This window comes from Mytilus edulis, chromosome 5 (assembly GCF_963676685.1).
Source record: "Mytilus edulis chromosome 5, xbMytEdul2.2, whole genome shotgun sequence".
In the NCBI taxonomy this organism is placed as follows: Eukaryota; Metazoa; Mollusca; class Bivalvia; order Mytilida; family Mytilidae; genus Mytilus; species Mytilus edulis.
The window spans coordinates 46,050,608-46,114,566 of NC_092348.1; the positions used below are offsets into that span (position 1 = coordinate 46,050,608).

The window sequence follows — 63,959 nt, forward strand, 5'->3', positions numbered from 1 at the left end:
TCTTGTATATGTCTGAAGAACGTGTCAAATCTTGTTCAAGTTATTTCTCGGCACAAGTCATGAAAACATGCTACTACTTTCAGATAAACAAACCATCTTATCTTCTTAATTTCCATGATCAACACTGTCTTTAAATAAGTCAGACGAAAAACGTGATATATGTCAGATATTATGATTACGAAAAGAAAATCATTTAAGTACAATTTTCATTTTTGAAAAATAAAATACCTCTTGTCAGATTATTTATGTTAGAGATTATTTTTTTTGCGTTACTATTTAAACATTAACCGGAAAGCACTAACTGCATTTTCTATAAGTATCAACATGCTACCGTCATGTTGTGTACTGGTGTTTTCTCTGTTCCTAAGGACAATATACGGCAAGACACTGACAAATAGTTCTACGCTCGATAGTACTGACGTTAGTTCTACGAAAGGTAAGATCGTTTTACTAATGCAGGTTATTTTTACTATAGACTAGTTTACAAATACATTTAAATCTCAAAGCTGTTTAAAAAAAACAGAGATTAAACTTTGCGATAGGGAGCGCAAAAAGTAATTAGGGGCCAGCTGAAGCCTGCCTCCGGATCCTGGATTTTCTCGCTGTGTTGAAGAACCATTGGTGCACTTGTGCTGTTTTCTGCTGTTTGGTAGCGTTGCTGTGTCCTTGATACACTCCCCCTTCCATTCTCATTTTTATCATCAAATACAGATTTACAAATATATTACCAAAGAAAATTGTATTTGAACAAGTTTTGCCCCTTATTATTCGATGTTTTCTTCATTTAAACCCAACATATTTATAATTAGAATGTGGATACACTTCAGTTAAATCCATAGTTGTCTGATTTTTTAATTGTGTGAATCATGTATCGAGAAATCCATCAATCTTACACTATAGCTAGATGCTCTTTACTCTATTTTATCTTAATATATATGTGTGGAACCCCTCTATATGCATGCGGTGGTACGCATCAAACTCATTAATGTCAATCTAGTGAATATGTTGAGACATATGCAGAGCCATCCATTTACAACCCAAAAACTCTACTAGTAACAATAAACAAACAAACAAACAAAAATAAAAGTACAACATTCAACAAGAAATACATTTATAAACATATCTTTGGTATTTCTCTGAGTTCATGACTTAACGCACCATTATTGATATACCTTTGTTTATCAATATCGTTATGTCTTGAAGAATTATATAACAATCCTTTCGTCAAATATAAACTTTGCACAAAATAAAAATAAAAATGCTTTTTATAGCTGTTTATTGATAACATCATTTAAAACTTTCTATCCAACATAAAACGATACTTTCTTGTATTATGTTTAGGTTTAATCCACATTTGTTTAAAATGAGTAAATGCCTGTATCAAGCTAGCCTATGACAGTTTATTTCCATCCGTTTGATGTGTTTGAGCTTTTGATTTTGCCATTTTTAATGCCCGCGTCACACTGTCCCGATTTTTATATACGATGGACACCCGAATGCTAAAATTGTAAGTTCGTACGAAGTTGGTCCCGATCTCGTTAAAATACCAAAAAGTGACCGAAGCAAGTACGATGAATAATGAAGTCTATACGATGGTGCCGAAATTGTATACGATAGCAAAATATGGACATACGAAGGTTAACCGAAGACGGGTATTTAAGCTTCATATCTCAGCCGTAGCCTACACGATGGATCACGAAGGCTACACGATAGATTACGAAGGCTACACGATGGATTACGATGATGGCGCGATGGCCATACGATGTCTAAAAAATACGAACAGAATTTCGACAACATATCGTTTCTGTACAAGTCTGCCTTGCATGGCGGGTAATCGATTTTTTTGTCGAATTCTCATAAAACTTAGTTTATTATCCCCTTGCCTACTACATGTAAGTTGCGTGTAGATAAAATTGTTATGGACACTCTAGAACCAAAATGCTCAAAACTTGGTATGGTGTTACTCGTTAAGAATATCTTAAGCTCTATTGACTTTAAAGTTCAAAGGTCAAGGTCACAGTGACAGTTGTAATACAAGGCAATATCACCCTTGTGGACACTCTAAAACCAATATGCTTCAAAAGATTTTAACCACATTTGGTATATTGTTCCTCCTTGTAATTATCTGACATTTTTTACGTTCAAGGCCAAAGGTCAAGGTCATGCAGATGGACTTGTTTTTTCTCCTTGAAATAGCATAATACACAGGAAATTGGTTGCTCATTTTTTTACCTGCTGGTTCTAAAGACAATATTAAAGGTATTTCCAGTTACTAAATGTTTTGGTTGATTTCTAAAAAAATAAGTTTATGTATCAAATATGCATATTCAATTTACCATTTTCTGCATGTGTCATATACAAATATAGTGTCCATTTTTCCCCCAATATTTTACATACGAGGGGATGCCACGCTCGGCATTGCCTTGTTTGAACTGTAAAATATGTGCACTAGTCTGAAAAATCACCCATAATTATGCCCATGTTTACTGATCTATCTTAAAGGTAAGGTAATGGGTTCGTTGATCCCTTTTATTCAAAAAGAGCTCTTTCCAGGAGAATATCACAATAATATTGACAAAAGGAAGGATGTGGGGAAAGCAACAAAGGCGGCAAAATATGACATATAGAAAACAAAATGGTTATGGAGTAGACATTCGTGTGACAACAACTCAGACGATACATAAAAAAATCAGAATAATGAATAAAAAGTTGGTTTCCCTATATACGTGTACCTGCAGTGTTGGTGTACGAGGCGCGTTTATTTAAAGGAACCCCAACATGTAATGATATGAAACAATCCAGATGGAAAAGGCTGAACATATCGCTCTTATCATAATTAACGTTTTTGTTGTTGTTGTGAATAGAAGAAATTGAATATGTTCCGACATTGTCTAATATAAATTAAAAACTCTAAATTCTTTGTCACCTTTAATTATATTACTTGATATAAAAAATTGACAAAAAATAACATTTTACTTGTAAAAGTAAATCCTGAGCATGTAATAGCTGCTCTTCTTGTTCCATTTGAATTAATAGAAACAACGCTGTCGCCTTTCTTGTTCTCATAGAATCATATGATATGAGCTCCATGTTTTGTGAACGTCTTTCTTAACTGTCGTATTGGACTGACCAGTGCATATCTCGCATGGCACTTTAATTGTATTTTAGCGCGAAAATTAACTTACATTTAGCTGGATTTATTGCCGTCGTAGTTCCATCTTGTCGCCTTCGTACTTTTATTCGATGGCAACACGACGGGATTACGAGGTCTTCACGAAGTCGTGTTGCCATCGTAAGACCTTCGGGTACCTTCGTGATTCATTCGTGTAGACATCGTAATGTGAAAACTGCCCGATGGAAACGATTGAAACACGAATGCAATACGATGTGAAAAGATGCATTCCCGGTGACATTACGATATTGAGGATGGTGATACGAACTCAATACGAACCCTTAACATCGGGCGCACCTTCGGGGATTTTTTAACATGTTAAAAAATTTAGAACCCTTCCCGAAGTTGTCCCCGAAGGCTAGAAAAAGTGGCCGATGGTTAAAGATGGTTAAAGATGGCACTATGAATAGCCCGATCTGGATACGATCAGCCCCGATTTTGAAAATTTCCATTATCGTGTTGCCATCGGCGTAAAAATCGGGACAGTGCGACGCGGGCATAAGGGACTTTCCGATTTTAATTTTCCTAGGAGTTCGGTATTTTTGTTATTTTACTTTTTTCTAACCACAAATTAAGAGGTGAACCACGCAAATAAATAAAACAAAACATGTATTGCCTTACAAATGCTTAAGAAATTACAATGATAATATTGCTGGAGAAAAAAAATCATACTTGGAAAACCAATATTTATTTTCTAAAAGTATTTGTTTTCTTTCGTTTCTACAGTAAATACATGTTTATCTTAAACTGCATGCTATGTCAATTATTATGGAAACATCCATCTTTTGAAGTTTTAACTGTTTCCGAAATATCGACATCTGCACTTAGCTATCATTTTGCTTTTCTCGGTTAGATAAAACACCACTTATTATTCTATCAATAATTTTAAAGACGTGATAAAATATGTAAAAGTGACTATGCTAGCTATATTCAGTAAAAATATGTTTCTTTCAAAGTCGAACTTATTTCTTTTTTTGTTGGCATATTTGATATGTAAATTTACTGTTCTCCTAAACCGATCACAAATTTAAAACCGGTTACTGTCTTTTACAATCAGTTAATCGTCCTTTGCATTCCTGAACTAGAAATAATCATCTTGCTGCTTATATAGACTGATGATTAATATTATCAAAAATGCATATAATTTGGAAACGTAATGAAAGAAATACTTGTAATGTAACTACTAAGTCATCAATATGTGGACATTTACGCGTTAAATCTAATATTACTATTTCACACATAGGTTTTGATCGAAATATATATAAGCAACAGCTTTACCCAAAAAGATATTTTAAAGTGTAAATATAAAAAGAAGATGTGGTATGATTGCCAATGAAACAACTCTCCACAATAGACCAGATGACACAGAAATTAACAACTATAGGTCACCGTACAGCCTTCAACTTTTAAAGTATATTTTGAAGCTAAACATTCTTTCAGGTAAACATGGTAAACCTGCTGCAAATATATGTTTCAATATCAATGACAACATCTCAAAATGAGGCTCGTTATAACTTACGGTTTGAATCTGGCATAAATCCAAAATGGTAACAATGGCAATCCAATATTATTATCAGTAATGTCAGGTCAGTCATATCCGCATATGGTATTGCTCGTTGTGTAATTTGCTGCGCTTGTTTGTATACGAAAACAATAGATATATAAACCGACCATCGGTATACTACTTGTATATTTAGGGTATCAGCGCAGAATCGAAATTAAAAGTGATATAAACACTATCTCAGAAGTAATCCGTTACTCAACTAGACATTTCTTAAATACCGGTTTCGGCATGAACTAAACTGTTATACTTATATAATATATCATAGTACCGGAATGGCGTTAAATGCATGGATCAATGTTTCACTATATTTCCGATAGCTATTTTTGCCAAGCATTTACCATACGCGAACATTTCACTGTCTATTGAAACTAATTGCATTAGATCGTGAATATAAGAATGTTATTATAAATCAGAATATTATATTTACTAAACATACCTGGTTGTGTTATATAAATGTAAATATTCCGAGAACTAAGCTATGTTTTGCTGTTTATCAACAACTACCAACACCATTATTACAAAATTAATCAACCCTTCCTTAATATACTTATTATAACCGGACATTCACCGCATATTTCCTATGAGATGCACTTCATCTTAATCTTAATTGACTGTACCAAGTCAGGAATATGGCCATTGTTATATTATAGTTCGTTTCTGTGTGTGTTACAATTGAACGTTGCGTCGTTTGTTTTCTCTTATTTTTTAGTGTAAATTGACATTGCGATAAGACGTGTCACGGTACTTGTCTATCCCAAATTCATGTATTTGGTTTTGATGTTATATTTGTTATTCTCGTGGGATTTTGTCTGATGCTTGGTCCGTTTCTGTGTGTGTTAGTTACATTGTAGTGTTGTGTCGTTGTTCTCCTCTTATATTTCTGCGTTTCCGTCAGTTTTAGTTTTTTGTCCATGGATTTATGAGTTTGAACAGCGGTATACTACTGTTGGCTTGCCTTTATAGGTCAGACAATACTTGGTCATGTTTTATGAAGATTTAAGCCCAAGGCGAACGGCTTAAATCTTCATAAAACATGACCAAGTATTGTCCGACCAATTTAGAACATATTCACACTTTCGAGTGACCTAAGAAAACTATCCTTTCCCATTGTAATATTCAAACCTAAACAAGAGTTCACTTTTTATAATGAACTAAAAATAAAACAGGTAGTGATCATTTCAATGGATGAAATGAAATAGCACTGACATAGTTTGTGAAGGATAAATTGTTTTTCTTCTGCTTCAGGTAAAATTTTTATGTATGTATCTTTAGATTTTTAGCTCACCTGGCCCAAAGGGCCAAGTGAGCTTTTCTCATCACTTGGCGTCCGGCGTCCGTCGTCGTCCGTCGTCGTCATCGTCGTCGTCCGTCGTCGTTAACTTTTACAAAAATCTTCTCCTCTGAAACTACTAGGCCAAATTGAACCAAACTTGGCCACAATCATCATTTGGGTATCTAGTCTAAAAAATGTGTGGCGTGACCCGGTCAACCAATCAAGATGGCCGCCATGGCTAAAAATAGAACATAGGGGTAAAATGCAGTTTTTGGTTTATAACTCAAAAACCAAAGCATTTAGAGGAAATCTGACTGGAGTAAAAATGTTTATCAGGTCAAGATCTATCTGCCCTGAAATTTTCAGATGAATCGGTCAACCCGTTGTTGGGTTGCTGCCCCTGAATTGGTAATTTTGAGGAAATTTTGCTGTTTTTGGTTATTATCTTGAACATTATTATAGATAGAGATAAACTGTATACAGCAATAATGTTCGGCAAAGTTAGATTTACAAATAAGTCAACATGACCGAAATGGTCAGTTGACCCCTTAAGGAGTTTCTGCCCTTTATAGTCAATTTTTAACCATTTTTCATAAATCTAAGTAATCTTTTACAAAAATCTTCTCCTCTGAAACTAATAGGCCAAATTAATCCAAAGTTGGCCACAATCATCTTTGGTGTATCTAGTTTAAAAAATGTGTGGCGCAACTAACCAAGATGGCCGCCACGGCTAAAAATAGAACATAGGGGTAAAATGCAGTTTTTGGCTAATAACTCAAAAACCAAAACATTTAGAGGAAATCTGACAAGGTGTTAAATTGTTAACCAAGTCAATATATATCTGCCCTGAAATATTCAAATGAATTGGACAACCGGTTGTTGGGTTGCTGCCCTCTAATTGGTAATTTTTAAAGAAATTTTGCTGTTTTTGGTTATTATCTTGAATACTATTATAGATAGCTTTAAACTGTAAACAGCGATAATGTTCATCAAAGTAAGATCTACAAATAAGTCAACATGACCTAAATGGTCAATTGACCCCTTAAGGAGTTATTGCCCTTTATAGTCAATATTTAACAATTTTCATTAATTTGGTAAATTTATGTAAATTTTTACCAAATATTTTTCTCTGTTACTAATGGGCAAAGTTCATTATAGATATAATTGTAAGAAGCAAGAACGTTCAGTAAAGTAAGAACTTCAAACACATCACCATCACCAAAATACAATTTTGTCATGAATCCATTTGTGTCCTTTGTTTAATATGCACATAGACCAAGGTGAGCGACACAGGCTCTTTAGAGCCTCTAGTTTAATTCTAAAAAGCAACACAATGTTATATAAATCCCCTTTTTGAAATTTGATTTTTTTATAAATATAAAACTCTCTGTCTGAATATTTAAATTCAAACCATTCAACATTAAATGCTTACTTTTTATTGATAAATTTAAATGTATTGTGTTTCTCCGAAAACAATCCTTTCCTTTATATATCAGCAGTCTGGCATTGTGTTTTTTGAAAGAAAGGGGAAATAATTCCCTCAAATGTAAGGTATATAAATTAAATAAATGTCATTTTATCCTTACCAATTTTTGTTTGTGTATTCTATATATGTGTACCATTAGAAAATGCATGAAATTTTGCAAAATTAAAAATGTTTTTATTTTAATCTTTACTCTTTCATCTTTAATCAGTAGGTTATTTTCCCAAGGAAAATGCCTGAGGGGATTGTACACTTCGTTAGTGCAGCTATTAAGAGTTCACTTTCATAATTAACTGACAATGAAAAGTCATTCATGTAAAGCATTTCATAGTGCATGGAAAACCATGTACTATGAAAATTAGAGGGTAAAAAAATGACTTTTCATTGAATGAGAAGGGGTGAATATGTTCTAAGGACAAATTAATGACCAGTAGACATTCAACTTTTCTGTACTTTTCTACTTTATATTAAATCTAACATACCTAACTATGCTCTGCCCCATCGTATGGTGTTTACATATCTCAGTTGATACGTTATGCTCGTGCATGTTCACACTATACGGACTTTTTTACTGAGTGTGAATTCGCATTGCTATAAGACGTGTATTTGTTATCGAACATTCATGTATTTAGTTATGATGTTGTATTTGTAACATTCATATATTTAGTTATGATGTTGTATTTGTAATTCTGATCGGATATTGTTAAATGTCTTATCGTTTGTAGTTGTAATTCTCAAAAAAATAATTTTTCTATTTGTATGTAAGGTAAAGATAATTTATCACCCAGTTCATTTCGAAGATTTTAGTTTAAAGCAACTATATGTACACTATTTATTTGTTTAGAAAAAATACCGACATAGCTAGATAATACAATTAATTATCTAATTACTAACACAGTTCTATATTAATATTCTTGTAATTGTTATAATAGATATCAAATGACACAGTTACAAACCTGGGGTGGTGTTCTCGAAGCTATCCTAAGATTCGTCCTACATGTAAGTCATAGATAAGACCAATTTTAGGATAGACTTAGGACCAACTTAGGACACTCTTTAGTTGTGTCTCGAAGCTATCTCAGATGCATCTTATGTTAGGACGTCCTAAACATATCCTAAGTGTGAAATATAAATATTTTAAGTAATTTTTTCATAAAAAGATTTATATTAATGACGAAACCAATTAATAAAAGAGTTTACGAATTTTATAATTACATGTATAGAATTAAATGCATGATTTCAAATGCAAATAAAATATTGAATCTGAATCTGAATCTATAAAATTATATCAAAAAGGATTGTAATTTAAACTTAAAAACAATTCGTTTTGACATGAGAATTGAATTCGTAGTGTCATCGTGTCGTGAAACACTAAGTTCAAAGTTTAAAATCATGCACAATTTCTTCATATATATATACGAGTTTATAACTGATGATGCGTTTCATTTCATGTTCATATTTACGTACCAGAATGAGCAAAAAGCGAAACCCAAACTTTACGGAGGCAGAGTTAAACATTCTTTTGGATCAAGTGGAGAGCCAGAAGGGCATTTTATTCAGCAAACACAGCACTGTAGCCACACACGCGCTAAAAAAAGAGCATGGGAGTCCATTTGCAGTAAGGTGAATGCTTGTAACTTGAACCATAAACGGACAGCCGAAGAAATAAAAAAGAAATGGTCGACCTACACAAGTACCGTGAAGAAGCAGGCATCATTTGTAAGACGAGAGGCAAAAAAACAAACTTGGAGGGCCCTCCTTCAGATGGTTTGACACCACTTCAAAACAAGGTTGTAGAAATCATCGGAGATACACCGATTGACGGGATTGCTGGTGGAATCGACACCTGCCAGGCAGCTGACAGCCATATGGATCATAGAAGAGAGGAGTTTGAATCCTCATTCGAAACAGGTCCGTTAACATATTCTATATTCACATACATGAATTCTTAACTAATATTATTAAGCAGTTAGCGAGTCACAATTTGTTTTGTTTCTCTATCACTGTCTATTACGGGATATATTTCTAATTTTTATTCTAATTCCTCTATTATGGAATAGATTTACCATTGTCCGTCTGTCCGCCCATACGTCTCAGAGGCAGATTAAGAGGGCCCCCACTTATAAAAAGTTCTAGGGCTGCCACTGCATCTGTCCAAGTCTTGGTTAAGTGTTTGTGTATAGGTTAGTTTCTAATGTACTAGACATGCCAGTTGGTATGACAACGACACTTATCAGTAAATATAATAGATTGGTCGTTTGAGCGACTTGGTTTAGTTCGATATGGTTCTAGCATCGATATGTAACATTTAGTCTGCTATAGGGACTTTACGATAAAGACAGCAAAACCTTGAACAAGATAGACGCGAGATATCAATCAACCATGTTCCTCTTTGAAAAAAGAGAGGAATTTATGAAGATTTCAACGAGGTGCAGGTAAATTAATGTATTAGGACAAGTGCACACTGTGTAACTAATAATATTGGGTTAAACATTATTTACAAACCGTTCTCAAAAATGTCAACTGTCCATTGAAATCTCTATTCACTAACATGTATTTTAACACGTTTTGAATGATACATTTTTTATTTTTCAGTCTAACCTTCTATTACTGTAATTAGTTCAACCAGAGACGATAACAGTATGTTCACGAGAACACAATCATCACCGCACACAAAATCATCAGAAGAATCACTTGTAGAGATAGAACGGGAAAGATTGGCCGTAGAAAAAGACCGGTTAAAAATTGAAAAAGAAATACTAGCAACCGAGAAGCAGAGGCTAGAGATAGAGAAAGAAAATCACTCCTCATCAAAAAACAGAAATACCAACTGTATATGACAAAGTTGAACTTTTAAATTAGCTTGCAGCAAATGGGTATTTCCGTGAATAGGTTAGATGTACCTAAATATTCTGACACTTCTTCCATACAATAAAACGATTTTTTTTCAGGATATGTACTCTTTTTTCTGTTGGTATAAACATTTCGAAATGGAAATGTCAGTTATTATACAACCACATGTAAATAATAGTGATTATAAAAAAGAAAATGTGGTATGATTGCCAATGACACAGAAATTAACAGTATGACCTATACTACGGTTTGTTTTTCTCTTTGACTCATTCAAATTGGTACAAATCGCTAACATGTTTAACCCCACCACATTCTGTATTTATGTGCCTGTCCCAAATCAGGAGCCTGTAATTCAGTGGTTGTCGTTTGTTTATGTGTTACATATTTGATTTTCGTTCAATTTTTGTACATAAATTAGGCCGAGTTTTTTCGTTTGAATTGTTTTACATTGACATTTCGGGGCCTTTTATAGCTGACTATGCGGTATGGGCTTTGCTTATTGTTAAAGGCCGTACGGCGACCTATAGTTGTTAATTTCTGTGTTATTTTGGTCTCTTGTGGAGAGTTGTCTCATTGACAATCATACCACATCTTCCTTTTTTTATATAAGGACGGGTTCTTTTAGGGAAAAAGAGCAATTAACTGTTACTTTTAATTGAACTTGGTACAATTTACATGTACATGTCACTAAGACCCAAGTATACTGTACGGCAACAGTTCAATGTTTTATCTCTTAATAGGACCAATCTTAATACCAAATTCCGGTGCCAACTCTACATACTTCATTAATAATCAATCAATCAATACAGACAAACTACATAGAATTCATTATTTATATCATTGGACTTTATTATTAATTCAGTCAAAACCTTCCATAAATCAGTCTTTCACGAACAATTGCCCCGTCGTTCAAAGGTTCATTATAAGCTGGTCCGGCTATGTGTCCATGGTCAGGAAAATCATTTCTGTCTGCTGGTAAAGGCATTCTGTTATCTATACACAAATTGTGTTGGACAGCAACATCAAAAATAATGCGACAACACATTTAAGCGGAATACACCAAAGTTACTGCACTAGTATCTATACAGCGGAAACGTGCTTTTAACACACCAAAATTCCGTTCGACAACATTTCTTGTTCTTATGTGTGCCCCGTTGTAATTTTGTTGCTTTCTGGGAGTGGGGTTCAGAACGGGTGTCAATAACCAAGGTCTAACAGGGTATCCGCTATCCCCAAGTAGCCATCCGTCTGATATTTTTCGATTCTTGAATAATTCACACACAGTTGAATTAGACCAAATGAAAGCATCGTGGGTTGCTCCTGGCCACTGTGAGACTATGTTAAAAAATTTCAAATTAGAGTCACAAACTCCTTGTACATTAATTGAATGGAAATTTTTGCGATTTACAAAAATATGCTCATCTACTGATGTAGATTTGATCCGTTCATGAGTTCCATCAACGGCGCCTACTACATTAGGAAAGTCTACAATTTCATAGAAACCACGCTTTATTATTTCTAAACTAGCTGCATCTGTAGGCATGCTAATGTGTTGATTACATACATTGACTAAACACTGCGTTACATCTCGTACACATCTTGAAACACTGGATCGAGATATGTCATGCACATCAGCATTTACATGCTGAAAACTTCCTGTGGCAAAAAATCGTAGTGCTTCCATTATCTGCAGAGAAACAGGCAATGCACGGGACCTCATTGTTGGTCAGTGTTAATCATTGTCAAATCTTCTGCACAAATCACAATCTGTACCTACGTATGATATCAAAGTCATCTAAATAGTCCAAAGGGTGCCTTCTTCTCATGAACACATAAACCGAAGCCATATTTGTTAACAAATTATTGTCTGAGACGTGTCCTAAAGTTAGGATAAAGATAGGATGATCTTAGGACACCTAATTAGGTGTCCTAAAGTTAGGACGAAAAATGCGATATATCCTAAGTTAAGAGAGCTTCGAGAACACGACTTAGGACAAAGACTTGTCATAAGTTGGTCTTAGGACACGCCCTAGTCCTATGATAGCGTCGAGAACACCACCCCTGATCTTGAACAGTATCAATTATTTTTAGAAATTTACCTGTGATACAACTTTGTGGCGTTGACCTAGTCGTGTGAAAGACAGTTCGTGGTTCTGTTTTGTGTGTTGTTTTACGTGTTCCTTTTTATTTTGTGGTTAGCATGTCGAAATGAACTAATGTATTGTTTATTTGTATACTTCTCTGTTTTGAATGTTCTTGCATTTATTTGTACTGTATTCCTGTCATGTAATGGTGTCATTTTAGTGTTATATAAAACATTGCCATAAAAGTGCGAGGTTTGGCTAGCCACAAAACCAGGTTCAACTCACCATTTTTTTTATTAAAATGTCCTGTACCAAGTCATGTAAATTGCAGTTGTTATCTTATAGTTCGTTTCTGTGTGTGTTGCATTGTCGTTTGTTTTTTGTTCACTTCACTGTTTCTGTTGTTTCGTTGTTTTCCTCTTATAGTTGGTATGTTTCCCTCGGTTTTGGTTTGTAGCCCGGATTTGTTTTTTTTTCTCAATCGATTTATGACTTTCGAACAGAGGTATACTACTGTTGCCTTTATAGGCAGTAATGGACACACAATTCTAGAAAGGACTGTCTTACAATGCTTAAATCGTTTTTTTTTGTTTTTGTTATACTCTACCTATTTTTCTCGTAACCTTGAATATTGGAAAACAAACTGTGAATGGAGATACATAAAAACATTATTACAGTAAAAATGTTTACCTATGTCAAATGAGTCTTAAAGACAGTAATAACAGTTCAGTAAAGGTAAAAATACAAGTAAGTAATGTTTTCTACAGTAGATGAGCGAGTCGGTATAAACCACGAAAATTGAGGTTGACTCAGGAAAAGATATATGAATTGCAGCATCGTAAATGTGCTTAGAAATCTGTCCATGTTTCAATCGATTGTTTTAAGTAGAGCATTTGCATTATTCACGTATTTTCTGGCGTATCCGTATCGACGTATCGTATAACACGTATATGAGGAAAGGATAAAATATGTCAAGTTGGTCCCGATGAAGATATCTTATGATGCATTTAATTTTAATTTAGTTTTGATTGAGTTCTGGGCTAAATCAGTATTTTATAAAAATCTGCCCGATACGAATACGTCGATCCGTACGCATGCACGTATCCAGATACGTGAATAATGCAAATGCTCTACTACTAGCAATGACACACCTTTAATACAATTACTTCTTTTTTGTAAAGGGCAGACTATCAATTCCTCATGTGAGAATACATATCAGTGCAGTGGCAAGCTGGTTTGTTTGAATGGTCAATGTCAGTGTTGCGAAAACCAAAACTGGAATGGCACAGACTGTACTGATGGTAATGAATCAAACCCTTATAACGAAAAAAGATAAAAAGTTTATATTCATATACACATGACATATCTATAAACTTTATTGACAGAATATACCATAAGTATGTTGGATTACAACTTATCTTCTTTTTCTGTAACAACAAAATGAAGTCCTTTCATTTGAATGATATATTGCTTTGCGATGCACAAACTGAGGGTACTTTTTAAAATACTAGGACCCTGACTAAATTTACATAAACATAAACGACCTTCCAGACGTTAATAAAATGAGTTCAGTCGGCTATAAATATGATAACTGCATCGGAAAAAATTATTTGATTTGATTTAACGTTTAAACGTTCTGTCCCATCTTGAATTTACATTGCGGGCGATCGATACATAGCAGGAGATCTTTCCTCTGTGAATAACTCTTTCTAGTTCATTTTTGAGTTAATGCGACTCCCTCAGGGTTTGGTTATTTTACCTAAATTGGTAACTTCTCAATGGATTAATGCGATTTGAACATCGGTAAACTAATGTTGCGTCAAAATTCAGGTTAATAACCAGTGACATTTTATTTATCCAGAGTTACTTGATTTTCATTTGAGAAAATTAACTTTAATAAAATATAATCTCGCCTTTAGTTTTGAGACCTTTTTAAGCATTTACACGTTGGACATTTTTATATCACATTGCAAAATAGGTCAACAAAAATTTCGTATCAATGACTCATATAAAGATTTATTTCCAGTTTGATAACAGTAGAAATATATTTGCATGCAGTAACAACAACAAAAAACCACACACAACCATAAGGAAATAATAAGATACAACTAAACGTCATATTTACATTCACGTATTATTACGTAAAACTACGTTTGATATGTTTAATATTTGTTATCAATATTTGTAGAGAAAACTTTTAAGTCAAAATGTAAGCATACTACAGAATGTGAGACAACATTGTTTTGTATATATGGTGTCTGTCAGTGTGCGCAAATGCATTACTGGAAAGAAGAAAGTTGTGTAACAAGTAAGTACCACCTTTGTCAAACGAAAAGTTCACACAATTGCGAGACTGCAAATTCATGCGCAATTTTGTTAAATGTTTTGATTTTTAATAATGTTAAGATCCTCCATATGACAGAATCAAATTTGAGAAATCATTGTAAAAGTGATATGCCAAGGTCACATTTTAAGTCAAATTCAATTATCATTGTGTTCTAAATGTACGAAACAACATCCTTCAAATGAGGCCAGTATTCATTATTATGAATGTTATACCGCATATTTGTGTAACGTCGAAAAACATATTACAAGTTACTAATTAAATCAACACCCTTAATTTTAGATAAAATAACATGTCGCTTATATGTTTTTGCTACGAATGGGAAAATCAAACTTACGTTCGTCGTATAACTAATTTGTTGGTTTAGGTACAATCTTCGTGCAAACATAAATAATAAAAAAGTTATTGAAATACAAAGTCTAGAATGTCAAAAATAGATGTTAGAATAATTTATCCTGACCTAATCATTTTACGATTATGTGTCATATTTGATTTGTAATGTTCAGAGAACAATAGAATAGACCATCCTTACTTATAAGGAAACACAAACACGAAGAGTTCTATGTTGCAAAAATGGAGGTAAATATATAGGTTTCTCTTTTTAACGAAAACCTCCCGGAAATACAATTATATTTTAAAATGTAAGAAAACAGAAAGATACCTGTTGCAATTACCACATATTTTTTCTTCAGAAAAGACAGCTAACAACACTTGTACAAATTCAAATGAATGTGGCGTTAAACTTCTGTGCAGAGAAGGGGTGTGCCAATGTCCAGGCAATTTATTTTGGAATGGAAACAATTGTATACTTAGTATGTGCAATCTAGTTATTTATTATCGAACAATTATTGTGTTAGGTGCTTGTAGAAGACGTTGTTGACTTGCAATCATTGAGGCATCAATATAGTTATTTTGATACAAGTTGAATTGGCTTTTATATTTAATTTAGACAAAACCATAGTGAAAAAATACAAATATTTATGTTCCAGACCGTATCAGTATTTGGACCGTACGCGTATGGTCTGGACCGTATGCGTACTTTTTCAAAATACTCATACGGTCGGACCGTACGCGTACGGTCCGACTAATATTAAAAAGTTGGTCAAGTTTATTAGATACAAATGCATATAGCAGATCAACATAACTTAACTCTTAAATGAATATATAAAAGTTCAATGGTAATTAAGATAAACACTTTATATTTTAACTATTTAAAAAAACTCACGCTTATTAAATATGTTAATCTCTTAGTATTTAGCATGTCGATCAATAATACATTTATTAAATAATGATCACTGAATTTGAAGTTATCGGAAGTAAATATAATGTGGGAGGCAAATTTAGCAACTTTACAAAGAAAATCCAAATGCAAAGGAACAAGCATGAACTGCAAACATGTAAATGTAAAAAATATTACGCTACTTGTGGTAGCAAGTATCACCATTGGCGAGAGTACCAAAATAGGATTCAGATATACAATTAAACAAATATTTAATTTCAAGTGTTCGTTTGTTCATTTTATCCATCTAATTGTAATAATAACAATTTGTAAAACTAAAAATAAATATATAATGTTTTTTTAAATTTAACTCATATGATCTAATAACATGTATGGTCAGATCGTACTGGACCATACGCGTATACTCATACGGTCTGACAGTACGCGTATGGTCGGACCGTACGAGTATACGTATACGGTCCAGACCGTACGCGTACGGTCCAAATACTCATATGGTCTGGAACATTTATACAGGGAAATTTGCAAAAGGATTCAAATTAACCTCATTTCATATGATTATGCGGTTACGTTTACTGTTCGAGATATGAGATGTATGGATCCATTGCATATTTCATCCCACAAGACAGCTAGTTCTTTAATAAAATGCATGGAACTTTTCATATTACTATTCTGAATTGATAATTCAAGCGAAACATAGTTTCGTATCTTGAGGAAGCAATATTTCCTAAAACGTCATTCTTTTGTGGAACGCCATAACATCATTTTTGTAACAAACATATGTTAAGCTTTCACAATAACTTAACCATTAAAAACTACTTTTTGTTATTCAAATACTTGTCAACGTTTTATATATGAATGTTAGTTTTTGTTTATTTCAAAAATATATGACAGAAAAAGAAAGTATCTCAACAATATTTTCTAAATGCTATCTTGAACCTGTCTCGTTAGCAATTACTAGTATTGTCCTGATTTGCCCCGAAGCAAGATGGTAAGAGTGCATACCATCTTTTGTTTGTTAGTATACAGAGTCTCTGTTCGTCCAATGCCATTAAAATACATTAACATTTTCATTTACATTACATGAATACAATGCCTTACACATCTTGTCGAATTGAAACGTCATCTAACAGTTGGTTGGTTTCAATTTCAGAAAATATTGTCGGACAATCTTGTAAATCTTCTGTAGAATGTGAAGAAAATCTCGAGTGTAGAGAGTCATCTTGCCAGTGTTCAGAATCTGATTACTGGGACAACTCTAAGTGTTCAACAAGTAGTTATAAATAATTCTTATTATTATTAATATTATTATGATAATTTGTATAGTTGTTATTATCATGAATATTAACAGTAGTAGTAGTATTAGTAGTATTCTTAAATGGCTTCTGCTGTCGATATCCCAATCTGAAAGTAGTTTTGAAAATTACATCTTGCCACGACAGCAATAAACTAAAATGATGTCTGGAATGTGTATGAGACATTTAAACAGTCGAAAGTTAAATCAATATAAATGTGTTAATTATAACAAAATTTATAATGTTTATAACTTTACCTATTTACTAGAATCGTGATGAGAATGTTTTTTTAGGAGATTAATTCTAGTTTCACATATTCCGAGCCATAAAACTTTGGGTTTTTTTTTCACTTTTAAATCGTATGCAGAATTATGCTTTTTTGTATAAACTGACAATCTTTTAGGAAAATCGATAAACGATGCATGTATTGGAGAAGGGGAATGCGAATCAACTTTATACTGTGCCAGGAATGTATGTCAGTGTGCATCATCTGACTACTGGACAGGATCTACATGTTCTATAAGTATACATTTATGGTTAAACTTAAATTTCACTTTGGTTGAATTTTGACTATAACATTGATTATTCGTTTTTGAAGACAAAGCTAAAATCCATTCTTATTGATATTTAGAACATTTATGTATTAATTAATCAATCCTTTAATCTTCATTGAAATTTGCAAAGAAAAACGTATGAAACGAAAAATCCATTATCATATACGAATATAAGTGTTGTTTATTTACCTTATTCATATTTAAGCTCCATATTACAAGAAAAAAAAATTGTTGATAAATTGTGGTTAAACAACAATTTTGATGATGCATGTATATAACGTAATATAAAAATGTATTGTTCCGAGTATTTTCCACACAGATATTATTCAGTATAATCAATAATTCATAATGCATTGAATATTGCAAAACATCAATTACATGCCCATACAATAAAGCGATTTCAGCTTAAATTAATACTATGTTGTACGTGTGGTGTAGGCTTTTATAAAACAGTGCAGATATTTATGAGTTTAATATATATATATATAGATGTGTATATTTTTTTTTTTAGAAAAAAATGAGAAATCTGTCTGTAATTCGTCCCTTGAATGTAAAGCAACATTACAGTGCAGAAATAATCATTGTGCTTGTTGTGAACTTGACTTTTGGAATGGAATAGTATGTGACAAGAGTAAGGATTATGTAGATAAGAAAAAAACACTTAATTTAAGAAAAGATTTAAAAAAAGAATTTGTGGGATAGATTAATTAAAAACACACAAAATAATCCAGATATTCATCCTTCCTCAAAGTAAATGAAAATAAGAAATGTAAGCTTTGGAATATTGTTATATTTTAGACAAACGTATGTACTCCACTTGAAGGCTCTGCTGGTATATTACTGAATATCAATTGGAAGTTTACATTTACAAAACTGAAATCATCTTATAAACATTTTATCCTTAATTAACCCTCTATTTTTAGATGTTACCTTATATATGATTAAAAGGTATAAATTTGTTTTTCGTATGTGGACATCATCTATAGAGCGGAAACATGAATTTAAAAGAAAAATGATTATTTTTATTCTTCTTTTGACTCTCCTATATCACGTTTGCCTCATATCAATAAAGAGTAAGATGGCAAGAAAAGGTCTTTTTCGAATAGATCTCTTTATTTTTTTAACTACTAGATCAACATCTGTTTTACAAAACTCCTATTGGGTAGTTTGACATTCTACACTGAAATTCAGTTTTTTTTTGCTGATCAAAAACATGTAAATCATTTGAAAAGAGATTCTCGTATGAATTTCGAAGTTCAACGATTTTAAAACGAATATTCATGTAATTTTGGTACCAACAACAGTGCAAAAAGATCCCGTTAATCGCCGTTGGTTGATATTTCAAAGGGAACATATAAAAAAGAAACTGTATATTTGTTTATGATTGTTCGGTAAGTTCTCTTTTGGAAAGTGTCGTTAGAGTTAAGATTTTTTTTATTAATATTAAATTTCATATGTAGCACTCAGACTTAATCGTTATATCAAACAGTATTTCGTGATGGTTCGCAATCACTCCTATTGCAACTCATTATTTCTATTCGTTGGCGTTTCATGTAATCAAATTCGTTTGACATCAATAATAGATATTTTGTAAATCTAATTATTTCGAATAAAGGCAGGAGGAAATTCACGATTAATACATTGTATGCATCCGAAGCGCTTTTCTGAATTACCCTTCATCGGGAACGCTTATAAGTACAAAAATACCTTACGAACTATATGACCAAAAGGGATTTTTTTTTATAATCATGCTTATTGGTCTTATCTGAATGCAAGCTTTGAATACGAAATATAATTAACCGTTAAAAGATTCTGATGACTTGAATATGTTTTAAAAAACAAAACAAATAACAAACCCGGGATATGGTCACTGGTGGATACATGTATATTTGTCATTGGCAATCATGTTGCATCACAGTTTAATAAGGAAGAATGAGGAAAAAAGAATATTTTAGATTATATATTTCACATTTAATAATTTTTGGATGTAGCTATCTTGCTTCCTCTATTATTCTTAACCTCTCCTTAATACTGAACCGTATATTTTAGAAAGAAATATTACTTCCCAATGTCAAGAATCAGTCCAATGTCAAGACACTCTTCATTGTATTAGAGGATTTTGCAAAGGTGATGTAACTGAGTATTTGGTAACAAAGAGCATGATTGAAACGTATTGTATTGTATTCAATATTTATCGAAAAAATCTAAATGATTTATCATAACAAATAAAATTATCGGATTCTTGATAACAAGCACATATTAAGGGATTGCAAACACATGTTGAGTTATTAATTTTTTTTCTAGTTTCTGGAAAATTGGGAAGTTGTTGGGTTTTTTTTTTATCATGTTTATATATCATTTTTGTAATTTGTTTTCATAATTTTCTTAGTTTTTTCCTTGGCTCCCTTTTTTTTCTATTTAATCGCAATTCCCGTAAAATGAGTAATATGGTAGGTGAAGTGTAAAAAATGTTTTCATTATTTTTCGTAGTAGTTACCGTCATAAAATGCATTCGCACTGATCTCATGTTATATTTTCAAAGATATCTGTGCGGTTGTACGTTGTATGAATGGTGGCAAATGTAAAACCTCCGAAAACAGACACTGGTGTGTATGTAGTGACGGCTATCTTGGTGACAAATGTCAGTATGCAGGTAATAAAAATTAAGATGTATAGCATGATTCAACAAAATAAATATACATACACATTTATTTTTGTATATATATATATATATATATATAAATTGGTCTACAGTGACGTCGTTCCTAAGTATCACTTTTTGTTTTGAAAGATCGTCGTACGGCAAGCGTAAGAGTTTTATAAATCTGGCAAAAAGGTGCAAGAGTATTCATGTTAAGGGAATATTTTCCCCCGTTAAAATGTTATTTGTATGTGTAAAAAATAGATTTTATAATTCTCCTTAATGAGTGGTACAGATTTTTCACAGATTTTTCGTATTTCCATCGTGTAGTAATAAAAAAGTAGACCGCATATTCTTTATCGTGCTAGGAGATATATATTACGAAATAGCAGAACTGTACTGCCTCCATTAGTTTCATGAAATAACGGCTGTATTTTTGGGCATTTGGTTGATAAACTTTTAGTGGTATACATTGAATACTTATCTAGGTGAAAACAAATTAAATGAGAGGCCAAAAAATCCAAACGAACATTCAAACTAAATCGAAAACAAACACCATGGCAAAGAATCGAGAACAAGTGATTTTTAAATTTATCATTTCATAAGGCTAAAGCAAAAAGTAGTACCAAAAAAAGTAGCCAAAACCACGTGGTCAATTGTGTTTGATTAAGTCATAACTTTTTCGGCTCTAAAATCATAAACACACGCACAGTACATCATCAAACAAAAGGCATAAAATTACATCACAAAGAAGAAACAATCCAGGTGTCAAACAAACGCAGTTAACAGATTAACATAAACATTTGAAAAACGATACGAAATGTTATGTTTAATGGCCGTCATAAAATGAAATACCAACGCTGTTCTCTAATGGTTAAAGGATGTATTGTAGTTAAAATATGTTTCTCGAATTCTTTGACAATTTATACCTTTCTGCACTCATTGTATAAAACAAATTTAATCAACGTGTGGTTGCCGTTGATCTCAGAAGATGAGTGGATGAATTTAAAGGTCATAACCTTAATCAGCTAACTGAATGAATCAAAATATGCTAACAGGTGTTAATGAAATTGACAATTTTGTGAAATGTGGAAGGCACTAGAAGGGGATTTTCGTTTAACAAAATATGAAAATTTATTTTTTAATCATTAGAGAAACATATTCTTACATAGTTACTCGTGGGTTATCGGATTTATCCAATCTCGATAGTTAAATTATAAATTTTAAAGTCCTCTCGATTGGATAAATCCGATAATCCACACTGGTATCAATGTAAGAATCTATATTTACAGCTCCGAGTTAATCCCTGAACCTATGTCTCGATTTTTTTTGATTTTTTTTTTAGGGGGGGGGGGGGGGGGGGCTCGTTTTGAAGGGTAAATGTTAGATACAAATGATATGTTCAAAGTCGCCCTTCTGGACAAATATCACATATAATCTTTAGAAAACTTCAAATATGTTAACTTGAAATATTAAATACATTATAAATAATTATTATTTTGTTTTCAAAAGCACATACAAACATTTTTTTGCAGATGGGCGAGCTATGGATTTCATCGTCATATTTCAGAATTCTCACAGCAACCCCTCACCAAGAATATTCCCCATAGGCAACAGAAGGGGAAAGCTATCCATTTTCTATTTCGCAAATAGTCAAAATGTTTCAGTTACTTTGAATTCAGTCGATAATCATTATATTATTGACAATAACGTTTTAATGACAAATGGTTTACATCAGGCAGGAGTAGAAATACATTCCAATATGCCGATCACCTTATATGGTTTTTTGTTTGTCCGTTCTTATTCCGAAGGGTTCTTTGTTCTCCCAACTCGATATTTGTCAACAGATTATATCATTCCATCGTTCACTGTATATAGCACATATAAAAGCTTTTGTCAGAGTGTATTTGCCTTATCATCTGTGTATTCAAATACTGTAATAGAAATAAACTTTAAAATGGAAGATGGAACAATTTCATACAACAATATACAGTATTCTAACAATCAATCATTAACACTGTTACTCAATAAGTATACAACATTTCAAATTTGGCACTCATCAGACTTAACTGGCACAAGAATCATTGCATCTAAGCCAATTGTTGTTGTCAGTGGAAACAGATGCAACTATATCAACAACAAAGGAAGCTGTCAACCATTCACTGAAATGGTATTTCCTACAAATCAACTAGACAATGTATATGTTATTCCCTATTTGAATTATAGATTGGAAAATACAGTTCGTGTACTTGCTGTAAATGATACAAACGTAAATGTAACAAATGGTAACACTTCCTCTAGAAACGTACTAAAATCTAGAGACTTTCTGGATTATTTCCATACAGCTATTTCTTATGTGTCATCTGAAAGCGATGTGATGGTACATATTTACCCGCATGAACTATTAGGTAACCACGGAGATGCCTTTATGATGACGATTCCTGGTATCAATCAGTACCTGTATGATTATGAGTTTATGGTTCCAACAGAGTTTGAAAGTTTTATTAGCATAACAGTGCCGACAGACTCAGTTGATGGATTTGTTCTTGACGGTAATTTCGTTAATTTGAAAAATATTTTCAGTATTTCTGAAGAGGAACATCACTTTAGTAGTTTCAGTATCCCAATATCTAGTGGATCACATCACATAACACACAGAAAGAAAACACGCTTTGGGTTGTGGATTTACGGAAACTTCACAAGCAAGGAATCGTATGGATATCCAGCAGGAATGGCTTTTAAAACATAAACGGTGCTGATAAATACTAATTTATGGCAAACATTTGTAACTGTTGTATTAAATTGATGTCAAGTCATAACAGTATGATGTATTAACGCTGTAAATTATAATACAAATGCAATTTATTTTCAACCAGTTATTATCTGTTTTTAACTTTAAATGAGAATAATTACTGTTTTCACTGCAGTATAAAAGAAGTATAATCAATCCCTTTAATTTTGTTAATTATATATAATTGAATTTTGGATGTAACGCGTCTTCTGATTGGCTGACGTTGTTTTGTGTATCAGCTCATAGACATAATTTTTTCATGTGACCGTGACGTTATCAACGTTTTTTCATGGTTTACTGCGGTTTAAAATGGAATTTAGAATTACATTTAGTCTATTCGAAATAACATAAAAGGTGTGCACCACATTTTTGGTGTTATTTCTTCATAGACAGAAAAAATATTACAGTCATTCCTTAAATAATTATTTTCATTTTAAAGTGTTCTTTTCCCGTTTGAATGGTTTTACATTACTAATTTTTGGGGCCCTTTATAGCTTGCTGTTCGGTGTAAGCCAATGCTCCGTGTTAAAGGCCGTACCTTGACCTATAATGGTTTAATTTTATAAATTGTTATTTGGATGGAGAGTTGTCTCATTGGCACTCATACCACATCTTCCTATATCTATTTGGTTTATCGTATTGGTTCTAGACGGAAACATGTTGGCAAAGGATACTACATTGTATATCGTTGAAGATTTTATTTTTACTCTCTGTTCTCAATGGTTGTAGCATCAACAAGGATACCAGCACTTCACGACATTTAGGGATCAGTTATACAACATGTTTTTATGAAGACATCACTCATTAGGGGAAAACGGCTGTTTCGTACGGCCCAATATGGCAGATGACCGTACCGATACGATTTTATATTTCCGAAAGCATTGTTGGTAAATGAAATTGGCAAAAGTCTGTATAAAATGTAGGACAACACGAATATGAAGCGTTCTTGAGATATAATACCGAAATAATGGTTTTATCCGACGGTAAAATATATAAAAAGGCGTACGTAACTTTAAGAATGAAAGTAAAAAAAGTTGTCCGTATTGGTATTTACGGTCGTGCGTTACTTATTTGTAGTTTTATTGATGTGTCTGTCTGCTGAAAACTGCTTTCAATTTAACAATTTTAATGCACATATTGCGCAAGTCGTTAAATACGAATACAAAATGAAATAAAATAATATGAACGGACGGTTCTGGTCATGAATATGATGTATTTCAGTGACAAATTACTGAAAATAAATACTTAACGAGTTAAAGTAGCCTTTAAACTCTAGAAACTTTACTAATTTATTTTATTTGCCTGTCTACTGTCAAGCCCCTCCGCTAAGTTATTGACACTTCAATTGCAAATATGCATGTTTTCATATGCATACTAGTAAAATTAATCTTTTATAAAAAAAAATCCAAATCCTCTCAATATGGTCTACAGACTGAATACTAGATTTAATGCTTTACATTTTTCTCTAGATAAGATTGACAATTGAGTCTTAGATGCATGATTTTTTTTATAAGTTGTTATTGGCTTTGAACAAACTTTAAGATCTGCATTGAGTGTCGTTTTGTTGGTGGGATGTACAAGTACCGGACCAAGTTCACTCTGTGATTTTGGTGGATGTTTTCCTATGTGTATCCATCTCAGTCTAATGAGTTAAGACTTGTCAACGATTATTGTTCGTTCTTATTTTTTACTGTTACACCACTGTTCCAGCTTAAAATTGTGTAATATAGTGAGGCAACATGGGACGGAAATATATGATGAATAAATTAAAACTAAATTTTGAATGTAAACAAACTTCAGTCACAGGCGCCTGTTAACATTTCAAGGTGCGAATCATCTGTTACTATAAATTGTCGATATCTTGATGCAACCCCAACACAAATATATTTGACACTCTGCAAGTAAGTCAAAACATTTTTACCCTTGATTAATTATAAATGAATTGCAGTTTCCATGACAAACAATTAATCGAAATACAACCCTTCAATTAGTTGAACCACCGCTGAAAATTATTAGTATTATGAGTGCCAATGAGACAACTCTTCATCCATCTTCTATTTCATGCACAAGTTTGTGTTGACGAAAAGCTAGTACATGAATAAGTTTCGGTACGACAATTATAACATGAGAAGCAGAACAAGTCGCGAATTGAAACATTTGTAGGACTTGTACTTTAATTGGGTGAATGCACCTTACTGTAGGGACGACTTTAAATAATCTATATCTGTTTCGGGGTACTTCTGAATCATTACGAAAAATTTACCTTTTACATATGTCTATCATTTGTCTATGCTAAAGTTGTACATATCATTGACATTCTGAACCAAACATTTGCTTCCAGCAACAATAAATTGCTAAAAGCAAACAAATAATTTAATAGAAATAGAAAATTTTAATCTATGTCGAATCTATGCTCCAAGTCTGTCAACAAGCACTATTATTATTTACGAAAGCTTTTAATATCTTGTTCCAAATGTCACCGCACTGCTTGTTTTAGTTATCAGGAACTTTTAATTAACACAAGTTTAGCACATGTAACGTCGGACAGAAGCGTTTTTCGGATTTTTCAACGTTATCAAACGTCGTATTGTTTAGTTTTAACATATTTTATTTGCTTAAATATGCAATAGGGATGAGACAAAAGTTAATCAAACTTATATTAACTTATCTATCATGCAATTAGCCAACTAGTGTACACATCACAAATATTTTTTTTGCTTTACTTGTACTTGTACATATAAAGTCTCCTGTTACAGCACTTCCCTGTTGAGCATGCGGTAGTAGGAATATTTCTGTTTCCTAACCAGTTCATTTCGGGGCCCTCTTCGAGGTCTGCGTTTCAACTATGTCGATTTCTTTGAGAAATTAGAGACAATGACTTAAATTTTAATAAATAGATTTTGAAGTCTTGAAAGTAAGTTCGCGATAAAAACAATACATGTACATTGTCGGAAAATATAAAATTTATTTGCACTCCCTACGAAACAGGAGAAAAGCTCGACAGAGCCTCTCTTTTTGTTCTATTTCTAAAGCTCATACAAATAAATTTTATATTTTCCAACAACATCTATATATTGTATATATACGTTTCGTAGCATATTCAAACATGTAAAGTCAAACCAAAGTAAAGTAAGAGACCACTCAAGAGAAAAGGAAAAAGTGGTCTCTTAATACAGGTGGTCTCCAAATACAGGTTCCAAAATTTGAATTGAAGGAAGCATTTATGTGCATAATTTGTTCTTACATCATAAGACAGGGTTCTTGTTATAGCTATGTCTTGTCTAATTTCTGACAATTACTCATGTTGCAGAGCCCTCACATGTTCTTCAAGATTGTATATTAATTGTCTTATTATGCAAGACTTTCAAATACATTTTATTCAATTAAAAATATAATTTGATGGCTTGTTCCTGATTACTGAATCATAACTGTAAAAGAAAGTTTTTCTAGCGATGCTAATTATATAGTGTAATCAACTTCATCATCGTCATTTTTGGCAATTTTGTCTCAATCATATTACTGCCAATAGCTCAGTTTAAATAACCAATTTCACTTCAATCACGAGTTGAACTCTATAAGCTACCTTGGACTTGGTAATAGACGTCCTCGTTGTTGCACTTTGTGGTAATCAATCGTCAAAACTCGGGCGATTTCGTTCTAGCGAATTCACTCGAGGATTGACGAAAGTTAGAATGTCAACAATCGGCAATCGAGTGAATCAGCTGCTCTCGCAACGGAATCGGCCGAGTTTTAACGAGGGGACATTAACATTGATCATCAAAATAGCGGTACGATCCCATTTCGAAAGTCGCTTATTCTTCCAAGTAAATTATGGTCGTTTAAACAGTGCAAATTATGGTCGTTTTATACAAATTAACGCGGTCGCTGGTCGTGTTAAGAAGGTGATCGCTTAACACAGTTAAAATATATTAGAAAATCTATTGGAGGCTTGAATATAGTGGTCGTTTACAGCATGTGATAGTTAAATTTAGGTGGTGGTTCAGCATGTTAAGGCAGGTTTGACTGTAGACATACAAAAAAAGAAATCTAGGTACTTTTTTACATTCGTGATTCAAATTTTTGTTTTTAAATTATACTTAATTGAATTATCACGTAATAAAACCCGCTTTTACAATTGTACAATATCGGCTGGGACAAAATGATTATCGCTTGAAATAACGACGGTAAGGAGAAGGTTTGATATAATCTACAATTTTTGAACAAACGAACAATTAGGCACATATTTGTAATTTTGGTAGATGTAATTATTATCTTACCTTTTTTATTCATTTGATGCTTAATCTACTTATAAAATTCACTTTCAGTCGTTGCGTCAACGAAAAACGTCAATGGACGTTTTTCTTATTCCAGCTTAATATGCCGCCACCGAGTCCAATGAAATTTGACACAACAACGACTTTAAAGTCATAATGAATTGAAAAATGGCGTTGTTTCCGCCAAGTTTCAGGTATATCGGAGAATAAGAAATAGTATCACTATACATAAGAGTTAAAACAGTTGTTCAAAAATGTAACGTTTGACATCCGTTTTCTTTTTACCTTGCTTTGTTATTTTAATCGTCAAATATACTAGATATTACTAAGCACATGACCAAGAGCTAGAAGAACATAATTAGAAAACATGTACTGAATTTGTTTATATAATGGTAAGTGTTTGCTAACATTTTTGTTTTGTTTTGCTGATGAAATGTGAAGAATCTCTTTTAAATCCTAGGGATTGTAGGAACATTTTATTTTGAACTTGTTTTATTTTTTTTACGTTACGAATAGACGTTCTATATAGATACTTTACGTTACGAACGACTACCCTCAAAGTTACGTACGGCTTCTTTTTTTACCGTCGTATTAAACCCTTATTTCGTTATTCTATCTGCAGAAAGCTTGATTTTCGTGTTGTCCTACATATTATACAGACATTTACTCATTTTCTCTATCAATTTTCTCTACCAACAATGCTTTTGATCAAAAGTATTTAGGAAATATCAAATCTTATCGGTACGGTCATCTGCCATATTGGGCCTTCGTAACGGAAGTGGCAAACAGTCGCTTTCTCCCGGTGTCTCTGCGGTCAAAATACGTCAAAGTGTAGAGCCTAAATAATAATTATTCTAGATGTTTAAATAATGAATTTTACCATTTAATTACATGCAACAGGTCAATACTTTATATGTTTAAATGCTTCCAACATGTTTTACAATATATTTCTACCTTATCAAAGACATCACTTGTTTAACTGTTTGATGTCATTTAGATTGCCTATAACTAGAAATTGTCACTACGTTATCAGCTTCCTAACTAAAAGCGAAAAACTTTTATTTGCAACTATTTCGTAGTAATGAAATATTTATTTCTTTGATACACCTTTCTAAATAGTACACATAATTTTGTAGCAGTTTTACTTTCCATTCAATGATTTACCATTGCATTAATTATCTCGTTATTCTTAAACTGTGACATGAAATCAATTTAGAACTTAGTCTTGATATTAATTATTGATATCAAGAATGTCTTCTTTCATGGGAATATGGTAACTTACAAATGAAACAGTTGTATAAGTAATACCAAACAAAACGCGCAAATTATTTCTTATATCGTGAGCCTAAATGCATCAATTGGAAACACAGCTTCAAAATACTGATGGGTTCGGTTGAGGATTATGCCAGGCAGTGGGCTAAAAGAAGGCAACAGTATAACAGGAAAACAACGAAACAACAGAAATACTTAAGTGCAACAAGAAAAAACAAACGACAATGTAACACACACAGAAACGAACTATAAGATAACAACTGTCACTTTCCTGACTTGGTACAGGACATTTTAAGAAAACAAAATGGTATTTTGAACCGGGTTCTGTGGCTAGCCAAACCTCGCACGTTTATGGCATTTTTTAATTTAACACTAAAAAGACAATATTACATGACAGGACTACAGTACAAATAAATGCAAGAACATTCAGGACACGGAAATACACAAATACCTAATACAATAATACATTTCGACATGCTAATAGTTGTCAAAGGTGCCAGGCTGATAATCCAATACGCAAGACGCGCGTCTCATCTACACAAGACTCGTCACGTTTCGTTCCCTAGGGTATCACCAGCCCAGTAGTCAATACTTCGCTGTTGACATGAATATCAATTTTATGGTCATTAATAAATTTCCTGTTGACAATAACCTTAAAGTTTTCTAAAAACTAAAGATTTTCTTATCTCAGGAATATATTACCTTAGCCATATTTGGCACACAATTTTGGAATTTTGAGTCCTCAATGCTTTTTAACTTTGTATTTGATTGGCTTTTTAACTATTTTGATCCAAGCGTCACTGATGAGTCTTCTGTAGACAAAACGCGCGTTTAGCGTATTGAGTTATAATCCTGGTACCTTTGATAACTATTTACACCACAGGGTAGATGTCACTGCTGGTGAACGTTTTGCCCCCGAGGGTATCACCAGCTCAGTAGTCAGCACTTCGGTGTTGACATGAACATCATTTATATAGTCATTTTAATAAATTTACCGTTGACAAAACTTTTAATTTTTCGAAAAACTAAGGATTTTCTTATCATAGGAATAAATTACCTTAACCCTTTTTGGCACAACATTTTGGAATTTTGGGTCATCAATGCTCTTCACTTTGTACTTGTTTGGCTTTATAACTATTTTGATCTGAACGTCACTGATGAGTCTAATGTAGACGAAACGCGCGTATGGCGTATTACATCTTAATCCTGGTACCTTTGATAACTACTATCATCAGTGACGTCCAGATCAAAATATTCAGAAAGCCAAACAAGTATCAAGTTAAACAGCATTGCTGACCCAAAATTCATAAAAAGGAAAAAGCGATCGCGATGTAGTAGTGTAACTGTTTATTCAATGAAATCATGATGTACAATGTGTGGTAAGATCTGAAATTACAAATGACAAGCATAAGTTTTACGATAGTAGTAATTAAATTAATATTTCAAGATTATCTTACATGTTCATTATCAAAAAGAGTATATGAATAAAAACTACAAAATTTAATATAATAATAATGGCATTAATAAAATGATCACATTATGAGTATGTTGAATATAATGTGCTTGCAATACAGAAAAAAAACCAATACTAAATGCATGAAGTCATACTGTGTGTTAGTACATTTTTTACTGTTCAGCACTGTACATGTAGTATGAAAAACAACCATAATATAGTAGTGTACCAGTATGGCAATTTAGTAAGTAAAGTTTCTAATAGTTGCACGAACAAAGATTTAATAAGAAGTTGCACGTGTGTAGTTTATGAACCACATACAGTGTGCGGTTGTTATGTTGCATTAATGCGGGACTGTAGTTACAAAATAAACATGCGACTGTCATCTACCAAAATTCCAAAATTTAACAAAGGAGGGTTTATCGCGACCCTGGGACTTTATGCAATGAGGCAATAATTATTTAGTAAACATTTCTTGATGATTATTATGTGTATTTTTATACAAACACACATTCTTGTCGTTCGATAACGGAACCATGTATTTTTTGTGTCGGCAAACTTACTTTGATTTTTTAACATGTTAAGCTTATACCCTTACAAACTACCTTCTAACATACATTAATAAAATTAACTTACTCCATTGTGTTCCAAACTTTCTAAATACGAAAAAATAAATAGCACTGAGCTCCTTGCCAAACGTAAACATGTGATATAATAACAATAAGTATGAGTCCGATTACGGAAAAAGACAAAATTTCCGGAGTTACAAAAAATACAAAAATATCTAACATAACAATTCCAAATACAACATCATAACCAAATACATTAATGTTGGATAACACATACCGTGAGCTGCTTGATATATTAAATAGGTATTAACAATTCACTTTGAAACTCAACATATATACCAACCACACTTACCAAAAAGGAGGGGTCTGTTATGTGGTCCTTTGTAATTTCAACCAAAGATGAAGAATTGGATCTTTCATTACTGTTTTTGATACCTACACTACATAAGTGTCCTTACAAACAACGGTGTATTGCTGTGTCTTACACAGGTAAAATAGCTACGGACGTTTCACGGCCGTGGTAATAAACGTCCGTAAAACATCCGTAATACGGATGTATTACGGATGAAACGGTTACGTCCGTAAAACGTCTGTAAAAATACATCCGTAAAACGTACGTGTAAAAACTGACGTAAAACGGATTGTCCGTTTCACGGACGTATCTTAAACATACGTATTACGGACGTTTCTACAACATCCGTATTACGGCTGTATCATATTCAAAAATGTAAAAGTACCATGCATGATATACGCACGACTGCTTATACATGTATAAAGTAAAATTCTTAACTTGCTTTCAACATTCTGCATGCCAGACATACATATGTATAGTGAATCTCTGCTTCAAGGCTATAACTTTAAATATTTGCATAATATGAGTACATACATGACATACATGTACTAATATAATTTTTTATTATTAAAATAATTAACTTTTGTTCATTATGAACATCCATTCGCAACTAACCTATATTTTAAGCCTAGAAATAGCGTACCGATTATCAATCAGCACTGTTAATGTCAGAATTTCTCTCCCATCAGCCCAAAGAGTCAATGAAAAATATGTAAAATGCAAAATAAAAAAAAATCCCTACCTATCCTATTTTTTCAAAGATGTAATAGCTGAATAGCATGAACACAGATATTATTTTATTTGACCTAATTGAAAAAAAAAGAAATTGAAAAAAATCTTTCTATATTTTTTTCTAAAGGTTGTATAATTACAATTAAGTTGAATTATAAATACAAAAGAGTGCTTGGCAGTGGCAGATCCAGGGGGTCCGGGGGATGGAACCCCCCCCCCTCCTTTTTTTTTTAGGCCGATCAATGCATTTAAATTGGGACATATAGTTGGAACCCCCCCGCCCCCCCCCCCTCTTTTTAAAATGGCTGGATCCGCCCCTGCTTGGTGTCTTTCAAACAACCAACTAATCATGCTAATGATGGATGGTTAAATAATTGCCATGAATGCAGTTAAAACAATATAAAACATCTAGCATTTAACCTTATTTGCAATGCTTGAGCAAAAATGACTGTAGTCTATTTATATATTGTACAAGGCTGAATTAAAATTACCTCATACCAGGTTGCAATAGACCTGACTGTTGTCTAATATACTTGATTGTTGATCATTCTGATTATCTGTCCAAGTACAAAACTATGCTAACAAGAAATTGCACATGAGCATAGAGAAAGTACCTGAAAAGTTTCAGATTGTTTAATGTCTGAACTGCTGAAGTAGTTTCTACTGTTCAATGAGGATCATAAGATGCAAGGGGAAGGAAACACTCTTATCGTGTTTTAATCACAACAACCAATGCAATAGTCACATGGTGTTACTTCGTCCCTTATACCCGCCCTTTAATATATTAAAGTCCTTAGAATGTATATGTTAAAGTAGTCTCAGAATCAATGTATGTAGAATAATGCCGGTAACATGAAAATGTTTTATGATACATTTATCCTCCTTTGGTGTGGAATAAGAGCAAATTACCTGCTTCTATTTTATTTTTTTATTTGTGTTTCAAGCAAGCATTTATGAAATCAGTACTATGGGAAGAAAGGGGTACTATTTAAAGTATTTTTAGGCAAGACAGAAAATTACAGTACAGGGCTTTTTGCTGTAGGTCTATTGTTAACGATGAAATTGGAAAGAGGATACCAATTACATTAATTTATAACAAAAAATCCAATCAAACGAGATAAGACAGAGAATGAAAGATAATAATATCAATATTTAAAGACCCCTTTAAACTTACCATTAAACATAAACTGACTGATCCAGAAATTTTTATAAAGGGGATGGGGGCAGACTGACTGTTAAAAACACAGGCCTCACTATGCCATGTACTAGTGAACAGTTCGGAACTTCCCGTGGCTTCTCAAAATTTGGCAACCTACATCTCAATTGCAAATTTAGTAAGTACAATTTTGATTTGAATCGACATATTGACAAACATGATAACATAAGGGACACACTGACGACATCAAAAGATCAATGTAGGATAAAAAAAAAATCAAATAGTTTAGGGGTGTGGTGGATGGGTAAATATTGCTGCAAGTTTTGCTTATCCCACATCAATTTTACAAGTATATTCAATCATTTTTTTCCAAAATTCGGTTCGGGGGGGTGGGGGGGGGGGGCAGTGAAAAAACTATGTTAATTAAGTTTTGTTTATTCCACATTGAACTTTTGATGTCGTCCACAAGATCTTGTGAGCTTTACGTTGAATATAGGAGAATTATAAAACAAAATATATTGCTTCACCTTGGAACAATTGATGATCAAGTCCAAAATTTAGCCATTTCAAGGATCTATCAGGCTGATAATGTAGCACTGGCTATTATTAGAATCTTAATTGTATCGAGTAAATCAAGGAGACAGTAGGAAAACTTATAAGATGTTTCCTAATAATCATGATTACAAAAGAGCTTGACACGAATTTTTAACTGAAGGCCGCTGAGTCTGTCCGATTGGTAAAATTTTGATTGCACTTAAATGAATACATAAGTCACGGTGACCCCCTCCCCCTTTTCCTCCCCCGCCCATTATAAGTGTCCAAGACTTTAATTCTTCTCTGATTTAAGCTAGGATGTGTATAGTTAGTAAGTCAGTAATTTGTATTGGTTTGAAATCCAAAATCATAGGATTGATACCAAGACAATACACATTGGTTATACACAAACATGACAAACATACAGACATATATATCATACCAAATTCATAAAGATTGTATATATATATACACAGCCATGTATCACCATCATTGCTGGTGATCCGATGGATAAATCTGTTGTAGAGTTGTCACTGACTTAGACGTTCTTATACATATAATTAATTTCTGTGACTGTATCTTGCATTAATTTGTTACAATAACATCTCCATGGCTTATATATCATGTACTGTAGTACGACGCTAGATTAAAACTGCCGAGGAAAGGTAACACACGGCCACCGAAAACTTTATTATTGTGAGGCCCAGGTGGTCGTGTGGTCTAGCGGGACGGCTACAAAAGGGGGGTATAGGGGGTGGGTTCTAACTATATGTCCCCCTGCAAATGCCGCATTGATCGTACCAAAAAGGGGGGTCCAACCCCCAGAACCCCCCCCCCCCCCCCCTGGATCCGCCACTGATGTATGATAATGTCATGTAGGCCTATGTCTCCGATTTCATTTCTTCATAGTTTTATATAAAGGACTATAAAGCCGCCGTGACTGATTTGTAGACAAATCCTTGTTTATAACAGAGGCCTATTTTAAAATACTCAGTGTACCACTTCTGAACTTTTTTGTATTTATTTTCAATACTTAAATCCCCATTCTTGATTCCAGACCGTCACGTGTTCCGGACTAACTCTCAATCATATACGTAAATGATCGTAAATGTATTCTCGAAAGCTTGACAAGTGGAATACGAAAACCCGGAAAAATCACCGTTGCCGTTTTTTACACTATGACGCAACTCATCCATGGACGCTCGTCTGCTGCTGAATTCATGTTTTACAGTTAAAAAGAATGGAAAGATATATACTAGTCTGATAGATGATACGAGGACCTCTGGTTTTTCAAAACTGTTGGATCAACAAGTTATTATAAACAGATAAATTGAAATGGGTTGCTTGTCGATTAACTTGAAGAAACCGGGGAACGCATGAACGAAACGCACACAAACAAGAAAGTTGTGTTTTTTTTATGGATTACATACCCGCTATTTTGTACTTGGAAAGCGCACCGAAAGGTAAATATATATCATGCACATATTTAAGAAGATGCTAGTGGTATACCTTTCACGAGAAAAAACATTTGAATTTATAAATTTCATCGCATGCAAACCCGAAATCAAAATCAGTCTGACAAAGATCAGAAGATTGGCAAGAACGGACGCAAGTCAACTCGACCCACTGCCAAAACATGAAAACGGCCTACTTTTTTAACAACACGTCTCCCTTTCTAAAAATGTCTCACTCTTGTTAAGGGAGCTACCATGCGAGTTTTATTGGAGGTGGGGGGTCACAGGCACTTTTCTCAGAAAAAAATTCCCTATATATACCTTAATACATGTATAACACATTAAGGTATATAGGATTTTTTTTTTCTGAGACAAGTGCCTGTGTGGGGGGTGCTTGGATGTTATTTGAAAAATATGCGGAACTGGAGTTCCGTCAATTTAAAAAAAAAAAAACTGCAGGATAACATTTTTATCGTAGCCCCCACCCCATAAAAGTCAAGTGGTGGCTTCCTTACCAACTCGTTCTGCTTTAAAAAAAAATTGCCCTACTTATAAAAAGGGTTAAAATCTGTAAAATATACTCCTGCAAAGAATGGCCTTGCCCAACTTGCATGACTTGGGTAAAATCCAAATGAATATAATTAATTAATTTATATAAAAAATAAAAGTCTGCAAATTTGCCCTTATTTACATAAATTTGTACTTATCTAGACTACCTAGTTCAAATAATTACGCCTTCTTGAAAGGCTATTACAATTTTTTTATTTGAAGCCTTACATAATTAGTCATTAGAGTAAAGCGTCCAAAAAATAATAATAATAGCCTTTCAAGACGTCATAATAATTTGGACTACTAGACTACCCAGAAATTAGAAAACACTGATATAAAAATTTAATATATACATAAAATTGATAATTGAAATGGGGAATGTGTCAAAGAGACAACAATCCGACCATAAAGCAGACAACAGGCAGATTCCAAAAAGAAAAGAAAATTTCCGTCAAAAAAAACAAATTAAGAAAACTAATACTAACTGTTATTTGAATGATAATATGTGAATGTTTTATTGAATAGTAATGTTATATAAAGCAAGCAAACCAATTATTGGATATGATTGTTTCCATTAAAAGTAAAAATGATCACAACAAGTTGAAAAATGTGAAATGTTTGACGGAAATTACTTCCCATTTTTTGACACAAGGTTCATGTTTTACGAGGCTTTAAGTTGACACTGGTATAATGGTTTTTATTAGTGTAGTCTGATTATTCAAACATCTCTGTTTCCAAATCTTTTGCTTTTCTTTTGTTAAAAACATCTGTGATATGTATTTTTTTCAATTTCAAATACCTTACTTATTAGATGCTCGTCTGTCAATAAATGTTATGATAGCAACAGGTTCATAAAATCATGCCACATCATTGTAGGTACTTATATAAGCCTGTTAAAATTGTATTTCATAATGTACATTATACATACACATTTTGGATCTTTCAATTTACTTTATTTAATCAATAGTTTTATCAAATCTGTTGCTAACATAATTTCTGTTAAACTTGTCATTTTATGTTAGCAACATTTGGATGTGCTACAAATTAGAGTTATCTGTCCTGGGTTAAAATCTTTTTAAATTTCAGGCAGCACTATTTTGCAGGAGTTCTTAATATGACTTTCAACTAAGATAAAATCTCCAATGTTGGTTAAAAATCTCAAATATATATTGTCCGTCAAATTTATTTATGTTAGCACAATCTTATGTTAGCAACAAGTCCGTCAACATCTTATGTTAGCAACACTATTTAGTCCGTCAAATTTTATGTTAGCAACAATAATGTCCGTCAAATTTTATGTTAGCATAAAAAAAGTCCGTCAAATATTATGTTAGCAACAAAAAAGTCTGTCAAATGTTATGTTAGCAACAAAAAAGTCCGTCAAATATTATGTTAGCAACAATAAAGTCCGTCAATTTTTATGTTAGCAACAACTTAATTTCTGTCAAATCTTATGTTAGCAGCATTGTTCATGTCTGTCAAATTTTATGTTAGCAACTCCAAGATAATCCTTTTTAAAAGTTATTCCAATTCCTTTTTTATTGGTGCAGATGTTCAGAAATGTTTTATTCCAATTTGCCTTTCATATTAAATCAAGATATACAAAATGTACATCCAAACCTTGAAAATACTGAAAATATCAAGATTTTTTGTGTTGCTAACATAAGAATTTTCCGTCAAAATGTCTGTCAATTTTGTTATGATAGCAACATTTTTTTTAAGGTTGTTTTTATTTAAAAAATATAATGTGAATAGATCTATCTTTTGTCAAAAAGTGTTTACTTATATAAGTATAACATGTACAAAATGTATTCCAAAACAGAAATTCATTGGTATTGATTTTGTAAAACATAATTTTGGGAACTTTTCAACTTTCTTATTTGGAATCTGCCATCAGCAGAAGGTCACCAACATGTCTTCAATGCAGCAAGAAATTCCGGAGGCGTCCATCAGCTGGCCCCTAAACAAATATATATATTACGGATTACAAATGTGTCGAGGTTTGTGATTGGATAACAACACAGAGATGTCAGTATATATTCAGGAAACTGCCGGGGTATATACGACGTTTTTATCCCCAATTGGCACCTCAAAAACGTCATCATAACACCGGTTACTATGTGACGTAGTCAAAAGCTATCAGACTGTCAGAGGCTCACAGAGGAAAAATAATGACGTGCTTCAGTCAGTAATACATTTTTGATACAAAATCGCGCATTTTACACTTTTAATACTTAAATTTAATGTTAAAAGTGTTATTATGAATTATTACATACACGATAAAATTATGTTCACAGCAAATTAGAAAATCCTTCACGTATGCCGAACATATCAGGTTGGGTTTTTCAATATATATGTGTTGTCAACAAATACCTGCACTGGAAAATAACATTAAGTCAGGGGTAATCCGTAATATATGTGTAATTCAGGTCTCAGAAAGGGTATATACTGTGACATTCCCGGCTTAGGGCTTATATCCCCTTCGCCTTCGGCTCAGGGGATATAAACTCTAAGCCGGGAATGTCACAGTATATACCCTGTCTGAGACCTGAATAACATATAATATACTAGTTCAGTGATAATGAACGCCATACTAAACATGCTAAACTCCAAATTGTACACAAGAAACTAAAATTAAAAATAGTACAAGACTAACAAAGGCCAGAGGCTCCTGACTTGGGACAGGTGCAAAATTCAGGCGGGGTTAGACATGTTTATGAGATCTCAACCCTCTCCCTATACATGTACATGTACTGTACCTCTAGCCAATGCAGATGTATGATATCTATTGATTTTAATTGATGTGTCATTTCTAAAACCATGATTGTGGATTCATATTTATTATTAAATTATTATGTACATGTAATTTATGTATTTATTTAGTGTATCATAATCTATTTGAACTTTTTTTTAGCTGACTCAAAATCAAGCTGTTTGTGCCTCCTCTTGTACATGGGAAGTGGACTCCTTGAGAAGGTGAAAGGTCTGCTTTACATGTACGTATAAATGTTAATATAAAAATACAAAAAATGTGGTGATCATGGTGATAGTGAATGAGAAAATAGAGGAATTTTTAAAAGTGTAAATTCACTTTTTTCCACTTATAAATCTGTCATATTGTAGTTTATATGATAATAATGTTTAAATTACATAATTATTTTCAAAATAAAATATTGTTTAACGAGAAAAGAAAACTCTCCACCAGAAATCAATTGACATTGAAGTTAACTGTTAACAACAATAGGTCACTTTACATCCTTCAACAATGACTATGAGCAAAGCCAATACTGCATATTCAGTTTTTAAGGACCCTATATGAGAATCACAAATTTGTAAATCTATTCAAACAAGAAAACTAAGAGACTGATTTATACAATGTAAAATATAAAAAACAGAACAAAAAAAAATAAGATAAACAGCAACATACATGTAAGACAAATCGAACCACTAAATTACACTTATTTAGTTAGAAATATGTGTCGAATGACCCCTCTTGCTAACTAACATGCCAACATGACTAAAAATGGAACATAGGGGTAAAATACAGTTTTTGGCTAATACTTGTATCTCTGAAAGCAGAAACTAAAGCATTCAGAGCAAATTTGACCTGAGGTTAAAATGTTTATCAGGTTAAGAAGAGCTATCCTTTTTTCAGGGAAAGTTTGTTGGTTTAGTTTAAAACATCAAAACTAAGCCAATTTTGCAAGATCAAATATTAAATGCAATTTTGGCAGATATTATAACTTCATTTCATTAAACATTATTTCTTTTAGCATTTTCAATGAATGTACAAGTACAAGTACTTTGAGAAGTAGGAGAAGCTAAGCAACAGAACAGAATTCATTTGGGTCATTGCTGTCTAGATTATATAGTGGATTCATAGATTGTCATATTGATTTATGTGCATATGAGCACAGAGGAGCAGTATAGTCAATGAATAATTTTGTGATGAGAGGTATGTTTATATTAAAATGATGCCTAGTTTATTTGATAATTTTGCTCTCTTGTCAAACTCGGTAAATCATGTACATATAGTTTCCAAGATTTATTTTAAAATTTGAGGTCATAGAGTTCCATGTTTTGATTCTTGTTGTGGGCAAGTTTGAAAATTATCCATGTTAACAGTTAGAAGTGACAAATTATTTTTTTTACAAAACCATTAACAATTTGTAGTCCAGTCTAACTAAGATTTAACCCTTTCCTCCATGGAATTTTTTTATTACATACTTGATTCGCATAGGATTTTTTCAATAAACATGATTAAAAAAAATCATCAGGTTTAAAGTATTAATGCATTGTGAAAACGAACATTTCATCAATGAAATTCAAGTCAGATATTCTCATGACTATCCTTTTCATATTGGATACAATTTTTTTTAAGTCTTTTTTAATATGCAGACATTTTGTAGTCAATGCATTTCAACTGAGGTACTACACAGGCGTCAAAAGGCGTCATTATGGAGTAAAGGGGTCAAAAAGCGTCATTATGGAGGAAACGGTTAACCTCAAACTAATTAAAACAGAAAATGTTTTAGTTCTAATCTATAGCGTTATGCCCTTTAAATTTATATACACAGAAAAAAGTCCCATAAAATCTAACTTGAGGAAAACTCAAAAGTGGCATTTTATATTTCCTTTGGAAATTAACATTGGAAGGGGAGAGAACTCCGCAAAAATGAGTCCTTTTTTGGTCAGTTTTTGGTTGATTTTCTTGAAATTTATGTAAAGGCTTAAGCACGATACTTTTATGGAGTTAATATAAGTTTGTATTTGACTAAATTATATAATCTCCTGCTCATGAAATGTACAAAACCGAAGTGTTACAGGTAGTTTTTTTTTGTGCATTTTTCATTAAAGAAATTGCAAATTTGAAGCTTTGAGACCATTTTGAAAAAATAATGTGAAAATTTGGTATTGTTTATATCTGTATATTATATTCTTTCAGCATCTTACTTGTCTAAAGAAACTTTAAACCACAAAATGAAGAATACATGCTTAATTATTTTTATCAAATTTGAGATTCTTTACCTGGACACCAAGCAATAGGTATGGGCTTTGCTCATTGTTGAAGGCCATACAGTGACCAATAGTTGTTAATGTCTGTGTCACTTTGGTCTTTTGTGGATAGTTGTCTCATTGGCAATCATACAACATCTTCTTTTTTATAATAACTTATGGTAAAGTGATTAATATTGTGCAATTGTAGTTATAATATAGGGTTATTGCATGAATATTGTCATGAGTAGAATTTTATATTGCACGAGCTTGCAAGTGCAATTTTTGTTCTACAAGGGACAATATTTCCCAATATTCATGCAATAATTTTGAAGATGTATTGCACTGGTGCAATATTTTAGGGTTATTGCATGAATATTGGGGAATATTGTCCCGAGTAGAATTTTATATTGCACAAGCTTGCGAGTGCAATATATGTTCTACGAGGGACAATATACCCCAATATTCATGCAATAACCCTTTTATTGTATAGCAATATAATATTTGAAAGTAAAAATTGGTTTAAACTAAGAGTTTGTCATTGATGACTTCATGACTTTTTTGAAGATTTATTGCACTAGTGCAATATTAGCATTTATTGCACGCTAACTTTTAGTTATTTTCTGTGGGAAATATTATATTGCTATACAATAATAGAATTTATTGCACGCTAACTTTTGGTTACTTTCTGTGGGAAATATTATATTGCTATGCAAAAATTCTTGTAATTAGTGCTTCACTTAAATGTTGACAAGTTTCTTACTCCTTGATACAGGTCCTAATTTGGATTGTAAATAAATATTTGACATATTATATGTTTCTGAATTAATGAAGTCAAAGAACTTGAAATTGGTTACACAGCTACGTTTGCATCTATGTACTATTTCTGAACCAAAAAATATGTAGTACTGTAGCTTCGGAGGCGACAGCATCAACAATGTATTAGTTTGTGATTAGGTCTAGTTTATGGTGAACCACAAGTGATAATGTGATAGGATAATCATATTTGGTATGCAGTTGTATAAGCATTGGCACATCTCATTTCCATGGAGATTATTTGGCCCTGCCTTCTCAGTCATGGTCTATTGACTTCGAAACTTTTGCTTATTTTACATGTATTAGTTTGTGATTAGGTCAGTTTATGGGGAACCACAAGTGGTAGGTCAATGATATTTGGTATGCAGTTGTATAAGCATTGGTATATCTCATTTCCATGGAGATAATTTGGCTCCGCCCCCTTAGTCATGGTCTATTGACTTTGAAACTTATCTTAGTTTTCATGTATTAGTTTGTGATTAGATCAGTTTAAGATAAACTGCTTATGTTTAGTCAATAATATTTGGTATGCAAATTTATTGGTATTTGCATGTATTGTTTCCAGGGAGATTATATAGCCCCACCCCCTCATCATCGTTCATTGACTTTGAAACTTTTACATAGTTGACACGTTAATGTTTGTAATTAGGTTTGGGAAAGTCAATGGCATTTGGTATGCAGTTGTATTAGCATTGGCACATCTCATTTACATGGAGATTGTTTAGCCATGTAACTCAGTCATGGTTCATTGACTTTGAATATTTGCATAACTTATGTAAGATGTTAAAGTATTGCTATTTTGATTTCAACATTTGCATATAATCAAAATTACCAAAAAAGGCTAGACATATCTCTGTTAAACAGTTTATTCATGTTATTACACCGTTACATTTTCAAATCTCTTCAAGTTAAGATTTTCAAACATGGAATAATATGATCACTGTGGGTATTATTTGTAAAAAAAATTATAGTACAAAACAAGTACATGTACTGTACAATACATGTACCGTACCTAAATGTTACAATAATTTTTAAGTAAAGAAAGTTATGATACTAAATATCAAAAGTAAATGTCCAGTACTACAGATTTTAAGTACAGAAACATTACCTATGCAAAAGTAGCAGTTTATATGAATTCAAGAATTGAATCTACATGTATATTCAATTAAAGATTTCTTGCTGTTGTGCAATACACTGGGCTGTTGCGCAATAATTGGTTAATCTGTTGTCAGACTGCAAACAAACAATAATTTCTCAATGTCACATGTATATCAGAAATTTATAAAAAGAAAACTAAAAGGAGGTTTTCTTAATAGCTATAAATCAGTCATCAAAGTTTAACGAAATTTTAAGGATACATGTATTTCCAAAAACTTGAAAGTCACCCCTTTTCTTATGACATGTATGAAGAAAATCTTATAACTCAGAAACTGACAAACTTAAATTTATAAAAATCAAATGGGAGCTTACAACAAAAAATATGAACAATTTAACTAAGTTTCATGATATTCAGCATTTTTGTTCCACTCAACGAAGTTTTGGGGGGTATAATGTTTTTGACCTGTCTGTCTGACGTCAAGTCCTGTTTCTTGTCATCACAACTGTTTTCAAACCACACAACAGAATTTCATGAAATCTTTTTAGATAATAAGGACATAAAATGTAGATGTGCATATCAACAGGAAATTAAGATTCAATTTTTTTTCTAGGAGTTAATTAAGCCCCTTTGAACTTATTTGCTTTAATGTACTACTTCAACAGTTTGTTATTGTAACTCCCGTGAATCCACACAACAGAATTTCATGAAACTTTGTAGATAATAAGGACATACTATGTAGATGTGCATATGGACAGGAAATTACAATTCATTTTTTTTTCTAGGAGTTATGCCCCTTTGAACTTATTTGCTTTATTACTACTTCAGCAGTTTGTCATTGCAACTCCTCTGAATCCACACAACAGAATTTCATGAAACTTAGTAGATAATAAGGACATACTATGTAGATGTGCATATTGACAGGAAATTATGATTCAATTGAAGTTTATCAATTGCCAAGGTACATTGAAAGGTTGTTCTTTTATTAAAATCTGCACATACATTGTATATAGGATTTTTTTTAAGCTTAAACTTGATCTTCTTTCTGTTGTTAGCTTACATTTTGTTTCAATTTACTTAAAAGTAAAAGTATATAGGAAAGGTATAAATTAGTGAGCATCGGTTCATACTACATGTAGTTTTTGTCTGGACGTCTTGATTAATTTATATATATATATACAATTTTAGCTTGTTACCAAATGAAAGGAAAGGACATTATTGGCAAGGATTGATATTACTGGTGAACATGAATGTCATGTAGGTGTGAATGCCCTGCAAAACAGACCTGATATCAAAGTAAGTTCATCTGTAGAATTGCAGTTAATTTAGATAATTTTATGTTATCTACATAAAACTGTTTCAAGTTTAATTGTACATGTACACTGTTGCTTATTTTTCTCACTTTCTGATTCAATGCATGCATTAAACCTTACTCTGCTCGCCTCCTTCTGCTCCATACACACACACATGAGATGTCAGAAATTCAGACTATCATAGCATTTACATTACAAACTTACCTAGTCAGACTGGCCTATATTATGTATTGATAAGTTAACGTTGTTATCATTTAGAAAACATAAAATATTTGCCACTGGACATTCAAATAAGCAAAAAAAAAACGTCCAGTTAATGATTTTGCATTAACAGAATGAATTTGCAAACATATAACAATTAGCTTATGTAATTCATGGACGTTAGATTTATATTCTTTATGAATATTTTATTTCAGTTACCATCACAGTGAACATGGTGAAGAATGACCAATACCATGAATACAGGACATAGAAGACTACCTCACAAACTTGGGAATTTTACAAAAAATAGAACGTTTAAATTTACAAAGAAGACATTTACTTTGACATTCATAGACTTGGAAAGTAAAGAAATTATAATGTGACTATAAATCCTTGGAAATAAAATTTTTAACTTTGAAGAAGATTGAAGATTATGTTTGTTCTAAGAAAGTTTGAAGAAAAAGGATACATTCAAAACTGTAAAAAGGAAACATTACAGTATTCTCAATTTATACTCTTGAGATCAATTACTTTTGATATATAATTAAAAGGACTTATAAAAGTAAGGACATTTGGTTGAATTGCCAATGAGAAAAATATCCACCAGAGTTCACATGATGTGATAGTGAGCTATTATTGGTCACCATATGTCCTCCAACAATGAAAACAATGAACTATATAGTGTGTTGTGAAAGGGTTTGGACATGACAAATAGAGAAAACTAAGAGCCTTATTTTATCAAGTTAATACATGAAAGCAAAATATGAACCAAAGACCACCACTGAAATACTTCTGATTATTGTTGATTTACTCTTGAAATATCATGTAAAATGTTTAAAAAGATATCATCAATATTCAACTTGTTAAACATCAAGTCACTGTAGGACAGAAAGTTCTATGACAAAATCCTTGTATGTGTATTGCATCAGAATATTTTTTTTAGATAGAACAGTGGTGGTCTTTGGTTCATATTTTGCTTTCATAGATTTATAGTCACGTTCTATTTTTTGTAAAATTCCCAAGTTTGTGAGGTAGTCTTCTATGTCCTGTATTCATGGTATTGGTCATTCTTCACCATGTTCACTGTGATGGTAACTGAAATAAAATATTCATAAAGAATATAAATCTAACGTCCATGAATTACATAAGCTAATTGTTATATGTTTGCAAATTCATTCTGTTAATGCAAAATCATTAACTGGACGTTTTTTTTTTGCTTATTTGAATGTCCAGTGGCAAATATTTTATGTTTTCTAAATGATAACAACGTTAACTTATCAATACATAATATAGGCCAGTCTGACTAGGTAAGTTTGTAATGTAAATGCTATGATAGTCTGAATTTCTGACATCTCATGTGTGTGTGTATGGAGCAGAAGGAGGCGAGCAGAGTAAGGTTTAATGCATGCATTGAATCAGAAAGTGAGAAAAATAAGCAACAGTGTACATGTACAATTAAACTTGAAACAGTTTTAGGTAGATAACATAAAATTATCTAAATTAACTGCAATTCTACAGATGAACTTACTTTGATATCAGGTCTGTTTTGCAGGGCATTCACACCTACATGACATTCATGTTCACCAGTAATATCAATCCTTGCCAATAATGTCCTTTCCTTTCATTTGGTAACAAGCTAAAATTGTATATATATATATAAATTAATCAAGACGTCCAGACAAAAACTACATGTAGTATGAACCGATGCTCACTAATTTATACCTTTCCTATATACTTTTACTTTTAAGTAAATTGAAACAAAATGTAAGCTAACAACAGAAAGAAGATCAAGTTTAAGCTTAAAAAAAATCCTATATACAATGTATGTGCAGATTTTAATAAAAGAACAACCTTTCAATGTACCTTGGCAATTGATAAACTTCAATTGAATCATAATTTCCTGTCAATATGCACATCTACATAGTATGTCCTTATTATCTACTAAGTTTCATGAAATTCTGTTGTGTGGATTCAGAGGAGTTGCAATGACAAACTGCTGAAGTAGTAATAAAGCAAATAAGTTCAAAGGGGCATAACTCCTAGAAAAAAAAATGAATTGTAATTTCCTGTCCATATGCACATCTACATAGTATGTCCTTATTATCTACAAAGTTTCATGAAATTCTGTTGTGTGGATTCACGGGAGTTACAATAACAAACTGTTGAAGTAGTACATTAAAGCAAATAAGTTCAAAGGGGCTTAATTAACTCCTAGAAAAAAAATTGAATCTTAATTTCCTGTTGATATGCACATCTACATTTTATGTCCTTATTATCTAAAAAGATTTCATGAAATTCTGTTGTGTGGTTTGAAAACAGTTGTGATGACAAGAAACAGGACTTGACGTCAGACAGACAGGTCAAAAACATTATACCCCCCAAAACTTCGTTGAGTGGAACAAAAATGCTGAATATCATGAAACTTAGTTAAATTGTTCATATTTTTTGTTGTAAGCTCCCATTTGATTTTTATAAATTTAAGTTTGTCAGTTTCTGAGTTATAAGATTTTCTTCATACATGTCATAAGAAAAGGGGTGACTTTCAAGTTTTTGGAAATACATGTATCCTTAAAATTTCGTTAAACTTTGATGACTGATTTATAGCTATTAAGAAAACCTCCTTTTAGTTTTCTTTTTATAAATTTCTGATATACATGTGACATTGAGAAATTATTGTTTGTTTGCAGTCTGACAACAGATTAACCAATTATTGCGCAACAGCCCAGTGTATTGCACAACAGCAAGAAATCTTTAATTGAATATACATGTAGATTCAATTCTTGAATTCATATAAACTGCTACTTTTGCATAGGTAATGTTTCTGTACTTAAAATCTGTAGTACTGGACATTTACTTTTGATATTTAGTATCATAACTTTCTTTACTTAAAAATTATTGTAACATTTAGGTACGGTACATGTATTGTACAGTACATGTACTTGTTTTGTACTATAATTTTTTTTACAAATAATACCCACAGTGATCATATTATTCCATGTTTGAAAATCTTAACTTGAAGAGATTTGAAAATGTAACGGTGTAATAACATGAATAAACTGTTATCACAGAGATATGTCTAGCCTTTTTTGGTAATTTTGATTATATGCAAATGTTGAAATCAAAATAGCAATACTTTAACATCTTACATAAGTTATGCAAATATTCAAAGTCAATGAACCATGACTGAGTTACATGGCTAAACAATCTCCATGTAAATGAGATGTGCCAATGCTAATACAACTGCATACCAAATGCCATTGACTTTCCCAAACCTAATTACAAACATTAACGTGTCAACTATGTAAAAGTTTCAAAGTCAATGAACGATGATGAGGGGGTGGGGCTATATAATCTCCCTGGAAACAATACATGCAAATACCAATAAATTTGCATACCAAATATTATTGACTAAACATAAGCAGTTTATCTTAAATTGATCTAATCACAAACTAATACATGAAAACTAAGATAAGTTTCAAAGTCAATAGACCATGACTAAGGGGGCGGAGCCAAATTATCTCCATGGAAATGAGATATACCAATGCTTATACAACTGCATACCAAATATCATTGACCTACCACTTGTGGTTCCCCATAAACTGACCTAATCACAAACTAATACATGTAAAATAAGCAAAAGTTTCGAAGTCAATAGACCATGACTGAGAAGGCAGGGCCAAATAATCTCCATGGAAATGAGATGTGCCAATGCTTATACAACTGCATACCAAATATGATTATCCTATCACATTATCACTTGTGGTTCACCATAAACTAGACCTAATCACAAACTAATACATTGTTTATGCTGTCGCCTCCGAAGCTACAGTACTACATATTTTTTGGTTCAGAAATAGTACATAGATGCAAACGTAGCTGTGTAACCAATTTCAAGTTCTTTGACTTCATTAATTCAGAAACATATAATATGTCAAATATTTATTTACAATCCAAATTAGGACCTGTATCAAGGAGTAAGAAACTTGTCAACATTTAAGTGAAGCACTAATTACAAGAATTTTTGCATAGCAATATAATATTTCCCACAGAAAGTAACCAAAAGTTAGCGTGCAATAAATTCTATTATTGTATAGCAATATAATATTTCCCACAGAAAATAACTAAAAGTTAGCGTGCAATAAATGCTAATATTGCACTAGTGCAATAAATCTTCAAAAAAGTCATGAAGTCATCAATGACAAACTCTTAGTTTAAACCAATTTTTACTTTCAAATATTATATTGCTATACAATAAAAGGGTTATTGCATGAATATTGGGGTATATTGTCCCTCGTAGAACATATATTGCACTCGCAAGCTTGTGCAATATAAAATTCTACTCGGGACAATATTCCCCAATATTCATGCAATAACCCTAAAATATTGCACCAGTGCAATACATCTTCAAAATTATTGCATGAATATTGGGAAATATTGTCCCTTGTAGAACAAAAATTGCACTTGCAAGCTCGTGCAATATAAAATTCTACTCATGACAATATTCATGCAATAACCCTATATTATAACTACAATTGCACAATATTAATCACTTTACCATAAGTTATTATAAAAAAGAAGATGTTGTATGATTGCCAATGAGACAACTATCCACAAAAGACCAAAGTGACACAGACATTAACAACTATTGGTCACTGTATGGCCTTCAACAATGAGCAAAGCCCATACCTATTGCTTGGTGTCCAGGTAAAGAATCTCAAATTTGATAAAAATAATTAAGCATGTATTCTTCATTTTGTGGTTTAAAGTTTCTTTAGACAAGTAAGATGCTGAAAGAATATAATATACAGATATAAACAATACCAAATTTTCACATTATTTTTTCAAAATGGTCTCAAAGCTTCAAATTTGCAATTTCTTTAATGAAAAATGCACAAAAAAAAACTACCTGTAACACTTCGGTTTTGTACATTTCATGAGCAGGAGATTATATAATTTAGTCAAATACAAACTTATATTAACTCCATAAAAGTATCGTGCTTAAGCCTTTACATAAATTTCAAGAAAATCAACCAAAAACTGACCAAAAAAGGACTCATTTTTGCGGAGTTCTCTCCCCTTCCAATGTTAATTTCCAAAGGAAATATAAAATGCCACTTTTGAGTTTTCCTCAAGTTAGATTTTATGGGACTTTTTTCTGTGTATATAAATTTAAAGGGCATAACGCTATAGATTAGAACTAAAACATTTTCTGTTTTAATTAGTTTGAGGTTAACCGTTTCCTCCATAATGACGCTTTTTGACCCCTTTACTCCATAATGACGCCTTTTGACGCCTGTGTAGTACCTCAGTTGAAATGCATTGACTACAAAATGTCTGCATATTAAAAAAGACTTAAAAAAAATTGTATCCAATATGAAAAGGATAGTCATGAGAATATCTGACTTGAATTTCATTGATGAAATGTTCGTTTTCACAATGCATTAATACTTTAAACCTGATGATTTTTTTTAATCATGTTTATTGAAAAAATCCTATGCGAATCAAGTATGTAATAAAAAAATTCCATGGAGGAAAGGGTTAAATCTTAGTTAGACTGGACTACAAATTGTTAATGGTTTTGTAAAAAAAATAATTTGTCACTTCTAACTGTTAACATGGATAATTTTCAAACTTGCCCACAACAAGAATCAAAACATGGAACTCTATGACCTCAAATTTTAAAATAAATCTTGGAAACTATATGTACATGATTTACCGAGTTTGACAAGAGAGCAAAATTATCAAATAAACTAGGCATCATTTTAATATAAACATACCTCTCATCACAAAATTATTCATTGACTATACTGCACCTCTGTGCTCATATGCACATAAATCAATATGACAATCTATGAATCCACTATATAATCTAGACAGCAATGACCCAAATGAATTCTGTTCTGTTGCTTAGCTTCTCCTACTTCTCAAAGTACTTGTACTTGTACATTCATTGAAAATGCTAAAAGAAATAATGTTTAATGAAATGAAGTTATAATATCTGCCAAAATTGCATTTAATATTTGATCTTGCAAAATTGGCTTAGTTTTGATGTTTTAAACTAAACCAACAAACTTTCCCTGAAAAAAGGATAGCTCTTCTTAACCTGATAAACATTTTAACCTCAGGTCAAATTTGCTCTGAATGCTTTAGTTTCTGCTTTCAGAGATACAAGTATTAGCCAAAAACTGTATTTTACCCCTATGTTCCATTTTTAGTCATGTTGGCATGTTAGTTAGCAAGAGGGGTCATTCGACACATATTTCTAACTAAATAAGTGTAATTTAGTGGTTCGATTTGTCTTACATGTATGTTGCTGTTTATCTTATTTTTTTTTTGTTCTGTTTTTTATATTTTACATTGTATAAATCAGTCTCTTAGTTTTCTTGTTTGAATAGATTTACAAATTTGTGATTCTCATATAGGGTCCTTAAAAACTGAATATGCAGTATTGGCTTTGCTCATAGTCATTGTTGAAGGATGTAAAGTGACCTATTGTTGTTAACAGTTAACTTCAATGTCAATTGATTTCTGGTGGAGAGTTTTCTTTTCTCGTTAAACAATATTTTATTTTGAAAATAATTATGTAATTTAAACATTATTATCATATAAACTACAATATGACAGATTTATAAGTGGAAAAAAGTGAATTTACACTTTTAAAAATTCCTCTATTTTCTCATTCACTATCACCATGATCACCACATTTTTTGTATTTTTATATTAACATTTATACGTACATGTAAAGCAGACCTTTCACCTTCTCAAGGAGTCCACTTCCCATGTACAAGAGGAGGCACAAACAGCTTGATTTTGAGTCAGCTAAAAAAAAGTTCAAATAGATTATGATACACTAAATAAATACATAAATTACATGTACATAATAATTTAATAATAAATATGAATCCACAATCATGGTTTTAGAAATGACACATCAATTAAAATCAATAGATATCATACATCTGCATTGGCTAGAGGTACAGTACATGTACATGTATAGGGAGAGGGTTGAGATCTCATAAACATGTCTAACCCCGCCTGAATTTTGCACCTGTCCCAAGTCAGGAGCCTCTGGCCTTTGTTAGTCTTGTACTATTTTTAATTTTAGTTTCTTGTGTACAATTTGGAGTTTAGCATGTTTAGTATGGCGTTCATTATCACTGAACTAGTATATTATATGTTATTCAGGTCTCAGACAGGGTATATACTGTGACATTCCCGGCTTAGAGTTTATATCCCCTGAGCCGAAGGCGAAGGGGATATAAGCCCTAAGCCGGGAATGTCACAGTATATACCCTTTCTGAGACCTGAATTACACATATATTACGGATTACCCCTGACTTAATGTTATTTTCCAGTGCAGGTATTTGTTGACAACACATATATATTGAAAAACCCAACCTGATATGTTCGGCATACGTGAAGGATTTTCTAATTTGCTGTGAACATAATTTTATCGTGTATGTAATAATTCATAATAACACTTTTAACATTAAATTTAAGTATTAAAAGTGTAAAATGCGCGATTTTGTATCAAAAATGTATTACTGACTGAAGCACGTCATTATTTTTCCTCTGTGAGCCTCTGACAGTCTGATAGCTTTTGACTACGTCACATAGTAACCGGTGTTATGATGACGTTTTTGAGGTGCCAATTGGGGATAAAAACGTCGTATATACCCCGGCAGTTTCCTGAATATATACTGACATCTCTGTGTTGTTATCCAATCACAAACCTCGACACATTTGTAATCCGTAATATATATATTTGTTTAGGGGCCAGCTGATGGACGCCTCCGGAATTTCTTGCTGCATTGAAGACATGTTGGTGACCTTCTGCTGATGGCAGATTCCAAATAAGAAAGTTGAAAAGTTCCCAAAATTATGTTTTACAAAATCAATACCAATGAATTTCTGTTTTGGAATACATTTTGTACATGTTATACTTATATAAGTAAACACTTTTTGACAAAAGATAGATCTATTCACATTATATTTTTTAAATAAAAACAACCTTAAAAAAAATGTTGCTATCATAACAAAATTGACAGACATTTTGACGGAAAATTCTTATGTTAGCAACACAAAAAATCTTGATATTTTCAGTATTTTCAAGGTTTGGATGTACATTTTGTATATCTTGATTTAATATGAAAGGCAAATTGGAATAAAACATTTCTGAACATCTGCACCAATAAAAAAGGAATTGGAATAACTTTTAAAAAGGATTATCTTGGAGTTGCTAACATAAAATTTGACAGACATGAACAATGCTGCTAACATAAGATTTGACAGAAATTAAGTTGTTGCTAACATAAAAATTGACGGACTTTATTGTTGCTAACATAATATTTGACGGACTTTTTTGTTGCTAACATAACATTTGACAGACTTTTTTGTTGCTAACATAATATTTGACGGACTTTTTTTATGCTAACATAAAATTTGACGGACATTATTGTTGCTAACATAAAATTTGACGGACTAAATAGTGTTGCTAACATAAGATGTTGACGGACTTGTTGCTAACATAAGATTGTGCTAACATAAATAAATTTGACGGACAATATATATTTGAGATTTTTAACCAACATTGGAGATTTTATCTTAGTTGAAAGTCATATTAAGAACTCCTGCAAAATAGTGCTGCCTGAAATTTAAAAAGATTTTAACCCAGGACAGATAACTCTAATTTGTAGCACATCCAAATGTTGCTAACATAAAATGACAAGTTTAACAGAAATTATGTTAGCAACAGATTTGATAAAACTATTGATTAAATAAAGTAAATTGAAAGATCCAAAATGTGTATGTATAATGTACATTATGAAATACAATTTTAACAGGCTTATATAAGTACCTACAATGATGTGGCATGATTTTATGAACCTGTTGCTATCATAACATTTATTGACAGACGAGCATCTAATAAGTAAGGTATTTGAAATTGAAAAAAATACATATCACAGATGTTTTTAACAAAAGAAAAGCAAAAGATTTGGAAACAGAGATGTTTGAATAATCAGACTACACTAATAAAAACCATTATACCAGTGTCAACTTAAAGCCTCGTAAAACATGAACCTTGTGTCAAAAAATGGGAAGTAATTTCCGTCAAACATTTCACATTTTTCAACTTGTTGTGATCATTTTTACTTTTAATGGAAACAATCATATCCAATAATTGGTTTGCTTGCTTTATATAACATTACTATTCAATAAAACATTCACATATTATCATTCAAATAACAGTTAGTATTAGTTTTCTTAATTTGTTTTTTTTGACGGAAATTTTCTTTTCTTTTTGGAATCTGCCTGTTGTCTGCTTTATGGTCGGATTGTTGTCTCTTTGACACATTCCCCATTTCAATTATCAATTTTATGTATATATTAAATTTTTATATCAGTGTTTTCTAATTTCTGGGTAGTCTAGTAGTCCAAATTATTATGACGTCTTGAAAGGCTATTATTATTATTTTTTGGACGCTTTACTCTAATGACTAATTATGTAAGGCTTCAAATAAAAAAATTGTAATAGCCTTTCAAGAAGGCGTAATTATTTGAACTAGGTAGTCTAGATAAGTACAAATTTATGTAAATAAGGGCAAATTTGCAGACTTTTATTTTTTATATAAATTAATTAATTATATTCATTTGGATTTTACCCAAGTCATGCAAGTTGGGCAAGGCCATTCTTTGCAGGAGTATATTTTACAGATTTTAACCCTTTTTATAAGTAGGGCAATTTTTTTTTAAAGCAGAACGAGTTGGTAAGGAAGCCACCACTTGACTTTTATGGGGTGGGGGCTACGATAAAAATGTTATCCTGCAGTTTGTTTTTTTTTAAATTGACGGAACTCCAGTTCCGCATATTTTTCAAATAACATCCAAGCACCCCCCACACAGGCACTTGTCTCAGAAAAAAAAAATCCTATATACCTTAATGTGTTATACATGTATTAAGGTATATATAGGGAATTTTTTTCTGAGAAAAGTGCCTGTGACCCCCCACCTCCAATAAAACTCGCATGGTAGCTCCCTTAACAAGAGTGAGACATTTTTAGAAAGGGAGACGTGTTGTTAAAAAAGTAGGCCGTTTTCATGTTTTGGCAGTGGGTCGAGTTGACTTGCGTCCGTTCTTGCCAATCTTCTGATCTTTGTCAGACTGATTTTGATTTCGGGTTTGCATGCGATGAAATTTATAAATTCAAATGTTTTTTCTCGTGAAAGGTATACCACTAGCATCTTCTTAAATATGTGCATGATATATATTTACCTTTCGGTGCGCTTTCCAAGTACAAAATAGCGGGTATGTAATCCATAAAAAAAACACAACTTTCTTGTTTGTGTGCGTTTCGTTCATGCGTTCCCCGGTTTCTTCAAGTTAATCGACAAGCAACCCATTTCAATTTATCTGTTTATAATAACTTGTTGATCCAACAGTTTTGAAAAACCAGAGGTCCTCGTATCATCTATCAGACTAGTATATATCTTTCCATTCTTTTTAACTGTAAAACATGAATTCAGCAGCAGACGAGCGTCCATGGATGAGTTGCGTCATAGTGTAAAAAACGGCAACGGTGATTTTTCCGGGTTTTCGTATTCCACTTGTCAAGCTTTCGAGAATACATTTACGATCATTTACGTATATGATTGAGAGTTAGTCCGGAACACGTGACGGTCTGGAATCAAGAATGGGGATTTAAGTATTGAAAATAAATACAAAAAAGTTCAGAAGTGGTACACTGAGTATTTTAAAATAGGCCTCTGTTATAAACAAGGATTTGTCTACAAATCAGTCACGGCGGCTTTATAGTCCTTTATATAAAACTATGAAGAAATGAAATCGGAGACATAGGCCTACATGACATTATCATACATCAGTGGCGGATCCAGGGGGGGGGGGGTTCTGGGGGTTGGACCCCCCTTTTTGGTACGATCAATGCGGCATTTGCAGGGGGACATATAGTTAGAACCCACCCCCTATACCCCCCTTTTGTAGCCGTCCCGCTAGACCACACGACCACCTGGGCCTCACAATAATAAAGTTTTCGGTGGCCGTGTGTTACCTTTCCTCGGCAGTTTTAATCTAGCGTCGTACTACAGTACATGATATATAAGCCATGGAGATGTTATTGTAACAAATTAATGCAAGATACAGTCACAGAAATTAATTATATGTATAAGAACGTCTAAGTCAGTGACAACTCTACAACAGATTTATCCATCGGATCACCAGCAATGATGGTGATACATGGCTGTGTATATATATATACAATCTTTATGAATTTGGTATGATATATATGTCTGTATGTTTGTCATGTTTGTGTATAACCAATGTGTATTGTCTTGGTATCAATCCTATGATTTTGGATTTCAAACCAATACAAATTACTGACTTACTAACTATACACATCCTAGCTTAAATCAGAGAAGAATTAAAGTCTTGGACACTTATAATGGGCGGGGGAGGAAAAGGGGGAGGGGGTCACCGTGACTTATGTATTCATTTAAGTGCAATCAAAATTTTACCAATCGGACAGACTCAGCGGCCTTCAGTTAAAAATTCGTGTCAAGCTCTTTTGTAATCATGATTATTAGGAAACATCTTATAAGTTTTCCTACTGTCTCCTTGATTTACTCGATACAATTAAGATTCTAATAATAGCCAGTGCTACATTATCAGCCTGATAGATCCTTGAAATGGCTAAATTTTGGACTTGATCATCAATTGTTCCAAGGTGAAGCAATATATTTTGTTTTATAATTCTCCTATATTCAACGTAAAGCTCACAAGATCTTGTGGACGACATCAAAAGTTCAATGTGGAATAAACAAAACTTAATTAACATAGTTTTTTCACTGCCCCCCCCCCCCACCCCCCCCCGAACCGAATTTTGGAAAAAAATGATTGAATATACTTGTAAAATTGATGTGGGATAAGCAAAACTTGCAGCAATATTTACCCATCCACCACACCCCTAAACTATTTGATTTTTTTTTTTATCCTACATTGATCTTTTGATGTCGTCAGTGTGTCCCTTATGTTATCATGTTTGTCAATATGTCGATTCAAATCAAAATTGTACTTACTAAATTTGCAATTGAGATGTAGGTTGCCAAATTTTGAGAAGCCACGGGAAGTTCCGAACTGTTCACTAGTACATGGCATAGTGAGGCCTGTGTTTTTAACAGTCAGTCTGCCCCCATCCCCTTTATAAAAATTTCTGGATCAGTCAGTTTATGTTTAATGGTAAGTTTAAAGGGGTCTTTAAATATTGATATTATTATCTTTCATTCTCTGTCTTATCTCGTTTGATTGGATTTTTTGTTATAAATTAATGTAATTGGTATCCTCTTTCCAATTTCATCGTTAACAATAGACCTACAGCAAAAAGCCCTGTACTGTAATTTTCTGTCTTGCCTAAAAATACTTTAAATAGTACCCCTTTCTTCCCATAGTACTGATTTCATAAATGCTTGCTTGAAACACAAATAAAAAAATAAAATAGAAGCAGGTAATTTGCTCTTATTCCACACCAAAGGAGGATAAATGTATCATAAAACATTTTCATGTTACCGGCATTATTCTACATACATTGATTCTGAGACTACTTTAACATATACATTCTAAGGACTTTAATATATTAAAGGGCGGGTATAAGGGACGAAGTAACACCATGTGACTATTGCATTGGTTGTTGTGATTAAAACACGATAAGAGTGTTTCCTTCCCCTTGCATCTTATGATCCTCATTGAACAGTAGAAACTACTTCAGCAGTTCAGACATTAAACAATCTGAAACTTTTCAGGTACTTTCTCTATGCTCATGTGCAATTTCTTGTTAGCATAGTTTTGTACTTGGACAGATAATCAGAATGATCAACAATCAAGTATATTAGACAACAGTCAGGTCTATTGCAACCTGGTATGAGGTAATTTTAATTCAGCCTTGTACAATATATAAATAGACTACAGTCATTTTTGCTCAAGCATTGCAAATAAGGTTAAATGCTAGATGTTTTATATTGTTTTAACTGCATTCATGGCAATTATTTAACCATCCATCATTAGCATGATTAGTTGGTTGTTTGAAAGACACCAAGCAGGGGCGGATCCAGCCATTTTAAAAAGAGGGGGGGGGGGGGGCGGGACTATATGTCCCAATTTAAATGCATTGATCGGCCTAAAAAAAAAAGGAGGGGGGGGGTTCCATCCCCCGGACCCCCTGGATCTGCCACTGCCAAGCACTCTTTTGTATTTATAATTCAACTTAATTGTAATTATACAACCTTTAGAAAAAAATATAGAAAGATTTTTTTCAATTTCTTTTTTTTTCAATTAGGTCAAATAAAATAATATCTGTGTTCATGCTATTCAGCTATTACATCTTTGAAAAAATAGGATAGGTAGGGATTTTTTTTTATTTTGCATTTTACATATTTTTCATTGACTCTTTGGGCTGATGGGAGAGAAATTCTGACATTAACAGTGCTGATTGATAATCGGTACGCTATTTCTAGGCTTAAAATATAGGTTAGTTGCGAATGGATGTTCATAATGAACAAAAGTTAATTATTTTAATAATAAAAAATTATATTAGTACATGTATGTCATGTATGTACTCATATTATGCAAATATTTAAAGTTATAGCCTTGAAGCAGAGATTCACTATACATATGTATGTCTGGCATGCAGAATGTTGAAAGCAAGTTAAGAATTTTACTTTATACATGTATAAGCAGTCGTGCGTATATCATGCATGGTACTTTTACATTTTTGAATATGATACAGCCGTAATACGGATGTTGTAGAAACGTCCGTAATACGTATGTTTAAGATACGTCCGTGAAACGGACAATCCGTTTTACGTCAGTTTTTACACGTACGTTTTACGGATGTATTTTTACAGACGTTTTACGGACGTAACCGTTTCATCCGTAATACATCCGTATTACGGATGTTTTACGGACGTTTATTACCACGGCCGTGAAACGTCCGTAGCTATTTTACCTGTGTATGAACCACATCAAGAAACGGCTACTGAGCATCAGATTCCTGACTAAGAACAGGTGCAAACAATTGCAGCGGTATTAAACGTTATAATGGTACAAACCCTTCTCCGTTATCTGAAACAATAGTGTAACATCACAACATAGAAAGATATCAGTTTGTTTTCGATCTATGAGTTTGAATGTCCCTCTGGTATCATTTTCCCCTCTTTCGCATTTATTTTGATCGGGAAACAATGCAAATAGTTGCATTTGCCTTTTTAAAGTTAGCCAAATTCTTACGCCATATCCCTGCAGTCATAAAAACATTCCTGCAGTCATACACGTCAAATTATATAACATTGTTATTGATGATGACTTATCACATATATTTATTTTAAATAATCCAACATGTCTCCACTAGAAATTTCTCTATAAACCCGTTTATTATGTTTATAATACTAGTATACTAGCTATTGTTCTTCAAAACTCGATGGATTTTAAAAGATAGGGAAGACGAACTCCATGTATCTTATTTTCAAACAGTCTATCCGAAATTCCAAAATTGCTAGCTGCAGATGCTCCACCTGCTCTCAGACTATGGAGACCAAATGATTTTATGTTCGGCACAAGCGGAGTAAAAAATTTAATAAGAAGCTCCCTCATTCTTGTATATGAAAGAGGTTTGAATGTAAAACTATCCTTAAATTTCGTCAAATTCCGAAATAAATACAAATCGCAATCTTTTTGAATATTACTCCATTCCAAATACTTCTCTAAATTCTTTACAGGGCACAATTTATTCTATCACCATCTCTGTAAATATCTGTTTTACTTTTCTGTATAAATACGGATATGTGACTGTGAAAAAATAAAACATCACAGGTTTTAAGATTCAACAATTCGGACACACGTTAACAACCAGAATACGATAACAAGCAGGCACAAATAGAACGCTGGTTATACAGATTATCTTCACAATAAAATTTATCAAACATATGCGAAAGCATGTCTGGAGTTCTTTGCTCTTTCTTCTTAACTGGAACTAATATACGTCTCTTATCTCCTGCCAGAATATTTTTCATTAAATCTGAATCAGTAGGAGAAATTTCACTAGTAATTTTATGTGCCCATCTAATACTATACAAAGCTTGATTGATAGGACTAGGCGTATGGTTTTGTTGTACTAAACATGCTAGATATAAATCCACATGAATTGGTTTGGCCGATAAAATAAATTCACTAGATATTCCATTCGATAACGCCTATTTTTTTCCATCTTAAAAAAATAATAATAATTTTGAACTGTGGTGCTCGATTTACTCTCCGTTAACAAATCAGGAAGTAAGGTAACATTTTCAATCAATGAAGCAGGTAATTCCAACAGGTCGTTTTTGAAAGCCTGCAAAAACATACGTAAAAATAAAACACACATTAATACGTTATACACATGTTATACATACATACAATTTAACTAAGTACTAATTTACTAATGTTTTAAACACTTCATCTATCACTGAAATAGAAACCACCACCACTGGCATTTAGACTGTCTAGAAAATATGACTTTATACCACACCCTCTGTATAGCTGAAATAAACCACCACAAACTTAAAAGCTTTAACATGTTAGTAGCTGATAGGTTGAAAAATCATTTTCAAAGCCAGCACCTTAAAAGGTAAATCGATATTCCCAAATACTGATTTATTTCCTTTATCGGGGGTATATTATTCCTTGTTAGTGGGTAGGTTAATACACCCCGTCACCTCTTTAATAAACCCTTCACCAGTGGGAGATAATATCGGCCAATAGCTTGCCGATTTCCATAAAGGCAGAACAATTGTTCCATGTGCCATACATTGCTTCATGTAACGAAGTACTTTCGGTATTAAACAGACGGGAGGTACAAACAAACCGTTAACACCATTCCAGTTCACAGTGAATGAATCAATACCAATCGAGTTCACCGTCCAATAACGGGAATAAAATACCGTTAACTTGTGATTTTCATCATTAGCAAACCCGTCTATCTCGTGGGGTCCCCATAGGAAACTAAATACGTAAACAATTTTTCAACAACATCCAAATTGTTGTAATCACTAATACGACTTATAAAATCCGCTTTTTCATTAAAAGTTCTAGGTACCCATTCTGCATCAATGGATATATTATGTGTCAAACAATTTTCAAAAATGCACAGAGCAATATCCTGTAATTCAGGTTTCCTACCACCTTTAGCAACAATACTCAATACGTTCTGGTTGTCACTAAACCATTTGCTACGTTTATCATTTGAAATACATTGTATCTACCATAGATAAAAGAATATGCTTGACGGCATTGAGCTCTTTCCACGTAGAACTTTTAATAGGCTCGCATTCGGACCACATACCATGAGCTTTTCTACAATGTTACCACCATATCCTGTATTAATAGCATCGCTGTAAACTACGGACTGACATGAAAAATGGGAAGTAAAGGATTTTACATTTACTCTCCGTAAATTTTCTTTCCAGAAACTAACTTGTATCAAAACTTGCTTTTGATAACTTAAACCATTGTGGTGACGTCAGCCTATTCATTTACCGTGGATTCTTTTTCTAGAATCAACGCTTCCTAAATCCGTCGCTGAAATGGACTCACCAGATTATATTCTATGGTTTCCTTTGTGTGTCTAATTTCATTAAGGTTGAACTGACTAATTTACTGATTTCTGTTCACTAATGGAATTATTTTAAAATCTTACCTTTAATTTTTGTAATTTCTATATGCCTACATGGGAATCGAACCCGTCCATGAATTCTGTTAAATGTTACTGACTTCAACATATCGATGAAACCTCTGGCTACCAATTGGTTACGAATTATATGTTTATTTTATATATATAAATGAATATATGATATACATCGGTTCAAAATACACACAGGGCCTGTACCTTTACATATTAATAATAGGCAAACGTACAATAGGAGTTGGTAGCCACGAGGTTTCATGGTTAAGAATAATTAGTTAAAGATTAGGTCTGGTCTGTTTAGGTTCGAATTCCTGAATTCTCTTTGTTGTCCATAATCTCTGGTTTTCCAGTTTTTGTTCTTGTTTTGTATGTTATTGTGGATATTTTGTGTAATAAAAGCGAGTTTGGTCGTTTATAATTGGATTAATGTTGGCTATTCCACGTCCACTTGTATTTCTGTCCATCTGATGAGTTAATCCTTTTTCAACTGATTTTTATAGTTCGTTCTTATGTTGTTCTGTTATACCACTGTCCCAGGTTAGGGGGGTTGGGATCTAGTTAACATTTTTACCCCGCCACATTCTGTATGTATGTGCCTGTCCCAAGTCAGGACTCTAGCTGTAATTCAGTGGGTTTTTTTGTTCAATTTTTACATAAATAAGCCGTTAGTTTACTCGTTTGAATTGTTTTACACTGTCATTTCGGGGCCTTTTATAGCTGACTATGCGGTATGGGCTTTGCTCATTGTTAAAGCCGTACGGTGACCTATAATTATTAATATCTGTGTTATTTTGGTCTAATGTCTCATTGACAATCATACCAGATCTTTTTTTTTTATATTCCACATGTTAAAAATAAAAATGATTACATTCTTTTTGTCCATTATTGTTTTATAAATTAATATAATATGATTTCATCTGTTTTACTACATAATTTTACAAAAGTTAATTCGCAAATTCCTATGCTAGAAAATCCTTATGTGCCTAGAATTAGGCTTCATGTTAAAAATTTCGGAAACACACTTATTATATGCACTATATGTATCTTCTTTGTCGGGTTGTTGTCCATTTGACACATTCTCTATTTCCATTTTCAAATTTAATAGAAATGAGTCCGAATAGAATTTATTTTGTATAAACAGATAATATTCAGATGCCTGATAATATGAAGATCTTAAAGGGCAGACGTGTTGTGTAATAATGTATTTGTATTTTTAAACATTTATTTGTGATATTTAATTTATTGTAATGGATCGTTTGACACGATAACATAGTTATTTGAACTCACTTACAATACCTTCTTATTAAGAATAGGCGTTAATTTTGACAAGACATTAACACAATAGTTTAAGTTATAGATACAATGGATAAGCGTTGATTAATGAAAAACAAATCATTCGCCCTCCGGGCTCATGGTTTCTTTTTCAAGAATCAACGCTTATCCATTGTATCTATATCACATATTACAACTATTTCATGAAGTTTTCTCTTTAATATAAATACTTAAATGTTAAGACATAATGTAGGCAACATTGCCAATTACATTGATACTAATTGTCCAAACAAAGAGGCAACCAATCTAGCGTGAACTTTTCGGTATTTTAATGTGTAATATGTCTTCTATAGTATTTAAAAAAACTTTTTTAATTCTGTCATCCGGTATTTTTACAATACTCTGGTAGGTGTCAATTGAATAACCCAACAATACCAAATTCTTCAAAGGTGACCACTTAAATTTTTCATTTTTGGGAACAAAACCACTCATTATCAAATCTTGTCTAACTTGTTCAGAGACGGTTTTACAAATATCTTCATTTGTATGAGTAACTAAACCATCCTCTAAGTACATTAAAACTTGTTTACCTTCACCCCTCCATTTCTTTATAGTGGCCTGTTAATCTTGGTAAATATATAACAAGCTGAAGATAGCCCAAAAGGAAGGACTAAAAATTTATACTACTTTACAGTGTTTTCATACTTCCATGAGAAACCCACAAATTCTGTATGGGGGTTAAAAATATTTATATGGTGATATGCTGACACAATATCAAACTGGAAACAGAAAGAATTGTTTGTAATGAATTGCATAGCTATGCGAATATCTTCAAATTTAACACTAGTTTTCCAAAGATGTTTATTTTAAAACATGTCTGAGATCTAAAATGAGACGTTTCTTTTTATTGGTAGACGCAGAAACTGTAAGTAGATTTACAATACGTGGTTGAATGTCACATTCTTCAATCAAACCCCTAATCAATAGATCGTGAATAGCTTCAGTGATAAACTCGCTATGGATGATTGCCGATCGATTGTTTTGTAAACATATAGACGGTGGAGTATTGTAAAAAGGAATTTTGTCACCGTTCAAAATGGTGTCCAAAATAAATTTATAACATCCTATACTTTTCCAATATAAATAGTGATTTTTTAGCCCGTCCTTAACAATATTAGCCTGGCATTGTTCATACTCTAATAATTAGTAGTTAGATTATCGGATTCAATATTCGAAAAAACTGACCTAGTATTATCAGGTAAAAAATTCAAACTATACTGGTCTCATCTTTTATAAATTCTGTTTTATTTTGGTTTCGACATGGCGCCAGGTCTTGAGTTGAAATGACATTGGTTTCTCCAATGCTGGAACGATCCACCTCTATAACAAGCTCCTTGGCGTTGTTGATTTCCTCGCTGCTTACCACTCGTGCTGGCTTGACCATGGTACAAGGCTTGTCCGTTTGTCATGACTCATTTTCAGCCATTACCAACGATTAATTTACCAAGTGTTTAAAGAGAACCGCTCGCTTTGGCGCTGTAGTGTTGAATGACCGAAACCCCCGTTTCGGCGGGAAACTGACCACACGATAGGTACGACACCTATACATCATGAAAATACAAGAGAAAATAATTTCACTCTAATTCACTACGTTTAACCGTATGAAATTATATTAATTATAAAAAGGAGAGGTTTTAATTTTCAATCATGATGAGAATAAAACCAGGAAGCAGCCAAAATGTATCAAGATGATAAACAAAATGTTAATGAAAAATAATGAAAAAAAACAAAAATATGTGTTGTATTATCTTTAAAAGTCAGCTTTTCTTCATTGTTTTTCTTGACGTAACAATGGTTAGAAATCTTCGTTTGTGGTCTATTCTGCAATAAATAATTATATGTGTTT

General features: G+C 32.5%; 1 protein-coding gene and 2 long non-coding RNA genes across 3 annotated transcripts; 2 read left to right on the forward strand and 1 right to left on the reverse strand.

Annotated features, from left to right (window-relative positions):
- Positions 1 to 293: 293 nt before the first annotated feature.
- Positions 294 to 23,456, forward strand: LOC139523781 (uncharacterized). The gene is made up of 10 exons (XM_071318038.1): positions 294 to 436; positions 13,611 to 13,730; positions 14,618 to 14,737; positions 15,466 to 15,585; positions 17,164 to 17,283; positions 17,709 to 17,828; positions 18,371 to 18,490; positions 19,909 to 19,986; positions 20,402 to 20,512; positions 22,036 to 23,456. The coding sequence occupies exons 1-10, from the start codon at positions 325 to 327 to the stop codon at positions 23,247 to 23,249; spliced, it is 2,235 nt and encodes a 744-aa protein (XP_071174139.1). The 5' UTR covers positions 294 to 324; the 3' UTR covers positions 23,250 to 23,456.
- Positions 23,457 to 34,754: 11,298 nt separating this feature from the next.
- Positions 34,755 to 44,416, forward strand: LOC139523782 (uncharacterized). Its single transcript, XR_011664688.1, has 5 exons — positions 34,755 to 35,096; positions 38,551 to 38,632; positions 39,410 to 39,591; positions 43,732 to 43,839; positions 44,273 to 44,416. It is a non-coding gene; the product is annotated as an uncharacterized lncRNA (long non-coding RNA).
- A 636-nt stretch (positions 44,417 to 45,052) lies between these two features.
- On the reverse strand, positions 45,053 to 54,680 carry LOC139523783 (uncharacterized). Its single transcript, XR_011664690.1, has 5 exons — positions 54,331 to 54,680; positions 50,795 to 50,876; positions 49,835 to 50,016; positions 45,586 to 45,693; positions 45,053 to 45,152 (listed from the first exon to the last, which is right to left on the reverse strand). It is a non-coding gene; the product is annotated as an uncharacterized lncRNA (long non-coding RNA).
- Between the last annotated feature and the right edge of the window lie 9,279 nt (positions 54,681 to 63,959).

Coding starts and splice junctions, on each gene's coding strand:
- LOC139523781 (XM_071318038.1), top strand. CDS start 325: ATGCTACCGTCATGTTGTGTACTGGTGTTTTCTCTGTTCCTAAGGACA. Junction 13,731..14,617: donor TGGCACAGACTGTACTGATG/GTAATGAATCAA, acceptor CAATATTTGTAG/AGAAAACTTTTAAGTCAAAA. Junction 17,829..18,370: donor AGGATCTACATGTTCTATAA/GTATACATTTAT, acceptor TTTTTTTTTTAG/AAAAAAATGAGAAATCTGTC.